Source organism: Ursus americanus, chromosome 33, assembly GCF_024610735.1.
Source record: "Ursus americanus isolate L20-20 chromosome 33, mUrsAme1.1.p, whole genome shotgun sequence".
Lineage (NCBI taxonomy): Eukaryota > Metazoa > Chordata > Mammalia > Carnivora > Ursidae > Ursus > Ursus americanus.
In genome coordinates this window covers 10,944,610-11,012,124 of record NC_142159.1, presented here as the reverse complement: position 1 = coordinate 11,012,124, position 67,515 = coordinate 10,944,610, and the positions used below count along the sequence as shown (strand labels likewise).

The 67,515-nt window shown below is 51.0% G+C and overlaps 5 protein-coding genes across 11 annotated transcripts in view; 1 reads left to right on the top strand and 4 right to left on the bottom strand.

Moving 5' to 3' along the window:
- Positions 1-3,347, bottom strand: part of GPN2 (GPN-loop GTPase 2) — a 7,312-nt gene extending 3,965 nt beyond the window's left edge. For both annotated transcript variants that reach the window (XM_087858648.1, XM_045782407.2), the window contains exons 1-2: positions 2,726-3,347; positions 1,996-2,152 (exon numbers count right to left, since the gene is read on the bottom strand). In XM_087858648.1, coding sequence (XP_087714774.1) covers positions 1,996-2,152; positions 2,726-3,136 — 568 coding nt within the window. In that variant the 5' untranslated portion in view covers positions 3,137-3,347. The remainder of the gene's footprint in view (positions 1-1,995; positions 2,153-2,725) is intronic.
- A 188-nt stretch (positions 3,348-3,535) lies between these two features.
- GPATCH3 (G-patch domain containing 3) lies at positions 3,536-10,476 on the bottom strand. Its single transcript, XM_045782406.2, has 7 exons — positions 10,005-10,476; positions 8,260-8,681; positions 6,533-6,707; positions 6,153-6,212; positions 4,987-5,108; positions 4,743-4,870; positions 3,536-4,293 (listed from the first exon to the last, which is right to left on the bottom strand). Exons 1-7 carry the CDS (start codon positions 10,438-10,440, stop codon positions 4,077-4,079), a joined length of 1,560 nt encoding a protein of 519 aa, XP_045638362.1. The 5' UTR covers positions 10,441-10,476; the 3' UTR covers positions 3,536-4,076.
- A 2,563-nt stretch (positions 10,477-13,039) lies between these two features.
- On the bottom strand, positions 13,040-19,405 carry NR0B2 (nuclear receptor subfamily 0 group B member 2). 4 transcript variants are annotated; one of them, XM_087858651.1, is made up of 4 exons: positions 18,830-19,405; positions 17,799-18,068; positions 17,069-17,105; positions 16,891-16,974 (listed from the first exon to the last, which is right to left on the bottom strand). In XM_087858651.1, exons 1-4 carry the CDS (start codon positions 19,368-19,370, stop codon positions 16,971-16,973), a joined length of 852 nt encoding a protein of 283 aa, XP_087714777.1. In that variant the 5' UTR covers positions 19,371-19,405; the 3' UTR covers positions 16,891-16,970. The 4 variants fall into 4 exon arrangements, with proteins under 4 accessions (XP_087714775.1, XP_087714777.1, XP_087714776.1 ...); XM_087858649.1 differs by lacking the exon at positions 17,069-17,105 and having other exon boundaries at positions 13,040-16,974; XM_087858650.1 differs by lacking the exon at positions 16,891-16,974 and having other exon boundaries at positions 16,983-17,105.
- A 10,987-nt stretch (positions 19,406-30,392) lies between these two features.
- On the top strand, positions 30,393-43,666 carry NUDC (nuclear distribution C, dynein complex regulator). The gene is made up of 9 exons (XM_045782314.1): positions 30,393-30,596; positions 32,720-32,797; positions 40,121-40,324; positions 40,420-40,485; positions 41,296-41,415; positions 41,492-41,686; positions 42,550-42,633; positions 42,729-42,847; positions 43,214-43,666. The coding sequence occupies exons 1-9, from the start codon at positions 30,516-30,518 to the stop codon at positions 43,263-43,265; spliced, it is 999 nt and encodes a 332-aa protein (XP_045638270.1). The 5' UTR covers positions 30,393-30,515; the 3' UTR covers positions 43,266-43,666.
- KDF1 (keratinocyte differentiation factor 1) lies at positions 43,413-52,880 on the bottom strand. Of its 3 annotated transcripts, none has more exons than XM_087858676.1 (4): positions 52,788-52,880; positions 46,469-47,536; positions 45,942-46,016; positions 43,413-45,388 (listed from the first exon to the last, which is right to left on the bottom strand). In XM_087858676.1, exons 2-4 carry the CDS (start codon positions 47,502-47,504, stop codon positions 45,306-45,308), a joined length of 1,194 nt encoding a protein of 397 aa, XP_087714802.1. In that variant the 5' UTR covers positions 47,505-47,536; positions 52,788-52,880; the 3' UTR covers positions 43,413-45,305. The 3 variants fall into 3 exon arrangements, with proteins under 3 accessions (XP_087714802.1, XP_087714801.1, XP_087714803.1); XM_087858675.1 differs by lacking the exon at positions 52,788-52,880 and adding an exon at positions 52,726-52,787; XM_087858677.1 differs by lacking the exon at positions 52,788-52,880 and adding an exon at positions 51,578-52,076.
- Between the last annotated feature and the right edge of the window lie 14,635 nt (positions 52,881-67,515).

The following is a 67,515-nucleotide window of genomic DNA, read 5'->3' as shown; positions in this document are numbered from 1 at the left end:
ACTCAAAAAAAAGACTTCGTTTTACCCACTGGCTCTGCCATTTACTAGCTGGATGGGACTGCTGTGAGGCTTAAATGCTCTAAGTCCCAGTGTCTGGTACACACCGGCACTTGTTCCATGGTGATACATAACAAGAGCAAATGTGCTTGGTCCCTGCCGCATGAAGCTCACGGTCACGTAATCGCACCCCAGGACCCGGCACATGCACTGTAAGAACTCTAGCAGGGCGCTTCTCGTATAAATCACTTTCCCTTTCCGGGCCGGCTCCTTCTGAATGTAAATAAGGATACCAGACTAGATGACTCCAATTCTAGGAATGCAAACTTCCTCTAAGAGAAGGAAAGCAGGCCTCCCTGCACTGTCCATTTCTGCCGGAAAACTCGAGCACTCGGGTTGCTCAACTGGTCCATCCCAAAGCAAGCCGAGGCAATCAGTCTGTTGCACTGACTCACTCCCTACACCCAATGTAGGGCTCAAACTCACAACCCCAAGATCAAGAGTCACATGCTCCTCCAACTGAGCCAGCCAGGGCCCCCCCCCTCGCCGTCTTCTCATCAGAAACTGTCATGGCTCTCCCTGAGAGGAATAATGTCCCAGGCATTCCTACAAATGTCTTGGACTGCCTGACAGGGACATTCTTCCCCAGGACTTAAGCAACTGGAGCCAGTTGCACCTGGGTGTGGATTTCATCTCAGCTAACAACTAGCTGTGCGACTGACCTTGGGCTATTCATGTAATGTCTCTGCGCCTCCATGGCCTCATCTGGTTTACACATCAGTCTCTTGTAAGGACGACTGGCAAGAGTCAGAGCTAGAAAGGTCAAGGACCACCGTGTAGCCATCTAGGCTGGAGGCCACGAAGGTGGGAGAGGGGCTTGGGAAGACTGAAAATCTGGCCACAGATAAAATGGGGTTTCTGGGCTTACCAAGAGATGGACCAGAACTCTGGGCTGAGGCAGCCCCTCCAAGGGGCTGACATCCCTCCATGTCCTGACAGCCAGCAGGCCTCCTCGGACAACGCCCTGACCCATCGTGAGCCTCACAGCCTTTCTTCCTGTTCACTGTTGGTCATTTCAGCTTTTCTTCTCCAGGTTCCTTTGTGGCTGGAGATGCTGTTTTAGGGAACTGATGCCCCCAGCTCAGCGCACTAATTTTGCAGGAAAGAAGTGCTGGCCATGAGACCCCTAGGCAACTCCCCTGCCTCCTGCTTCTCCCTCAATCTTTCCCACCCTGACAAAGGCACCTCCACCTGTCCACTGGCTCAGACAGAAACCTGAGAGTCATCCTTAACTCCTTGGTCTCCATGTCCAACCCACCAGCAAACCCTATTTCTTGAGCAAGTTTTGGATCGATCTGCTTCTCTCCATTCCCACTACCACTGTGTGGACCGCTGCAAAAACCTCCTCAAGGATCTCTGCATTCTTGCCCGTTTCAATTCATTCTCCACAGAACAGCCGCAATGACATTCTTAATTCATGCTATTTCCTTGCTTAATATTCGTCAATGGTTTTCCCTGGTGTTTCAACAGTACAGGTTCTAGAGGCCCCTGCCCACCTCTCTGAACTCCTTTCCTACCATGCTTCCCCTGACTACTACCTCAGCTACCCTGGGCTTCAACCCACCCCTGGCCCCCACTTTTTCCTTTCACACAAACAGCTCTTTCCCTAAGGGCCTTCCCTCCTACTGGTCCCCCACCTGAAACAGTCCCGCCTTGGCTGGCTCCTTCTCACCACTCAGGTCGCAGCTCAGGTAGCCCTGCTCACTCCCAACCACTCGTTTTAATTCCTTTGCAGGACGTGTCACCAACTATATAGCTCCTTTGTCCCCAAAGCCCAGAACAGTATCTGGCCCAGAGAGGCACAAAATAAACAGGCAGGAATCAGGACCTGCCTGTGGCTCTGATCACCAAGCCATGCATGGTCCCTGGAGGCAGCTCCCTCCAGCTGAGATCTGTTTCACTCCTGACTCCTTGCCTGCCGAGAACAGGAGCTCTCACCCAGCTTCCCATAGTGCTCAATGAGGTCCATCTTGGAGAGGAGGTTGACATGGGGCAGCTCCACATGCAGCATGGTGGCCAGAGAGGTACACAGTACGGAAATGAACTTGGCCGGGTCTGTGCAGTAATGAGAATCTACCAGGTGGACAGCAGTCAGCTGGAAGGGGAGGAAGAGACAGGGTGAGTGGCCTGGGGAGGCAGGAAACATCAGGGCCTATGTCTTTCCCTAAAGACTGGGGACTCCTGAGGACAGAGTGCAAGCCTTCCCCATTACTGTTCTCCTGCTTCTGCTTCATTCTAATAGCGACACTCATTTCCTTCAGCCAGGAGATATGGAGCATCTTTCTTTACAAGATGCCCTGCACTGTGCCTCCCAGTAGGCAACTGGCTCAATTCTGATTGCATCTGACTCTGTTTCATTTACTTTTGCCCAGCAAGTCACAACAACGATCACCATACCACTTTCTACAGAACCCCTTCCATACTTCCAATAATCCCAAACTGGGTACTAACACATCCATTCTGCAGATGAGAAAACTGAGGTTCAGAGAAACTGACTTACCCAGGCCCACACAGCGAGTCAGTGGCAGAGCCTGAACTCGAACTCGCACCAGTTTTACTTCAAAGCAACTCGGCCCCTACCTCGCTGTGTAACATGGGGGCGTGGCATCTGTCCTCCCTGTCTCAGTTCCTCCATCTGCAAAAGGAGCCTGCTCGACCCAAGACGCACCCTGAGGTCCCACTGCGCCATCTGGGAGAAGATGCTGCGCAGGGCGCCATGGTGGGTGCAGAGCTCCACCTGGCCCGGGCAGTCGAAGAGGAAGTAGTGGCCGCGGAGGGGCTCTAGCTTGGCACGCAGCCAGTCCAGGTTGGCCTCCAGGTACTCCATGCAGTAGAGCAGGCCGCCGTTGGGCCCCAGCCTCAGCGCGTCCATCACGTCACCCAGCCCCACCAGCTCGCTCACGTCCACGGCGCACTCGTACGGCAGCCCCTCGTTGGCCGGGTCCAGGTTCACCACTGCCACGCGCCGGCCCAGCGCGCGCAGGAACTCACTCATGCCCAGGCAGTACGTGGTCTTCCCCGAGCCGGGCGGGCCGATCACCGCCTGCCCAAAGGCCGTGGTCGGGGCGGCCCCCGCCATGGGCTGCACGCGGGCCCGTGCGGGGCAGATAAACTCGGCAGAGACACGAGCCGAGGGCGACGGGATCCCTGTCGTGCACTTCGTTGGGGGCCGGCGGCGATGCCCGGGCGTCCCCGTTGGAAGGGCAGGTACCCGGCCGGTGCAAGGGGACCAAACGGCCCCGTACTAACCGGACCAGCACCCTACTTCCGGACGACGTCGGAAACGACGGGGGCCCTGGGAGGAAGTCCCGCCCCCAAGATGAGGGCGTGGCCTGGCGTCGGGGGGCGTGTCGACGCGGAGCGTTTCTACCCAGGCCGGGGGTTGGAATCTGCGTGCGGTACGCGGGGTTGGGTGGGAGACTTTAACCCAGATTTTCCCGACCGTCCTCCGGGCCAAATTAGAAGATAAAAAGAAAAATCCGGTAGTAAACTTCTTTATTCTCCCGTTAGGTCTCAGGCCGACCCACCTCCCGCGGCGTTGCCGCTGCCGGTCCCAGCCAGTTAAGGGAGGAGGCGGTGGGGCGCCCGGCCCAAGATCGTCTCTTCTAAGCACCACGAGAGTCCTCTCCTCTTCCAGGTCCATTCCCCTCTTTCTGACCTTTATAGTGATCCTCCCGCCCCCCGCCAACGGAGGTTGTGCTGAGAACTTCAGTCAGTACAGTTGTTCAAGGTACGGCGGGGGGGGGGGGGGAGGCAACATGGGCAAGCCCAAACAGGGACTGGGGTTAGGAAACCAATGAGAGGTCACTAAGCCCTAATATTAAAAGAGGAGAATAGGGGGCTTTTGGGGAAAATGCCCTTGAGGTAGAGAGCCAGAAGGCAAATTCAGAACAGAGCACCCTGGACAAGCTGCACAGATGCTGCTCCCAGAGTTCGTTAGGTTGTGGTAGGAGGTAAGGCCAAGGCAGAGGGCTGCCACTGTGCAGTTATGAGTGATACTACAGAAGGCCCCGAAACTGTCACTCAGGCTCTGAGGGGCTGTCCAAGGCACTGCTGGAACTCCTCACAAAGGCCATGTCTGGTCGAAACTTCATGCTGGTGGGTGGCTGGCGTCGGAGCAGCGACTCCCCCTGGTCTTGAGGTAGGGGTTCATCATAGATGGTGGAGATGAGCCCTAAGCCAGTTCCCCGGGGCCTCTTCAGTTGCCCAAATGGCTGTAGCTTCTCACCATGGTACCTGCATTAAAAAGGGCTCACAGTGAGAGGACTGCTCTCAAACTCTTAATAGGTTGGGAAAGGACAGAGAAGCAGCTCTTCCATGTCTGGTTTGTCCCAAAGACAGAACCTTTAAATCTGGATCTTTGCTCTTCATTCTCTATTTATTCACTGACAGTGCCAAGCAACCTGGGGTCTCACATACTGCTTTCATTTTAAATAGTACCGTTCTGTGACTTATAAGCACTCCCTAATGGCAATCATAAAGTCCAAACTCCTCAGATCAGGGGGTATGACTCCCCCAGGAGATTACTGATCCTGTCAAGCCTTAAGACTTGGTCTAAAAAAAAAAAAAAGTTTTCCTTCTAATTCTGCTTTGAAGTTCATCCCTTGGGAGTCTCCAGCACCCATCCCAAAACCAGAGGGAAGGGGGAAACTAGGGTCCCAGGGAAGTCCCTTGGTCATACTCACCCCAATCCACGCTTGCATCTAGGGTGCTGGCCATCACTATCCAGGGCCTCAGGCACCCCTGAACACTGGCTGCCCAGACCCTGGCCCTCAGCCCAGCCCTGCCGCTCCATCACCTTCCGTCCAATGCCCTGTGCGGGGAAGAGAGAAGACTCGAGTATGGGGCTCCTTGTGGGGGTGGGGGGGAAGAAGAAATGGGGATAAAGATGGAAAAGAGAGGGGTCAATGGGCTAGGCACAGTGCTTACCTTGGTGTGGCGCTCAAAGGTGCCCACTTGGCATTTGATCACAGAACCGTCCTCCTGGCCATCACGGAGTCTCCGTTCCAGACGCATTTGGACAGAGTCTCGGGCATCCTTGTCTCCACCATCTGAGGAAGCAGAGCTCAGTTTGTAGAAGGGTCTCTCTCAGCAGAAGGGAAAAAAATCAGGTTTCTAGGACCTCCTCACAACATTTACATATTCATCTTTAGGGTGTTTTATTACTTAAAAATTTTTTTATTTAAGAGAGAGAGCATGAGCAGGGAGGAGGGGTAGAGGAAGAGGGACAAAAAGACTCCCCACTGAGCAGGAGCCCCCCCCTCCCCCGCAATCCCAGGACCCCAGCCAGGATCACGACCTGAGCTGAAGGCAGATGCTCAAATGACTGAGCCACCCAGGAGCCCCTGGTGTTTTATTACTTTATTATTATTTCTCTCATTAGACTGGGAGCTCACTAAGAGCAGGAACCCTGGCTTTCCCATCTTACAGATGAGGAAACTGGTACAGAAAAGTCATAAAACCAAAAGATGAGAAGTGGAATTAGAACCCAGGTCTTCCCCTCCCACCCCCACAACACCCCCCATCGGGTCATTTTTTACTTCAGAATCTAAACTCTTTTTTTTTTTTTGTACTTTTTTTTTTTTTTTAAAGATTTTATTTATTTATTCAACAGAGATAGAGACAGCCAGTGAGAGAGGGAACACAAGCAGGGGGAGTGGGAGAGGAAGAAGCAGGCTCATAGCGGAAGAGCCTGATGTGGGGCTCGATCCCATAACGCCGGGATCACGCCCTGAGCCGAAGGCAGACGCTTAACTGCTGTGCCACCCAGGCGCCCCCAGAATCTAAACTCTTAACCAGAGCCTGAGCTCCTGACCCTCCCATTCTACCAGGGCCTGCCCATCAGAACCAGAGCCCCCTGAGGCTGGCCACACACACACACACACACACACACACACACACAAAGGAAAAAGGCTCTGCCCATAACCAAGACTTAATGCACACAACTGGAAATGTTTGAAGAGAGGAACCCTCTCAGTGGGCTACCCAAGGGAACTGGTCCCATCTCAGCCTCAGCTAAGCAGGCCTAGTAAAGTGTCACTGCAAGGCCAAGGCACCAGTCCCCCCTCCCCGTACTGCAACCCCTGGCCCAGTACCTGCGTCGTAGTACACACTCATGTCCACGTCCCAGTCATCGGCTGTCTGTTCATCAAAGTCTGCAGATAAAAAGAATCAAACACAGTACGAGAAGGACTCACAGTTCTGTTGAGAGTTAAATCTAAACGTACACCTATGTTCTAGAACTTGGGGCTTTTCGTTGTATTTTTAAATCTTTCCTCTGGGGGGGGGTCATTTTTTCTCCACTCCGCTGACCCCCACCCCTAAAAAGGATGACTGGTCTCTCACACCATCAAGGTAAGCCTCTTCCCTAGCCCTTTATTTGGCTTCACTGCCACAGAACCCACCATGTGGAATGGAGAACCCTGCCCGAATGCACCAGGGATCACTCCTGCCCTGGCCTGGGTGCCAGCATTACCTCCTTCTTCCTCCTGCCAGAACTGGGCGTCCGTGTAGAACACCAGGCCGGAGCCGCCCTTCTCCCACTGGAGCTCGATCTCCTCCTCAAAGAGCCGCTCGGTGGTACGCTCCTGCCCGGTCACATCCTCATGCAGCGCTTCATGACGCTCCCACTCCTCACCCCGGTCGTCATCCTTAGAGAAGATGGGGAGAGGTGACCTGCCTGTCTAGCCTCCTGACCTCATGCCTGCCAGGAGGGCAGCTCAGGGCCCAGGAAGCCGGTGAGACAGGCCCTCAGCTCCATTATTCCAAATTTCTCTTAGAAACAGCCCATATTTGGCCCTTGAGGCCTTGCCCAACACATCTCTCCATCCCTCGTGTCTCAACATACCTGGCGCCTTCCCCGAAGCCCCACTCCTCTTAACCTCTAAGCTTTTGGCCATGTTGTTCCCCCTGCTGGAAATATCTGCCCTCCTCTCCCACCACTTTTCTTCCCCTGGTAAATCCTCGTCCTTCGAGTTCTACCGTCCTACACGAAGCCCCCGCACGGAGGCCCACAGCACTCTCGCTGGTCTCCAAACTCCTCAGTTTGGAGGTAACACTGTTTAGGCCTCTATACATTACATCATAAAGAAAGAGGGGATAACAACTAATAAACCTATTGTCTGCTATGTGTCAGCCCCTTCTCATAACTTAGCTCCTTTGATCACCCCCACAACGCTGTGAGGTGAGTATCATCATTCCCGTTCTACAAATGAGGAGACCTGAGTTCAGAGGAGTAAAGTGATTTGCCCACGACAGTACATCAAGAGAGTGGCCGAGCCAGCGTTCAAACCCAGGCTGCCAGACTATACGGCCTTGCCAGATGCTGCTTCTCTCTCTTCAGGGAGATTTAAGGCTCTTTCCAGGCAAGAAATGGATCTTGGAATGTCTCTGGATTCCTTCACTAGCCCGTGTGTACAACTGCTTGTCTAGACTTGCAGAATGATAGGATGACTCCTGGCTCGAAATCTTGGGGGTCCCTTCCTAGTTAAACTCCCAAGAGGCCTCAGGAATCACTGCTGCAGAACAGGTGCTGGGGAACAGTCCAGACAGTACTGTACTAAGGCTCTGGTACAGATGTTAGCAGCTCTGGGCTGGCAACTTGGAAGATGCAGATGCATTATTTTTTACCCAGAGTAGGCACACACAGACAAATTTCCCCAAAAATCACATCTTTCCTGATTTTATGGACAAACAACCGAATTTGGAGAAAGAGCTAGAAGAAATGTCTATTGCATTGATAAAATTAGAGTGGAGGCTATTGTCTTAGCCACAAACTCAAGGTCAGAGAAATAGAGGTGACTTCTCAGCCACATAATGAAAGTACACGCAGGTTAGACGAGCAGCAGAGGGGACCCAGTTCCCATCCCGGCTCTACCTCTGCTTCCTGACATGATTTTTATCTGTTGGACGGTACATTTTCATCTATGAAAAGGACCCTCCTCACATTCCTTCTAAGAGAATGCAAAGAAGACCCCTCTGAGAATCTTCTGATAAAAACTCTGGCCCCTCTCCTCAAAGAAGTGCATATTTGCACATGCAAATGCAGTTTTATATGCAATGTTAGGGAGTTCTAACTCTTCGGAACCGGCCTGAGAAGCCCACACGTTTAGAACTACTGTAATAGACAACTGAAGAGTGACAGTATTAATGCTTTAGCCTCTCTAAGCTGCCAGCTAAGGCAGGGTAGCTCACCGTACTCACATCATCTGAGTGTGACTCTTCCTCCTCCTTTTCCCCTGCCTCCTCCGGCTCTGCACGGGAACCGGCTGGTGTGTCTGCTGGGCAGGCTCCTTGGGGTATTTCTTCACCTTCAGCCGTATACACAAGCTCTTCCTGCTCCACAGTCTCTGAGTCCTCGTACTTGAACGGCACATTGCCATAGCGCCGGGAAGAACCTGTCTTGGGGAACTGGAGCTGCAGCTGGGTGATGATCCGAGGGGGTAGGCGGCAGGCCCGGATCAACTCCAAAAAGACCCGCAGAGGAGTCCCTACGTTCCCATTGGGCATCAGCACTGGTGGGTTCAGCTCTGGCAATTGCCTCAGGTCGGCCAGAGTGAAAGCTTCACTCTCAGCTTTCCGACTCTGCAGCTCCTTCCGGGTTTTGAAAGGAAAAGAGCCCAAACCTTGGAAAGCAGAGGAAAGAATGGCTCTTGAAACCTAGAAGCCTCCAGCAACACTTGAGCCAGAAATCGGTTCAAATCTTTTAGCCTAATGCTGTTTCTCCGTTTCAAACTTCTCCAGAGTAACTTCCTCCATTCCCTGACCAGAACCACCTAATAATTTCATGCCATTTCTCATCACCTCGGCTGAGCACATGAGTTTCTTTCAGATCTGGTTCCTGCTGACTTTTTGATTCTCAACTGCCACCAACGCCCACTCCCTGCACATCCTCATACCATGTGCTTCAACCACACCAAACAATTTAACATGCCCTGAAAGTTCCATGGGCTTTCACATCTGTCTGTGTCTGCAAATGCCATTTACTTTGAACACCGTTCCTTCCTACAAACTCCTGTTTCTCTTTCAGATCCAGATGAAAAGCCACATTTCCTGATCCCTCTGGGAAATCTGTGTCTCCCTCCCCTGTCATCTCACAACACTTGGTAATAAAGAGCATAGGCTCTGGGGCAATATGCCTGGGTTTGTACTGTGACCCTGCCACTTCTTAGCTCTGTAATCTTAGGCAGGTGACATAACTTCTGTATCCCTCAGTATCCTCACCTATAAAATGGGTAACAATAGCTCCTACCTTAAAGGACTGTTGCAAGGAGTCAGTAAGAAAATGAAAGGCTTAGAACAGTGCCTAGTAAGTACACAGGAAGTGCTCAGTAGATGTTAGCAATTAGAAGGGCATCTCTGTGACAATTACCTTTTTACAAATCTGTCTTCCTCTCTGAATCCTGAGCTCAGACTGTGTCTAACTTTTCTCTGAGCAGCTGCTAGAGTCACACAAAGTGTAGCATATAAGCTCGATTTGTTGAATGAATTAGAGGACTCTGCAGTGTTTCCTGTTCCCCCATTAAAGTGATTTCCCATGAAAATGGGAGCTGTCCAGAGAAAAGAGGTTGTCTTTTGATTTGCATCTTGCCAAGACAGGGCTGGATAAGAAGCAACGAAGAATGCAATACAGACAATAAGAGGATGAGAAACCTCATTTCCTTCTTTTCTTTCCGTGTCAGTGGAATATCAACCTCTCTGAGAAAAGGGTCTCAGAAGGAATCTAATAAATTGAAAAATGAAGGATCATCCCATTAGGCCTCTTTCCGTTCTTTCTCCTCTAAGTTAGACTAACATGCAGTTGAGCCTAAAGCTCTGTCCAGAATTGAACTAAACTCTTTATTAAAGAGTCTGATAAGCAGAGACTTGACTTATCCCCGTCATCTTTCAGGAAAGGTGTCTCTCTTCCAAGACCGGTAGGCTCAGTCTATTATCTTTCCCAACCGTACCTGATGCCTCAGTAGGTAGCCGTAGTCTGCGGATGAAACAACGACCGGGCAACCAAGTCCCCTGAGAATCCAGCCACCGGCGGCCCGAGTACATGCGAAGAAGCTGCTGAGCTTGAGCTGCCCCCCGTACCGAGATGACGCAGCAGCAGGTGCGGGTCTGGGCGGGAGCAGAGTCTGGAGTGGAGAGAGTGTGGGCATCGGTGACAGAAGTCTGGGCGAGGACCTGGCCCACAGGAGTTAGGGCAGAGTCGGGAGCAGCCTGGGAAGGAGCCCGCTCAGGCCGATGCCGGTAGTGGAAACACAGGAAGCCGTAGCCGCTCTGTTCCCGGAACTGGCTAAAGTAGCTCCGGAGCTGGGCCGAGCGCAAACCCGCGGGGATACCGCTCACTATTAAGTAGACTGTCGCCTCCTCCTCCACCTCGCTGGGCACCGCCATCTTGGATTGTCACATGATCGGCGAGAACCAACTCTCGCGAGAATATAGCAAACGGCGCCGAGATCTCTGCTCTGCACTGTGGAGTAACCGGCGTTTTGCTGACCGGGTTGTGGTTGAGTAGCTGAGAAGGTCCGGGGTGAGTTGCTCGCGTCTCTCTCACTCAGAGAGAAGCAGACGACGACGAGAACACTCACCTGTGAAATGGGTTTACAGATGTCTTTCATAGGACTTTAGTGATGATAAAATTAGAAGCCTGCGGGCGGGGCAGTTTTAAAGATTTTTGGTTGTTGGGGATTTCCCACGCCTAATCTCAGCTTTCTCCGTTCAGAGCCTTTTCAGTTGTGCATCCACTTACTCTTCCAAAGCATATTCATGCCCTCCCACAAATGTCTAAGGAAAAAGATAATCCAGTTGAAAAGTGGACTGAAGACACTTCACGGAAAAGAAACATCGAATTAACAATGAAAGAGCCTCAATCTCATTGATAATCAAGGAAATGCGGTGAGAACCACTTAACATCTATGAGACTGGCGAACATTTTTAAATCCTCAAGTGTCAGTGCCAGTGTAGAACAACTGGATCTCCCACTCACTGTTGTGGAGTGTGAACTAGTACAACCACTCTGGAAAACAATTTCGTATTATCCAGAAGAAGCAAAGCTACCCATATCCTTTGACCCAGCAATTCCACGGCTATATATACTTAAAAGAAATTCTTCCATATGTCCCTGTAATGACAGTGTTAAACTTCACCCAGCCCTGTGATCCTGGAAAAGAGTGAAGGTTAAGAAACCCCATCCCACCCTCTTGTGTTCTGGAACACAGCTTACTGCAAAGAAACATGCTTCCTTATATGACTTAGATAAAACTCATGGGTGCCCCCTTGTTTACCTATGTCAAGGCTAGTAACAGGCTCCAAATTCCAGTCTTTGCCTTGTAAGCGCTTAGATGAACTGCTTGTCCTCACTGATCAATCAGAGCAAAATGCTTGTTAACCAAACTTTGGTTAAGCTTCTCTCCTTCCCCCAGGTCCCTGAACTTTGCCTCCCCCCACCCACCCCCCAAGTTTGAGCCAGCACACAACCCCTCCTGAGAATAGGCTGGCTTCAGGGTAAAACATTTTCTGATCTACTGTCCCATCATGCCACTCCTGGTCATTCCACTCAGTTCTTTCTAGCCTTGTTTACTCTTCCCTGTGAATGATGGACTCCTTTTGCCTAACCCTTGAAGGTTCGGGTAGATCTCATGGTCCCATTGCAATAGCTTCTTTCTCCCTTGGAATAGTTCCTTTCCTCTCTTGCAGTAATCATTTAAAATGAAGTCTCCCTTTACTGAGGCCAGATTTGTTTTTTATTTGACAATATATATGAATATTCAAGGCTGCAGTGTTTGCAAGGGCAAAAAATTGGCATCGTGTACTATTAAGCAGGTATGTGATGTTGAGCGGAAATAAGTCAGAAAACAATTATTTATATAAAAAGTTCAAAAATACAAACAAAAATATTTCTTAGGGGTACATAAGTAAGTATGCATTGAAATCATAAAGAAAAGTAAGGAAATGTTTAACCCCAAATTCAGGGTTTGAGGGGAGGTGATAGACTGAGAAAGGGATTTCTAAGATGATGGGATGTGGTGAGGGTTCATTGTACTGTTCTTTACACTTAATATATTTTATGAATGCTATTTTGTCTTACTCAATTTTAATGAAACATCTTAAAAAGGAAAATAACTCATTTCAAAAAGCAATGAAGCAAGTGTTTTCTTGGTGTTGATCACTTATAGACACCTATTTGAGAAAGAAAAAAATAAAAACAGTTCTGATGAAAGTCTGGGTATTTGCAGATAGGATCGTTATACATACCTGGATTTTAAAATCTGCTGATGGAAGTGAAAATTGGTACAACCACTTTGGAAAATTTGGCAAGATCTACTTAAGTCGAGCATACCTTCTATGGCTTGGTAATTCCAGTTCTTTTTTTTTTTTTTTTAAGATTTTTTTTTAAAATTTACTTATTCAACAGAGATAGAGACAGCCAGCGAGAGAGGGAACACAAGCAGGGGGAGTGGGAGAGGAAGAAGCAGGCTCGTAGCGGAGGAGCCTGATGTGGGGCTCGAACCCATAACGCCGGGATCACGCCCTGAGCTGAAGGCAGACGCTTAACTGCTGTGCCACCCAGGCGCCCCTATAATTCCAGTTCTTGTTATATAACAACATATCTGCAAACATCTGTGCACCAAAAGATGTTCAGGAATAATCCTAGCAATGGGGCGCCTGGGTAGCGCAGTCGTTAAGCGTCTGCCTTCGGCTCAGGGCGTGATCCTGGCGTTCCGGGATCGAGTCCCACATTGGGCTCCTCCGCTGGGAGCCTGCTTCTTCCTCTCCCACTCCCCTGCTCTGTTCCCTCTCTCACTGTCTGTCACATAAATAAATAAAATCTTAAAAAAAAAAAACCCTAGCAATGTTATTTGATGAACCAAATGGTCATCAGCAGTGTCTTGGATAAATGAATTGTAGTGTAACGGGATACTTTACAACAATGAAAATGAATGGGTCAGAATGAATCTGACATAACGTTAAGTGAAAGACAAACACAAAAGAGTACATGCTGTATGATTCCATTTATATAAAGTTTAAGACAAATAGTCTCACTTATGTTGGAAATCAGGGATAGTGAAGCCATTTAAGGAGGAAAGAGTGAGGCGATGGGGAGGGTTTCTGGGGTATTGTTAAAGCTCTCTTGCTTGAGCTGGGTGGTGGTTACAGTGAGGTGTTCATTTTGTGATAACTCATCAAACTGTGCATGAATGATCTGTGTACTTTTCTGTACATTACACAGAAAAGGTTGAATTAAAACTCTATTTTGAAAAATCTGAGAATAGGAAAATAAGTGCTTTACAGCACACAAGATGTGTGCTCTGGAAAAGCTGTTAGCTGACCCAAGAAGTTATGCACTTAGGGTTCCACACAATTGCCATTTGTGGGCCTAAATTTCCAGAACCCTGCGTGATGCTTGATATCTGGTAGATAGACTCAGTAAACCGCCACTGATTGAATGACTATTCCTGGCACTAATGTGGGGATGTGCCATTGGGTGTGGTTGGGGACTGTCTTCAGGGAAAGTAGGGCCACTTCCCGGGAACACACAGGCCAGATTTCTCATCAAAAACTTAAACCCAAAAGTAACCAAGACTACATTTTCCCTCTCGTTCCACCTTGTAGTGTGGAGGGGAAGGGAAGGGGTCCAGATACTGTTGCGTATTCTCCAGCTGACCGTCCCCGGCCTTTACAGACACAAGACAGCATAGTGCTTAAGAGCCTAGGCCCTAAATTTAGACCACCTGAGTTCAAACACTGATTCTACTACTTATTGACTAGTCGTGTGACTTTGAGGGAGTCACTTAACCTCTCTGTGCCTCGGTTTCCTCATTTATAAAATGGAGGTAAGGATGGTAATTCCAGTACAGTTATTGTGAGAATTAAATAACGGAAGTAACGTAACGTGCTTAGAGCACAGCTCTCGATAAATGTTAGCTGGCTATTGTGTAGTAGCCCCCCGGAATGACCCACCAGGACTGAGTGATTCCCCTTGTTAACCCTGATTTCCCTGAGACCTTAGCCTTGTTGCCTCCAGTGGTTTCACTGGGATTGCCTTTCTCTGCTGCCTTGTTCTGGGACATGGCCCCTGCCCACCTTCCCAGGCCATCTTTTGCTGCCCTGGGCCCAAGTTGCCCCAGACCATTTGCAATAGGCTGAACACCCTTGCTCTCTCACTTCGGTGTTTTTGCACCTCTCATTCCCTCTATCTGCAATGCCCATCCCTTGGTTGCCTGGCAAACCCCTATTCATTCCCTTTAGCTCAGAGCAGTCACCACGGGGCTGAAGCATTCTTCCCACCTCCAGACAGATTTAATCACTCCCTCTTCTGAGCTCCTGCCGCTCTCTGAACATCCCTCTATCACAGTTCAGATCGCTCTGGGTTGCAGTTACTTCTGTGTCTCTCTCTGCCACAGACAGGATGTTCAGTGAAGGCAAGAGCTATATTTTATGAATTTCGTGCCCCTTAGCATCTAGCACAGGGTCTGGTACAAGTGGTCATCAAGAGAGATGTTGAATGATGGCTCGAATGGGTGGATGGATGGTGGGTGTTGGCTTTTTGCTGGCATCATAGGTTCTAGGATACCCAAAGGCAGGGTGTGTCGGCCAAGGCACAGCGCCTGACTGCTTATTAAGCAGTCAATGATTAGGCTAATGAAGGTTGAGATAATGGTGATAATAAAATGATACCCAAGGCTGAGCCCTCTCCTGATTCCTAGTGAGTCATCCCTCGCTGGGCCTGAGGACAGGGATCGTGGCTGAGAGGGTAGATGGTCAGTAAACAGTGGCTGAGCTGGCTCCAGACAGCCTGATCCTGGCCATGACTCATGCCAGCCTGTGCTGGGGAGCCTGGCCTCCACAGTCACACAGGCCTGAGTTCAAATCTCAGCACAGATAGTGATCAGTCCAGACATTGAGTAAGTTACATACCCTGTCTGAGCCTGTTTCCTCCTCGACCCTCTCTGGTTGATGAGGCACAGTTCCCACTTCTAAGCTGCTGATAATGGAGACACAGTCCCCCACCTTTGTCTCATGGAGAAAGCATTAGTTGCTCTTACTGTATTATAATTCTCTCTTTGGTTTTGCTAGACTGGTCTTGATCTTCCTTGCAGAAGGTTTGGATAGGGCACAGGGAATGACAGGAGATACAGATGAGAAACAGAAGTGGAGCTCCCCAACCATGTGGAGGGGACAGGGAAGAAGTTTGCAAAGGAGCAAGGTAGTGCTAATCAGGGAAGCTATTTGGATGATGGATAAGTTGACGGGAAAGGCTGGGTGGGTAGTGGAGAGGAGGACTTTCTAGTGGCTGTTCAAGGTTGGAGGAGGGAAGGGGTGAGGGGCAGGAGGATTCAGCCTGCAGGTCCAGAGAGGTGCAACAATAAACTAATGGGGGCACTTAGTGACGGAACATAAAAGATAGAATGACCTGAGATCCCCGAATCCTCTGGATTTGGCTCCTCTGGAGAGACAAGGCATCTGCTTTTGGAAGACTTCCCTCCTGCATCTGCATGGTGAGATGGGGGATGTGTGTCCACGTGCTGGGAAGGGCAGGCAGGGAGAGGTGCCTGGGGGCCTGAGCTCTGAGTCTGGGAGTTCTGCTGGAGGATTGCAAGGCCTGCTCTGTGCTCTAAAGGATGTTTCTATTTGGGAATTTGATTAGGTCCTGGCTTGGGGGAGCTGTTGAGTAGCTTGGGGGCCTGTGTGAGAGAAGGGTAGACGTTGGGGTCACCATGGGGAATGGGGGTGATGGGTTAGCTGAGGCCCCAAATGCCAAACAGAACAGTTAGCCTGGATTAGCAGTCTCCGGGTAGACCGACAGATGTGCAGACATAGGTCTGCACTTTGGGGCCACTTTTCCCTCTCTTGCGACATACAGAGAAAGGAGAACATGCCCCAGTGTGAGGGTGTCTCCGTATTGTGTGCCCCGCCCTTAGGGATGGACGTGTGAACATCTGGCTCTGGTGCATGTGTCTACTGTCATGTGTTTGGGTCTGCTCTGTGTCACCGAGTGAGTGTATCTTGACTGTGCGTTTCCATGCTGGGTGTGGGTAGATGGTGGGTCTGTTTTATGGGTCTGTGTAGGTGTGTCTGACTTGTATGTCTTAGCACGTAGGCGTGTGTGTGTGTGTGTGTGTGTGTGTGTGTGTGTGTGTGTAAGAGAGAAAGAGTTGTAGGTCTGAGTTGTGTCTCTGTTGTGGGGTGTGAGCTGTGTGTTTCTGTCACTCTGGGTGTCTGAATAGTGAGTGGGTGATTGGGTAAGGGACAGGGGTGCCCTTGCTGCTGGCACTGGGTGCCCATAATGGGTATATGGCTAGTTCAACTCTGGTCCTATCCTGGGGGCCTTCAGGAGAGGCCTGAATGAAAATTCTTTGACTGTTGTCCCTGAGTGAATGACCTCTCATTGAGCAATAATTAACTTGGCCCCATGAAGAGAATCCAAACTGGTGGAAAGGGGGGTGGGACTGGTAAGGGCAGGGCCTTATTGCTAAAGAAAGGGGGAGGCCTGCAAGGGGGTCCTATAGGCATGTGTACTGTTATCATTCCCTCCTGCCTGCAGGTCAGTCACCCTAACTTGGGTGGTATTCAAAATCTTTAACCAACAGTGAGGCACAGACATTGACCAATCAGAACAGACACAAGCCACGCACTGAATGGAGCAGTCCTAGAGGCTGCGGCTATGCCAGGCTCAGCCTCTCTGGTTGCTGGCCAAGGAGAATGGATTCCAAGAGAAGGGCTGGGACGGAAGGGCCATGGAAGGGAATTCAGGAGGGGCTCAGGGCTGTAGCTGTGAATCAACTTCCACGGAAGAATCTCGGACTTCAACGGCTGGGGTGGCAGCTAAATCTCAGCTGGCCTTGGCCTCCATGCAGCTGCGCCAGGCCAGCCCTAGGTGCCCTCGCTCCTCCCTTTGGGACGCAGTGGACTGTCCTCTTCTGTCACCTGCAGAAATGGGGAAGTGAATGATCCCAAACTGCAGAAATTCCAGTGACCTTGCCTGTTTCAGTTTGGGAATGGGCAGCTTCATATTCCTTACTGGCTGTGATCTGACTCTCGTTGAGGTGAGAAAGAGCCTGTAGGGGTCAGAAGCCAAGGGAGGGGTCAGTGGGGGACTTGGGGATAGGGAAGAGACACCCCCAACCCCAAAGATAAAGGCAAGGAAGTCAGGAGACCTGAACGGAGCCTATCCCCTGTATTCACACCTGTGCAAAATAAATCTCCTCCCCCAAAATGAAATAATCATCCCACCCTGAAAAACTAATATCCCAGTTCCCTGAGGCCTGGCTCCAGCACTCCTTATGGTTCCTTCCTCTCGAACTCCTTCTGATAGGGGTAGGGTGGGCCCTGGAGGTGGGACCGTCCTTTCCACGTGTACAAATTTACAGGGTCAGGCTCCAAGGGTGTCATGCCTTTTATTACAAAAACCAATAACTTAAATCAGTTCTGTACAAAGTCAGTAGGACTCTTGTCCCAATGAGCAATCTAAGCTTCCATCCCCATCTCAGGAGGGTTTGGGAGTCTTGGCCCAGAGGCTGTGAGGACCACTAAAGGATGGCCAGACAGCTGGAGCACCATGTCAAACCAAGAAAGGCCGGGGGGGGGGGCTGCGGTGAATGAGTAGCCCCGTAGCCCATCTTGTTGGGCCATGACCAGCTTGCTGCAGGGGAGCTGAGTCCTGCCTGTACAGACCTCCCCCTCTGGGAGCACTGGGTCACCCCTGGGAACCGCTGGGCCAAATCAGTGCTGCCAGCCTCTGCCCAACCTACACTTGATCTCTGCCTGGGCTGGAACAGGTTGGCTCAGCAAAAGCATGTCCTCAAGGAGGCCAGCGATGTCAATGTCTCCAATAATAGGGCGGAAGAAGAGGTCCCCAAGCAGGCTGGGCGGGATGGACTTGAGGGTGGAAGTTGTGAGGAGGACACGGGCCACGCGGCCTTGGCCTGCGGGGCGCCCGGGCTCCAGGACCTCATACAGCGCATGGCGAGCCTCTTGCTGCAGGTGTCCAATACGGGAGGAGGCGTGGAGGCCTGGCACGTCTGTGGGCAGAGAGGGTGAAGAGGGCAGGTGAGTACCCACTCCCAGGCACCGATACTGGCCCAAGACCTGAGGTCACTGGGACTCAAAGGCCTCATTACTACCTCCTCCGTTTGTTTATTTATCACTCTATTTATTCATCCATTTATGGGGCAGCCCAGAGTTATGGTTAAGAGCCAGGCTGCCTGGGTTTGAATCCCACGCTGTCACTTATTAGCTGCATGACCTCAGATAAGTTACTATCCATGCCTCAGTTTCCTCATCTGTAAAATAGGGATAGTAATACCTATCTCCTAGGCATGTTATGAAGTTTAAATCAGCAAATATATGCAAAACCCTTATAATTGGGCCTAACGTATGGTAAATGTAATATGAACGTTTTTTACTATCGCTAGAATTAATTACTATAATGTATATAGTCCATGAGGGCTTTTTGGTGAGGAATTCTCATCTCACATTTTCATTCTTTTCTTTGGGGTCTTTCTGAACCCACAGAGTTTTACCTGTGACTGAGGCACAGCGTCTGCCCACCTTCCCCCAGGGTCAGGGCAAGTTTCTTAGGCAGAGTGGCAAGGACCAGTCTCTGGAGTGAATAAACCTAAGTTCCCATCCCTGCTTTGCCCCTACCAGGCTGTGTGACCTTCAGCAAATCACTTAACATCTCTGAGCCTCTTTTGTGAGGTGACTTTCCGTAATAACGAGGACCCAAAGAGATAACGGGTGTCAAGCCCTTAGAAGGTGCCAGGAGTGTCTGGAAGCTCACCAGGATTGAAGATGATGGTCTCTTTCAGGTAGGCATATTCCTTGGGGCCCAGCTTCAGGCTCCAGAAGGACTCCAGGCAGCACTGAAGCCACTGTACTGCAGCCAGTGAGGGCTGGGGCCGATCGGGCAGCTGGCCGCTACCTGCACTGCTCCTGGGCTCCTCCAGCAAGATCTTCTTGAGTATGCTGGGAACCGGTGCCTCGGCCACCTCGAAAGTCACAGCATCTTGGGCCAACCCCAGCAGGAAGAGGGGGCCCCAGCAGCCCCGCAGCAGCTGCTGCTGATCCTGAGGGGGCAGCTGGCAGAAGGACGGCAGGTTCCTGAGGAAGCCTACTGTCCTGGCCAGAACATCCAAGGCTTCCCGGCAGGTGCGATGCGGGGCACACAGCCGGACAGGCCGGTGCTGTCTGCACAGGCAGCGACTCCGAACGGGGGGCACAGAGGGCCTGGCCCTGAGGCTAGGGCTCAGAAGTGCATACAGAATGGCTGGGCGGCCTGCAGCACCCTGACACGGGCAGGTCCCTGGCTGGCTGGAGCTCATGGTTGGGGATCTGCTTCTCCTTTCTCCCAGCCCTCCCGCCCTCTGCTCTGCCCCCTGGGTGCTGTTTATATACCCAGTGGGAGGGACAGTGGGTGGGGGTGGGGGGATGGCCTGACAACCTTGACTTCAGAAGTCATGTTCATTGAAAAAAAAAAGAAACACGCACTGACCTGCAGGATTGGTGGGGAAGTGGCGGGGGGTGGGGGGAGGGGGCTTTGGGAGTTCCACGTGGCCCCGATATCACCTCAGTCAATGAAGCAGCCTGTGCAGGGCACAGGGCTGCCTGCCTGCCGGCCCGGCTGCCCCTTATCGGATGACTCAAGTGGATAAACAGGGTCATTAACCCAGGCTGTACCAGGGCACCAAGGCCTCAGGTGCACAATCAGCAGGTGGCCATTGCAGGTGTCCCTATCGGTGCCTGCAGGACTCTCACTAAGCTGGAAGCCAGCCCCAGAGCTGGACAAGCCTTGAACGCAAGGCCCAACCTGGAAGTGCCTTATCACTGACTTGTTTGGCTAACCTTGGGGCTTTGCTCCTGTTGTTGGTAAGGAACAGGCTGCGGGGAAGGGAGCCAGGACCCTGGGGGCTGGGAGGACTTTGCCCACTGTGCAGGCTAGGAGGCCTCCCTCCGCTGACTCCGATTTTGAGGGCCCTGTAAAAATAAGGTCCTTAAGAACTCTCTCTTCTCAGCTTGGATTCCTAAAGTTCCTGAAAGGCTGTATCAGCTGAGAAGCCCCCGCAGGACGATCATGAAGTATAGCTGCTATTTATTGAGCACCTACTATGTGCCAGGCACTTTCCATTCTCATATCCAGAGCTTCCCCATGAGGCAAGATTCTTACTTTTTGAAACTCAAAGATGTGAAGGGACTTGCCCAAGGTCACATCACTAAGAAGAGCCAGATCTGTCTGACTCTAAAGTCCTTGCTTATTCCCCTGGACCCACTGGCCCAATGGTGCAGCCCAAGCTCTGTGACCTAAGTTTTCAAGAGCCGGTGGCCACCTGGGGCCCCACCTTGTAGCTACCTGGTCTACAGACGTTGCCTACTTATGATCTGGGCAGAATCGTTGTGCTGCCGCCAGCCACATGGCAATTCTGTCCTGGGTATCCGGCTCAGGATGGCGGGGCAGGGGGTGTGAGAGAGGGTGGGAAGGTCCTCGGCTGTGTCACGTCCATGGACCTTGGCAAGCCCAGCCGGGCAAGCCTTCCGCTAGCACACTGTTGGGCAGCCATCACCATCTCTGGCACTGGCTCCCGGCTCTATCATTTTCCAGGTGCGTGACCTTGGGCTGATCCCTGCGGGCCTCAGGAGCTTCATCTGGGACAATAACAAAGTGAGGTCCTGGATGTGAAGTTCCAAGCCATCCCTGGCCTACAGTAGGCGGACTTTGCTCTTCCTTTTCCTCTGCCGAAGGAACTAAGCCCCAGCAGACAAACGTGTGGGTGCATCTTTCATTTGATTGTGAATAATCTTAATCCTTCCATTTGTAAAGTTCCTCTCACATCCATTTATCTCACTGAGTCCTCAGCGTCCCCTCGAAGGAGACTCTGGCGTCAGACTGCCTGGGTTCAAATCCTGCTTCATCACTTAGTGACATTGGTTGGGCAAGTCACTTTATATTTCTGTGCCCTAGTTTCCTCATCGTTAAAGGGTAGAAGAAAGGCCAATAGTGGATAGTGGTTTTATGGGGCCTGACGCTTATACAATTTGGAGGTCCCTCTTTCGGAGTAGAAAATCAGGTATGAAAGCGAATATTTAAAATGAGAAAACAGGAGCGCCTGGCTGGCTCATTGGTAGAGCGTGTTGACTCTTGATCTAGGGGTTGTGAGTTTGAGCGCCACGTTGGGTGTAGAGATTACTTAAGAATAAAAACAACTTCAAAATAAATAAAATGAGAAAAATCATGACCAATCACAAACTAAAATAAGCTGAGTGAAAAACAAAATACTTTGATTATTTACTGACAATATTCGCCTCTGTGTTTTAGCTGCACATTCTTTGCCTCTTCACAGGAGACTTACTTTGAAACCATTACAAACACAGAAAGGTTGCAAGTGCAGTACAGGGAACTTTTTTTAACTTGAATCGTTCGAGAGTGAATTGCCAACCTGCTGCTCATAGCTCTCGAATTGAGTGGGTAACTCATGCGTTCAAGGACCTCCCTCTACATAAGCGCAATATACCCATCACAATCGGGAAATTAACATGGAACATTTACCATCTACTCTCAGACCCCATTTAAGTTTCACGGTGAAACTGTTGCAGCGACAGGGCTCAGGCCGAAATCTCACACTACATTTCTTTGTCATGTCTCTTTAGTCTTACTCGGGAAAAGTCCCTCAATCTTTCTTTGCCTTTCACGACCTTGACACTTTTGAAGAGTTGTTATTCTGTAGTGAGGCTCTCAGTTTAGATTTGCCTAAATTCCTTGTGATTAGATTCAGATTATGTATCTTCAACAGGAATATCATAGACAAGATGTTGTGTGGGTTTTTTTTTAAGATTGATTTATTTATTTGGGGGGGGGCGGGGGCAGGGGGTGAAAATCTTCAAGCAGACTTCCTGCTGAGTGTGGAACCCGCCACGGGGCTTGATCTTACGACCCATGAGATCATGACCCGAGTTGAAACCAAGAGTCAGAGGCTTAATCGACAGAGCCACCCAGGCATCCCATTTTTTTTTTTAAGATTTTATTTATTTGAGAGAGAGAGAGAGAGAGAGCAAGTGGGGCGGGGGGGAGAGCAGAGGGAGAGGGACAAGCCAACTCTGCACTGAGTGTGGAGCCCAACGTGGGGCTCAATCTCATGACCCTGAGATCATGACCTGAGCTGAAATCAAGAGTCAGACTCTCAACTGATGAGCCACCCAGGCGTCCCACTGTTGTGTTCTTCTTGATACTTTTTATTAGGTAGCACACATTTCCATCTGTCCCATGTTTCACTTGGGTCACTTGATTAAGATGTGTCTGCCAGGCTTCTCCACTTACTTACTCTTTTCCCTTTCTAAGGAATTGGTAGTTTGTGAGGAGGTATTTTGAAACTATATAGATATACCTCCTCATAGTTTGAATGTATGTATGTGTGTATTCATTTTTTATTTACTCATTATTTTTTAAAAGGTTTTATTTATTTGTTTGAGAAAGCGAGTGAGCAAGAGAGTACGAGCAGGAGGAGGAGCAGAGGAAGAGGGAGAAGCAGACTCCCCGCTGAGCAGGGAACCTGACATGGAGCTGGATGCTGGGACCCCAGGATCACGACCTGAGCCAAAGGCAGATGCTTAACCAACTGAGCCACCCAGGTGCCCCTGTATGTGTGTGTTTAGTTATGAACTCATGGTCTCCTGTTTTGTTTAGTAGTTTGTAATCTATTACTATCATTTTTTGTTAATGCTCAGATTGTCACAGATTAGCCCAATGGGATCTTCTTTAAGCTGGGGTCTGTCGTTTTGACATGTCCCATCATTCTTTGAACATCTTTTGTTTTCTGATAGAAGAAGATACCTCTTTTCGAGCCCCTGAAATCAGTCAGTACTCCAAGAATCTCTGACTCAATCTTTCAGTGGAGTGTAGTATTTAAAAACCATGATCTGGGTGCCCGGGTGATAATTAGAAACCAAGATCTACTCACTGTTATGAGGGTGTCACTGTTCCCAGGCCCTTCCAAGCTAAGGCGTGTACACACACACACACACACACACACACACACACACACACACACACATTTACAGTTACATTTCTTTCTTCTTCTTCTTTTTTTTTAAAGATTTTATTTATTTATTTATTTGACAGAGAGAGAGACGCCAGCAAGAGAGGGAACACAAGCAGGGGGAGTGGGGGAGGAAGAAGCAGGCTCCCAGCAGAGCAGGGAGCCCGATGTGGGGCTCAATCCCAGGACCCTGGGATCAGGCCCTGAGCCGAAGGCAGACACTTAACGACTGAGCTACCCAGGCGCCCCCATTTATTTCTTCTTAAAAAATATTTTATTTATTTATTTGTGTGTGTGAAAGAGAGAGAGCACCAGCAGGGGGAGTGGCAGACAGAGGGAGAAGCAAGATCCCTGCTGAACAAGGAGCCCGATGCAGGGCTCAATCCCAGGACCCTGGGATCGTGACCTGAGCCGAAGGTAGACGCTTAACCAGCTGAGCCACCCAGGCGCCCCAGTTACATTTATTTCTGTATCTATTTATACATACTTAAAAACATGGGTTCAGACCATCACCTGCAATTCTAATCCACTGTAACAGGGGTTCGTTCTAGTCCCCCCTTTCTATATTTGTACCTATATTTGTACCCTTCCTCAACACTGAGAAATCTGGCTTCCATTATTCTGAATTTATTTGCTTATTGGATCAAGCCCCTGTTTCTAACCAATCTCCCATCTTTGCCACCACCCCATCCCCTATGAAATGCCCTCCTCACTCCACTTGGGCTCTGATACCTCCTGTCAGGATGCCCCCTCCCACTCAGGGATACCTTCTTCACCTTACTGGACCCCATGCCATGTGGACGCCCTCCTCACCCTGGTGGGGCTCTGACTTTTGGTCTGGGCCACTGTGGCTCCCTCCCCCTCAGTCACATGCTTCCCTCCTGTTCTGCTCTACTCAGTAGTTTCAGGACTGAAATTTTCAAGAAGAGAAGGAAGGTGAAGAAGTAGAACTGTCCATGAATTTTAAAAGTAAATTTCTCCAATGACAAGGGAGAGATGATTCTGTCTTTCCTCTTGCGTGGTTGATCAAAAACATGTTTTAGGGGCGCTTGGATGACTCGGTTGGTTAAGTGGTCGACTCTTGGTTTCGGCTCAGGTCGTGACGTCAGGATCCTGCGATTGAGCCCTGTGGCAGGCGCCACGCTCAGCGGGGAGGCTCCTTGTGGATTCTCTCTCCCTCTCCCTCTGCCCTTCTCCCCGCGCGCACGTTCTCTCTCTCTTTCTCTCTCTCTCGCAAATAAATGAATAAATAAATAAATAAATCTTTTTTAAAAAAGCATATTTTATTCTTTTTTTCTTTTTTAGTAATAAAAACATGTTTTCTTCTTTGTAGCCAGGATATGTAAGCATGCCACTCCACATATAGATATCTCCGATAACTGTAATAGTGCTTGTAGGTGTGTGGTAGGAATTTTGATAAATTCTACTTTGTGTAATTACTATCAAAAAAGAAAGATACGCATGGAGTATTTATAATCGCACATGCTGCATATTACTTATAGGAGAGAACTTCCTTTTTGAGTTGGTGTCGCTATGAAATGACAGACAATCAGTGACGACTGAAAGAATTTTGCACAGGTTTGCTGCTTGCTCTTTACGTAGCCTCCCTTCTCCTCCCCCAGCTGCGTACTCCCAGGTGTCTTGGTAATCATTCATGTTGGGAAGTGGGATCGAGTGGGGAGAAAGAGTGGTCTAAAGCAATTGTAGTTTTAAAATTTTATTTTTGCAAATTAAAAAGAATATATATAACACTACATATAATATATAAGAATAAATCTATCTCTATCTCTGTCTGTCTATCTGTGTAAGAAGACATTGCTGGGGGGCGCCTGGGTGGCACAGCGGTTGAGCGTCTGCCTTCGGCTCAGGGCGTGATCCCAGCGTTATGGGATCGAGCCCCACATCAGGCTCCTCCGCTATGAGCCTGCTTCTTCCTCTCCCACTCCCCCTGCTTGTGTTCCCTCTCTCGCTGGCTGTCTCTATCTCTGTCGAATGAATAAATAAAATCTTAAAAAAAAAGAAGAAGACATTGCTGGGCTGCTCTCAAGGCCTCGCATGTGCAAGTGAAGAGCCTGGAGGTTCGAGTGTCATTACCTTCACAGAAACTCTGCCTCTAACAGCATCTTTCCTAGGTGTTTGTCAGGACACCGAGGGACAAAGAGCCTGGCACACAGCAAATGCTCTGTAAAGGAGGGGCAGTGGTCAGTATTGTTGTTGTTGCTGTCACCCCCATTTTCTAGAGGAGGCAGAGGAGGAGGAGGAGACCCAGAGAAGAGAGGAGATCTCTCGGTCGGGGGTGGGGGTGTCATGGTAAAGCTGGACCCCCAGGTTTCTTCTTGTGTTTTTTTTTTGTTTTTGGTTTTTTTGCACCGTGGAGAACTCTGTTTTCTGAGCCCTGTGTGTGGCCTGAAGGCCAAGGTGTCAGTCGTGGAGGTCCCGGAGGGCAAGGAACAGCCTCAGCAGGGATCTCTCAGCTTGGGGCATGACAGGCTATTCATTCAGGGAGGTGGGAGGCTTCTGCGGCGGGGGGGGGGGGGGGCTCCAGCTGCCCTCTTTCCAGGCCCGCTCTTCAGTCTGAAGGCAGAGACACCAGTCAACCTTCAGGAGTCCCCATTCGAGGGGAAGTCTTCAGCCTGTTGGGGAGACACAGGCCAGCCCTGAGGAATCCCCGTTCTGAGGAGGGAGAGACAGTCCTGCTTTCAGTAGTTCCAACAGGGGATGTGGGACCCCCACGTCAACGATGGACGGGGATGCTAAAATGGGGCAGCTGGGCTGAGCAGCTTGAATTTGGAAGGCTTTCTGGAGGAAAAGTCCCTGCCAATGCTCTCCTTGTACAGATCTCTGTAGTTTACAAAGTGCTTTCACTGCAGTGATCCCAGTTAATCCTCCAGCGATGAGGGATGAAGGTGTTCCTACCCCAGCAGGAACGACAATCATCATCGTCCCAAGAATCATAACAACTGACGCTCATTGAGCACCTGCTACGTGTCAGGCACCGGGCTGTGTGTCATCTGTGAAGTTTGCGCGTACCCCGTAGGAGGAGCATGTGAAAACACTTTGCAAGCCTGTGGCCGGGGTGCGCCTGTTTGCTCCTGTCGTGTACAGAGCCCTCAGACTATTGAGGCGCCAGCCACCAGATCCTGGGACAGAGAGGGCCTGGGTTAGGGACTACAGCTGGGAGTCAGAGAGGCATCACTAGGCGCCTTTTCATTCCCAGGACATGTCACCTATCTTTGTGCCTGGAGCTTTTGCCCATGCTATTCCCCCGCCTGGAATACCTTTCCCTTACCCTGTCTGAGTAGTCAGCTCCCGTCTCCGTTCATGGTCTTAGAACAAGTGTTATTTCTCTAGCATAGGCTTCACGTCTTTCCCTCTCCACCTCTTCAGAAGACTAAATTGCGGGGCGCCTGGGTGGCTCAGTCGTTAAGCGTCTGCCTTCGGCTCAGGGCCTGATCCCAGGGTCCTGGGATCAAGCCCCACATCGGGCTCCCTGCTCTGCTGGGAGCCTGCTTCTTCCTCTCCCACTCCCCCTGCTTGTGTTCCCTCTCTCGCTGACTGTCTGTCAAATAAATAAAATCTTAAAAAAAAAAAAAGACTAAATTGCTCCCTTTCTGATTTCCCAGGTCACCCAGCCCACACCCCTCATAGAGTGCTTAGCACATGGCGGTATGGTCACCCACCTACGTGCTGTTAGTGGTGGTGCTGACCGGTCACCAAGAGGCCTTCCCAGGCAACGTTTATTCTCTCAATGAATTCACCAGGGTCCAAGATCAGGTTTTGGTTTCTCAGGGAGGAGTCATAGCAAACAAGCATCTGGGAATGATTCATAAAACCGGAGTGCTAATTCAGGGAGGCAGATCTCTGAGGTGAAGCGGGAGATGTGTGTAGACTCTGGAGTCTGGCTTCAGGGGTTTGAACCCTGGCTCTACTCTTTCAGCTGTGTGACCTTGAGCACATGACTTTACTTCTCTGTCTCTGTTTTCTCATCCCCCAAATGGGGACAATAACATAGGGCGTTAAGTCAAATAATGTTTATCAAGTGTTCAGTACAGCCCTGGGCACTTAAGTCAATAATTTTTACCAGTTTTTAAAAAAGATTTTTATTTATTTGATAGAGACGATGAGAGAGGGGGAGTGGGAGAGGGAGAAGCAGGCTCCCCACTGAGCTCGATCCCAGCATGACCTGAGCTGAAGACTAAGCCACCCAGGCACCCCGATTTTTACCAGTATTTATTGTAAGTTTTATAATGAAATTCAATGGTAGCAGGCAAAGACCACTTATTCAGTCCCTGAATATTTACGGAGGCTCTACAATGTTTGAAGTCCTGAGCTGAATACTCAGATGAATCAAGCAGGTGCTATGTTTCATGAAGTTTATATTTCAGTGAGAGGAGATGAACCAAAATTTCTTAATTGTATGTTTCAATGTGGTCAGTAATTACAGACGATGAGCACAAGGTACTTTGAAAGCAGGAATCATGGAGGTAGAGACTTAATCTGTATATCAGGGTTAGTAAAGGCCTCACAGAAAAAGTGGCATTTCGGTTGAGACCTGATGGATAGAAAGAGTTGACTGGCAAAGGCCTCAGAACTAGGACAGAGCATTTGAGGATGTGAAAGAAGCCAATGAAGGAGACTCATGAGTGAAGGGGAACCTGGGACAAAAGACGTCTGGAGAGGTGGGCAGGGCCTTGATGGTGTCACTCCTCAGAGGCCATGGTTGGGAGTTTGGAATTTATGCTGAGTGCAGTGACAATCCATAAGAGCTAATTTTAAGCAAAACAGTAACAAGGTCTGGCTTGTCGTTTAGAAGAATTGCTCTGGCTGCTGGATGGAGGATGGACCAGAAAGGGACAAGAAAGGAGGTAAGGAGACAAGCTAGGATGTGAGAGATGATGCTGGTTTGGACCAGAGTAACAACAGCACCTTGCTTCACACAGCAAGGTGAGAAGGGGACAGAGGATATAGTTTGGAGGAAGAGCTGACAAGACTACCAGTGGATTAGATGAGACTAGATTCTGGCCTGTGCAAATAAGTGGATGAGTGGAGCTTTGGACTTTGGCGAATTGGTGCTAGAAGAGGCCATTTGACTCAGTGGGGAAGACTTTGGGAGGAATTAACTTGTGTGTGTGGGGGGGAATATCGATGTTGGCCGTGTTTTTTTCCCAAAACTAATTCTTCAATATAATCAAATATCTAGTCAGAGTTCAAATTTCAAATCGTCTCATAAAATTATACATTTTTTATTGTAGTAAAATATACATGACATTAAATTTACCATTTTAACTATGTTTAAATATACAGTTCAGTGGCATTGAATACATTCACGTTGTTGTGCGACCATCACCCCCATCCATCTCCAGAACTTTTTCATCTTCCCAAAGCCATGTGGATTTTGAGATATCTATCAGTCATCAAGTGGAGTTGTCCAGCAGGTAGATGGAAGAACCAGGAGCTCAGGCGAGGTCTGGGCCAGAGATATCACGAGATCACCTAAGGAGAAAGTGTAGAGAGGGAAGAGGGGAGAGCAAAGCACAGGGCCACAAACATTTAGTAGTCTAGGCAGAAGAGGACACTGAGAAAGCGCAGTGGGAAGAAAACCAGGTCAGTGTGGTGACACAGAAGCTTCATTAGTTTGCTAGGGCTGCCATCGCAAAATACCACAGACCGTGTGACTTAAACAACAGAAATGTTATTTTCTCCGTTCAGGAGGCTGGAAGTCCAAGATCAAGGTGTTTGCTTTGTTCCGCTGCCTCTCTTTGGCTCGCAGAAGGGGGCCACCCATGGCCTTTCCTCTGTGTACCCATGATTTCCCGGGAATCTCTTCCTCTTCTTGTAAGGACACTCTTTCAGATAGGATTAGGGCCTCACCCTTATGAATTCATTCAACTTTAATTACCTCTTTAAATGGCCCTTTCTCCATAAAGTCACACTGGGGGCTTCAACATATGAATTTCTGGGAACACAATTCCATCCGTATCAGAAGCCTAAAGGAAAAAAAAAGTATTTCTTTTTTTCCAAGATTTTGTTTATTAGAGAGAGAGAGAGAGAGAGAGAGAGAGCTCACAAGCAGGGGCAGCAGTGGGCAGAGGGAGAGGGAGGGGGAGAACCAGGCAGAGGGGGAGGAAGAAGCAAGCTTCCCGATGAGCAGAGAGCCTGACACAGGGCTCAATCCCAGGACCCTGGGATCATGACCTGAGCCCAAGCCAAGATGCTTAACCAACTGAGCCACCCAGGTGCCCCAATAAAAGTGTTTCTAGAAGAAGGGGCAAACTCTGTCAAATACAGTTGAGAAGTTGAGGAAGATAAGAGTGGTCCATGGGCTTTGGCAACACAAGGTCATTGTACCCTTGGCTAGAGTCTTTTAAGAAAAGACTAATTAGAATAAATTGAGGAAAGATGGAAGATAACAAAGGGAAGAGACAAGTATAGCAATCTTTTCAACTTTTGTTGAAAATGAGAACTGAAAATTGGGGTGGTAGGAGAAAAGGGGGTCACAGAATAGTAAAAAATAAGTGACATTAGAGCATGTTTGTAAGTTGAAGGGAATGATCCAGAAGAAATTTGTGATGCAGGAGATAAAAAAAAAAAAAAGTGTAATAACAAGGGTAGAATCCCCAAAAAGACTAAGATGATGAAATTCACTGCAAAAGTGGAGAGGCTGGCCTTAGATGGCTGGGACATGTTTCCCACATTAACAGGAGTGAAGGTCGAATACAGCAACCATTACATAATTTGCAGAGCCCAGCGGAAAACGTGTCATCTCTTGTTCAAAAATTAAGATTTTCAGGACTACATCAAAAGAACATTAAAACTAAGCACGGTGCACTTCCCAGACCGAGGCCCGCGCGACTGCAGTTTGTAATTCCAAGAAGCTGGTCCTGGCGAGTATGTGATGATGACGGAAGCAGGCTGTCCTTTGGGCAAGCCCCTTCTTCTTTCTGGGCCTCCATTGCCTCATGGACGCATTGGAGCAGATAACTAAGGACATCTTCAGCTCCACCGTTCTACAAACTGAAAGTCACTCTCGAGGCGGAGGCGCCGTTTGTCCCTTTTTAATTACCAACCCCGCCAGACCGTAGCTCAACGTTTTCTGGAAGGCTCCAAAGCATCTGGTGACCATAGCAACTCACGCCAAACTCCGGGACCCTCGGCTCCACCCACCGCCTCCTGGACGCGCTCGTCGATTGGCTCAGCGAGTTGACCAATGGTCGGTGAAGCGGGCTGTTTGTCGCGCGGTCAATGGTCGCGGACCGGGAGGGAGGCGGGAAGAGAGGGCGAGAAGGCGGGCCTGGGCGGTGCGGCGCGTGCGTGTTTCCGGCTCCGCTGCGGAAGGCGGACGACTGGAGCCGTTGGGCCGGGCGCGACCCGAAGGAGCAGGGAGAGCGCGGGACGGGAGTGAGGAGCTGGGATCTCGGAGCGTGGCTAGGGGCAGGCGCGATGGGCGGAGAGCAGGAGGAGGAGCGGTTCGACGGCATGCTGCTGGCCATGGCGCAGCAGCACGAGGGCGGCGTGCAGGAGGTAACGGCCCGCGAGGCGTCGGCCTGGCCTGGTTCTGCGGCGCTCGCCCACCCGCGCGGCCCTAGCCACGCTCACTCCACTTACTTGGCTTCGGGGGCCGAGATCCACCCCTGGGCCTCGCGGGTTCTTGGGATGCCCCTCCATTCTCATCGTGCCCCAGCTTCCGGTCTGGCCTCCCCTCCGCACTTCAGGCCGCCCGTTCGTTTCTGTCCCGGGCCCCCGGCGCCGCTCAGTAGTTCTCTTTTAGCAACTCGTGCGTCTCCGAACGCGGCCCTGGAAAACCCGCAGCGCCCCCCCGCCCCCGCCCGTGGCGAGTCCCCAAGTCTCACACATGCTTCCGGCCTCGTTTCCCCTGTGATGGCCGCCCCCGAAGGGCAGTTCTTTGGATGAACCATCCCAGACTTTGGGATTTGCATCTACCAAGACCTGGACCCAGCTGACGAATGTGTGTGGAGGGGTGGAGGTGGAGCGGGGTGATGTTAGCACGTGGTCCTTTCAGGTCTTGAATGGGGACTAGGAAGCCTGGGTTTACAATTTGTTTCCACCACCTACCAACAAGGGACATTTCCACGTCAGGAAGCCTCAGTTCCTTTGTCTTTGAGGCAGAGCTACGAGTCCCTTATTTTCTGAGCAGTGAGGAGAGTAGTGTCTTGAAGTGAAGGATAGTAAGAAATTCTCAATAATCAGGTTTGTTCTTTCAACAGCTATTTGTTGAGTGATGTGTGCCAGACACTCACCGGACTGGGTCCTGAGTATATAGATGTGAGCAGAAGTCTGTCCTTGCCCTGATGGAGCTTAAAAAGAGCTTTTCAAAAGCATGATTCATGCATACTGACCACACAATAACACATAGACCAACTGGTATAGATTCTGGAGTTGGTTTTTTGGACCAAAAGTGTGGAAAGTCAGAAGTAGAAAGCCTATCAAGATCAGTTCCAGAATGCTGATTCTGAAAAAAACCCAAAGGAACTTGCCCAAAATCACCCAGCAGGTTCCTGGCTTAGACAGGACCAGATTCCTTAGGCCTGTGTGCTTTCCACAGTCCATTACTGATTCTGTGTCTCACTGGGAACAAGTTTCTTTGAGCTTTCCATTCCATTCTTTTACCCAGGTGCCAGTGGACTCCCAGGCCCTTGGAGGTGGGAAGAGAGTTATTAATTTGCATGTGTGTAAAGGTTCCCTCCCCATCCTCCTAAATTGTTGACCCCAAATTGTATTTGGGAGTGAGTGAGTGAATCAAAAAAGTATCTAGAAGTAGAAACTCAAACCATGAAGATAAGTTCTAGCATCAGCCTTAGAACCACTCATTTGGGCAAATAAAAGGGCTTGTATATGCTAACTCTAGGTCAGCACTAGATCTTTTCATTCACAGACGTTTACTGAGGATGTACGCTGAGCTGGATCTCGTGCCAAGCATGAATTGGCATGAATAAGCCACAGTTCATGGTACCTGCGTGTGAGGAGTTAACTCTGGCAGGAGGTCTCTTGGTCTGGGCCAGACACAGCTAAGGGCCCTCACCTCCATTATCTCATTTGATCCTCACTAGGTCCCTAGAAATAGGTCCTGCTGCTATTTCTGTGTTAGAGTTAAGAAACTTCCCCAGGATGACAGCTAATATATATCAGTCTGATAACTCAAACCCATGTGCTTAACCACTTGGAGACTTTGGTATGCCAGCTAGAGTTAGTTGGTTTTAACCTTTGAAGTGGCTTCATTTGCTCCCCTGTTTTTGACTCTGCCCTGGTAACTCAGCCAGTGCCAGTCTGGATGGACTTTTTACTATCTGGAAGGAAAGCTGGGCCTAGGTGTTTCAAGCCCTGGATGCAGAGGAGTGTTCCTATATCCTTAGGCTGTTTATAGAGCCACAAGGAATGTGAAACACATGTACACATACACAGGAGAAATGAGAAATCTGCCTCTTAGGCATCTAAATGAGGTTAGGTTAGGCTTCCTGGGGGAGTGACTAAGGTAGGGCCTGTTGGGGAGGCGTCTCCTCGGGTGAGAGGCTCGGGGTGAAACCGTCACGTCTCAAGCTCCCTCCTGGACTAGAAAATGATTTCTGTGCAGTTGAGGGGCTCCCAGTGCGACATCTCCACAGCTTCAGTCTCGTTCTGTCTTTCAGCTTGTGAACACTTTCTTCAGCTTCCTTCGACGCAAAACAGACTTTTTTGTTGGAGGAGAAGAGGGGATGGCAGAGAAGGTGAGTGTTGCGGCCTGCTGTCCCTTTGGAACCTGCGTTTCTTCAGGAGAAAAGTTCGTCTGATCTTCCTTTGGCATAATAATAACCTTCAGCAGAAGTAAAATGCCAAGGGCGAAGAGTTGGGGGACAGGAAGCAAGCATTCATGTACTGAAGCCCCTCTCCTTGCCAGGTGCTTTATCTGCCCGTTTCCCGTGATCCTTCAGCAGCTTGAGCAGGGCAGGTGTTACTATTCCCATTTTGCAAATGAGGAAGTTGGCTCAGAGTGTTTGGCACTTTGTCCAAAGTCTTTTTTTTTTTTTTTTTAAGATGGATGATTAATTAGAGCGTGCACACATGCACACGCATGTGCCAGGGAGGAGGGGCAGAGGCAAAGCGAGAGTCTTAAGCAGACTCCAAGCTGAGCTCGGAGCCTGACGCTGGGCTCGATCTCACAATCCTGAGGTAGAAACCAAGAGTGGATGCCTAACCGACTACGCCACCCAGGCAGTGGGACTTTGTCCGAAGTCCTGAGCTAAGTTGTAGAAGAGCCAGGGTTGGAACCAGAGTCCGTTGTAAAACTGCGTTCCGCCCCTGACACCACGCGTCTTGGTTCCTTTTCCATCGAGGAGGTTTTATCTAATTACCTAGCTGGAGATGAGAGTGGGTAAATGTTAGAAATTGAGCTTAGAAAACAAATACAGGAAAACTTAAAGCCAGCCAGTCCCAGCCTTCTCAGACACTGTGACCCAAAGTTCACTGGTTTGGGAATTGGATTTTGTGTTACAGGCTTTGAGACCTTGAACTTCCTTTTGATTCCTTAGGTTGTAATTATATTTTTGAAGATTGGTAAGTCATGAAAACGTTACCTCACTGAACAGTGATTTTTAGGACCTTGATATTTGTTTTCACTTAAAGAGACGTAGTAACAAGAAGGAGACATTTTGCAAACTGCTTTCTGTGGCTTCAGGGCTCTGCCAAGCTGGAATGCTCTATGCGTGCATGCCACCATGACCTGAGGCTACTCCGTCATAGACGCACTGGCCTCTGAGTGGAGCGTCCCGGGATCTTGGCCCAGCTGTGCGGCTTGGTTGATTTCCCACTAGTTCTCTGGTTCTTTCAATCTACGTGTCTGCGAAATGGAAGAAGGTGGACGTACTGACTGACCCTCTGGCTCGAATATTCTGCGTTAGCACCAGCACCTCCTGTTTTTCTGGGGGCCAGACTGCCTTGTAATAGTCCTTCATTCGTTCAGTGAGTGTTGAGCGAACACTTAATGCTTTGTTTGTGGTAGGTATTATGCCAGACCCTTTGGGATTACAGAGGTGAATACAGACGTGGTCTTCATTTTCATGGTTCTCACAGTGTAGCACCCTGACCCTGCCCCCTAAAAAATGAAGTCATGGGTGTTAGGGAGAAGCTCTGGGAGCATTAAATGGGGACTAACCTAGGCTGGGGGCTCAAGGGACACTTCGTGAGGCAGTGGTGCTGGAGGTATGAAGGATGAGTAAGAGATAGCTGGATGAAGGGAGGGGGTGAGCGATACAAAGAAGTGGTATTGGGGCGCCCGGGTGGCTCAGTCAGTTAAGTGTCCAACTCTTGCATTTGGCTTGGGTCGTGCTCTCAGGGTTGTGAGGTTGAGTCCATATCAGGCCCCGTGCTCAGCTCGGAGTCTGCTTGACGTACTCTGTCTCCCTATCCCTCTGCCCCCCCCCCATAAATAAATAAAATCTTTAAAAAAAAGGTATCATACAAGTATGGGGGTGATGGTAGCTGCCACATATTGGATGTCTGCTGATCCCCTCTTAAACCTTGTCATGTTCCTTGGTTCTTTGTTCCTTAGAAACAAAGCTCTTCCCCAGGAGGTTGGTCAGACCCATGGGCAGGCAGAAACCTGTCCAGCCTTCCCATCTGGTCTCCATTTGAACACAGTAACTTTTTTTTTTTTTTTTTTAAGATTTTATTTATTTATTGGACAGAGAGACAGCGAGAGGGGGGAGCCCGAAACAGGGCTCGATCCCAGGACCCCGGGATCACGCCCTGAGTCGAAGGCAAACGCTTAATGACTGAGCCAGCCAGGCACCCCCACAGTAACTTTTATATTGAGTGCCTACTGTGCACAGGCTCCAGAGACATCATTTTCAAGTGCACTGGTTAGGAGCGTGGGCTCTGGAGTCAGGCCTATGTGAGTTGGAATCCCAGTCCCCGGTCCTTCCCATCCCCCCCACCCCCCGCAACTGTGCGGCATTGGGTGAATCATTTTTTCTCTGAGCCTCATTTCATCTTACCTGTAAAGTGGTCTTAACCGTTATCTCACAGGGCTGTTGTAGGATAAAAAGAGGTCATGTAGGTGAAGTGGCTGGCATTTGAGAATACAAGTTTGTGGTGATTTTTTTGGTTTTGTTTTTTAAGATTATTTATTTGAGAGAAAGCACACGAGGGGAGGGACAGAGGGAGGGGAAGAGGTAGAGAAGCAGACTCCCTGCTGAGTGGGGAACCTGATGCAGTGCGCTTGATCCCATGACCCCAAGATCGTGACCTGAGCTGTAATCAAGCGTCTACATCCAACCAGCTAAGCCACCCAAGTGCCTGAAGTTCATGGCCCTTTTTTTTTTTTTTTTAAAGATTTTATTTATTTGACAGAGAAGGGGAGAGAGAGCACAAGCAGCAGGAGTGGCAGGGAGAGGGAGAAGCAGGCTCCCTGAGCCCGATTTGGGGTTCGATCCTGGGATCCTGGGATCATGACCTGAGCTGAAGACAGGTGCTTAACCAACTGAGCCACCCAGGCGCCCCCATGGTCCTTTTTTTGAACTTCTTAGGGCCTGATGTGTTTTGAGATTTGGATTCTTTGGATTTCAGGAGATGATACAGTGCGTGTACTCTACATAAATTTGCTACAGTGTGCGTATGTAACAAGTATGTACTGTACACACCGTAATGCGTGTAATGTATGCTCTGCGAGTCGGCAGTGTCCTGCAATGAAGCGTTAGTGTTTCTGGAGAGAATGTATATCAATATTCATACCGAGTGGGAGATACGAAGACTATAAATACCTTCATGCCACAAACTTGTAAGTCCAAAAAACGCTTTTACAGTTTTATAGCTTCGGGGGCTAGGCATTATGGATAAGGGACTGTGGATTTGAGGAAAGCCATAATGATCAAATCAGTGTGTTATGGACATAGGAAGAGACGAACGGAACAGTGAAGCAGAATAGAGAACCCAGACAAAGTCTAGCACACGAGAATTCAGTATGTGTCTGATGTAGTAATTTAGTTCTGTAGACAATGGTTGATTGAGTAAGTCGTTGCTGCTACAGCTGGCTGTTATCTGTAAAGAACCACAAGTATACCATCTCTTTTACTCATATGTAAAAATAAATTGCAGACCAAGACGAGTGTGGTAAGGAAAGCTGGGAAACCATATGATCTTGCGTGGAAGAGGCCTTGCAAGATTAGAAACCTGGAAGCTATAAAAGAAAAGGTAGCTCTTTGCCTCTTCAAACATTGAAAACTGTGTGTGTCTGGCAAAAGAAACATACAAAGTTAACTGAAAGACCGTAGGTTTAGAAAAAAATGTTCAGTGCTGCAGAGGACAGAAAATTTAATGACTAATTTAATATGCAGGAGCTTGTAAATTGACAAGAAAAGAATAAACAGAAAAACAGGCAGCTCCAAGAAGAGCCTATCCAAAGAGCATATTAAGAGATGTCCAACTTCAGCAGTCATCTAGGAAATCCAGGAGAATAAACAGTGAGATGCCCTTTTTTTCCTACAAACTGATGAAAGTGTAAAAAGAAAACACCCACAAAAATCCCATCGCTTACAGGGATGTGGAAAAAGGGTAATCTTCAGTTATTTCTGATAAAAGTAAATGATTGTGGCCCTTTATTTATTTATTTATTTTTTAAGATTTTATTTATTTATTTGACAGAGATAGAGACAGCCAGTGAGAGAGGGAACACAAGCAGGGGGAGCGGGAGAGGAAGAAGCAGGCTCATAGCTGAAGAGCCCGATGTGGGGCTCGATCCCATAACGCCAGGATCACGCCCTGAGCCGAAGGCAGGCGCTTAACCGCTGTGCCACCCAGGCGCCCCGATTGTGGCCCTTTAAACACTTTTTATTATAAAAGATGTTCGACGTCACTAATCAGAGAAATACAAATCCAACCACGTTGAAGTCCCACCTCACACCCATTAGGACGGCTTCCGTAAAACACCAGAAATCTCCCAAGTGTTGGCGAGTGTGCGGAGAAATCGGCACATTTGTGCCTTGTTGATGGGAATATAAAATGGTGCGGCTGCTGTGGGAAACAGCATGGCACTTCCTCAAAAATTAAAAATAGAACTGTATGGTCCAGCAATCCCACTTCTGGGTACACACGCAAAAGAATTGAAAGCAGGTTCTTGAGAGATTCGTACACCGTGTTCACAGCAGCGCTGTGCACGAGAGCCAAAAGCTGGAAGCTGTCCGAGCATCCACTGATGGAGGGGGAAATAGTGTCATATATACGTATAACGGAGCTAATGGAGTACTGGTCAGCCTTTTAAAGGAAGACGCACACATAAGAGTATTTATTGAATGATTTCACTTACGTGAAATTCTAGAACAGGAGTGTGTGGTCTCTCTGAGATGGGTTGGGCTATACCCCTCTGCCCGCCCCCCCAGCCCCTGCCATGTTCAGGTTAAGTATCTCTCAGTGTCTCTCCTGGCCAGGCTGGTGGGAACCACTCTTTGCCCAGTCACCCAGCCTAGGTCAGGGAAAGCCTGTGTTCGGGTATGCCCACTGACGAGTCTGGGACCTGTCTTCTAGACCTAGAGCAACTGTTCTCATCCCTTTCCCACTCTGCTGGGCTGTGGTTCCCGACGATGTGTCCAGTGACAGATGCTTGGGTCTGTGACAGCCTGCTGGTTGGCACCACAGAGTAGGCTACCCCCTACTCCCAGGGGTCTCTGCCTGGGGCTGGGTAAAGTTGGAAGGAGGAGATTGGGAGGAGGGGTCAGAGGCTGCTGTGATTGGCCTTGACTGTGTCTGGTGGTTCAGCTCTGCCCTCACCTAACCTCCAGGAGCTAGGAAGGAACAGGACAAATGGGATGTAACATGACTCACTGGAGCTGGGAGGGAGGAGGGCCCTGCTCCCGCCTCCCCCTGGCCACTGGTTGGCAAATGACTTGAGTTCAAGGTCTTCCCGATTAGGGATTTGGGACCAAGGCCTGATGGTGGAACAGCCTCTGCTGGCGTAATTGTCTCATGACTGATTCTATTGACAGCAGAATGGCCTTCGGGTGACTCACTTCCCTTTCACACACAACCCATTTTGTTAACCCATTTAGTTTAGGGGATGCTTTTGGTGCCCTTCAGCCCTGTAGAGTATGGAACTGCCGCGCTGTGTCGTGAGGTTGGGATTTCCGAGCTAGCAGGAGGAATTGGCATCAAATGAATGAGCAGCCATGGGACATTTGCCAGAACCTAGGTCTAGGAGCCCATGGGTGACTTTGGTGACCCTGAGCCCCATGTAGACCTCTCAGTTCTTGCAGACCCTTCCGTCCCTCCAGCTCTGGCTCAGAGATGTTTGGAAGATGGTAAATTGACCACTGCTCATGTGGTGAGTGCCCCGCAAGGCCTCTTCCAGGTGTGTGGGCGGACACGGTTGGGTTTCCTGAGTTGGGTGTGTTTCGGGGCCTGCTGAAGGTAAAGAGGTGAAGCTCCAGAGACACTGGAGCTGGTCCTGGAGGATAAGCAGGAGATTGCCAGGTGACCTGGGGTAGGGACAAGGACGTTCTAGGCAAAGAACAGCTTATGCAAGACTGTTTTTGAAAATAATGAAATAGAAGCACAGACTGATGACCTCAGGATCACACAGGTAGACAGAGTAGTCTGGGAACTCTAATCTAGGTGTGACTCTCCAGTCTGCTTGAGAATTGGGCAGGAGGGCTTGTTAAAAATACAGACTGCCGGGGTGCCTGGGTGGCTCAGTTAGGCAGTGAAGCGGCCTGGCCGACTCTTGATTCCGGCTCAGGTCAGGATCTCAGGGTCCTGGGATGGAGCCCTGCATTGGGTTCCGTGCTCAGCGGGGAGTCTGCTTCCGGATTCTCTCTCTCTGCCACCTCTCCCCCTGCTCACATGCATGTTCTCTCTCTCTCTCTCTCTCTCTCTCTCTCTCTCAAATTAATAAATAAATCCTAAAAAAAAAAAATACAGGATGCTAAGCCCCACCCCAGAATGTCTGATTCAGTAGGTCTGGAGTGGGGCTGAAGTTTAGCATTTCTCGCAAATTCTGGGTGATGCTGGTGCTGTAGCTCCTTGGGGAGCTTGGAGAACCACACTCGGAGTCCTTTTGGTTAAACAGGTGAGCCATCTCTCCCATTGTATTTTTATAGCAGAGAATGTACTTGTCCCCACCCCTCACCGGCTGCCACTGGGTTAGCCTCAGCCAGGCAAGGGGTGTTGGGAAGCTAACACTTCGTATGCAGCTGTGATGTGGCGAGGACTGTGCCAGCCTCTGTAAGTGTCTGTTGTGTTTGATCCTCATGACAGGTGAGAAAACAGGGCTTAAAAGGTGTCAGAGTCATTCACTTGTCCAAGGCCACACGGCTGGGTAGTGACAGGGACAGCAGTATTGTGGTGGCTCCGGGGCAGCAGGGAGGCCCGCGCCAGGACGTGGGTTGGAAGCGTCCTGGGGAGGCACCGTGGAAGAGGAGGGATTTGACGGTGAAAGCTTGCAGGCTGAGGAGAGGAGTCTAGCCTCTTCCCTCAAGAAAGCTCTGTCCGGCTCCCTGCTAACGTGGCGGTTCTGCGTGCGGTGCGGCGAGGCCGGCTCTGCTGTCCTGCAGGCGGGTACGTGTCAGGAAGAGATGAGTCGGGAGCAGGGCAGTGCAGGCCTGCGAGCTCAGGAGAGGCCGCTTGCGTGGAGGCTGGAGTTGGGCTTCTACTGGCTCTGCTCTGTAGGGAGGGCTCCGAGCACAGCCTCGCTGTGCACCGTAGGGACTCGTCCTCACAGATGAGGGCTCCGAAGCGCTTCCAGGCTGGTCCTTTGCCAAAAATACGGTAGCTAGTGTGTGGCAGCCTGGGTGAGAGCTCAGCTTGTCTGGCTTCGCTGTCCGTGTTTTTAGGCACTAGACTGCTTTTTAAATAGCCACCGTTTGTCCCGCCGGGTACTTTGCAGGTGTTCTCACGATAGGTCTGAGATCAGTGTGTGCGGCGTGATGCCCGTTTCGTAGATGAGGAGGTGAGGGTCTGAGTACAGTGCCGCGCGCAGGCGCCCAGCGCGTGGAGGTGGCTGGACTCCAGGCCTTGGGACACTGGCCACCGGCCCAGTGCCTCATGGCCGCCTCTCCCTTCCCCAGCTCATCACACAGACCTTCAACCACCATAACCAGCTGGCCCAGAAGGCCCGGCGGGAGAAGAGAGCTCGGCAGGAGACGGAGCGGCGGGAGAAAGCGGAGCGGGCAGCCAGGCTGGCCAAGGAGGCCAAGTCCGAGGCCTCTGGGCCCCAGATCAAGGAGCTGACTGATGAGGAGGCAGAGAGGCTGCAGCTGGAGATTGACCAGGTGAGAGCGGACCCCCCCCCCCCCGCCCCTGTCGCCATCCCGGTTGGTACCGGCAGCGAGGACGCACTTGCCAACTGCTGTGCCCTTCACCACAGAAAAAGGACGCAGAGAATCATGAGGCCCAGCTCAAGAATGGCAGCCTTGGCTCACCGGGGAAGCAGGTGAGATGGACTGGGGGTGCCTGAGACTAGTCAGGGCTTGGGAACTTCCAGGGACCTTCTAGCCTTTCTCTGTCTCTGGAATGCCTCCCCCATGCCCTCTCCCTCAACTTTGGGGGTCCTCCCCACACTTCAGGATCCCACTCACAGACATTGGACCACAGGACCGGGTTTAAAAAAAACAACCCACTGGCCTTAAAGCCTTGGTAGGAAAGTCCAAGAGCCAAAGAGGGCAGTGCCTGGACAGGCATCGTTCAGGTGGGCTGGGGTCTGTGGGCCCAGCCTGGCCCTGTGTGGTGGGCTACTCTGGTATATCTGGGGGATGTGCCCCTCAGGCTCCTCCCTCTGACTCAGGTCCAGCTTTCCAAACACTCATTTGGGGCACTCATTTGGCTTTCCAGAGTTTCTGGTCTGACGCTAGGGTCTCAGCCCTGCAGACACAGAAGAAACTTGATTGTGGGGCAGCCTGGTTTTATCTTAGAACAATCTTGCACATGGCTACCTTGTGACCTTCTGTTCTGTGCTGGACTGTCTTTCCAAGTCCCTTAGCTTGGATCCCCAGCTAGGTTCTATGGGTCCATCTCTGACTGTCACTGTTCCCCAGCTGTGTCCTTTGTCACATGGTAAGCTGCTCCTCTCAGGCAGCGATCAGGACCATTTTTTAACCTTTGGCTCCCAGTGGGCTATGGAGTGGGCAGGGACCGTGTCTGTTCCATCTCGTGGCTGTGTGCCCAGTGCCAGCCCCGGGCCTGGCTCAGTGGGGTGCAGTCTGTGCCTGTCAGGTAAGTAGCTGAGCACCCCAACTGTGAGCAGGACGCTGAGGAGGACGAGGAGGAGGAGGACGAGAAAGACAAAGGGAAACTGAAGCCCAACCTTGGCAATGGGGCCGACTTGCCCAATTACCGCTGGACCCAGACCTTGTCAGAGCTGGACGTAAGTGGCCAGGGCTGGGGTTAGGAGGTTAGGGAGCCAGCCTGGGGCTCCTTCTGACTTCTCCTGCCCCGTGCAGCTGGCACTGCCTTTCCACGTGAACTTCCGGCTGAAGGGGAAGGATGTGGTGGTGGACATCCATCGGCGGCACCTCCGGGTGGGGCTCAAGGGGCAGCCAGCAGTCATTGACGGGGAGCTCTACAACGAGGTGAAGGTGGAGGAGAGCTCGTGGCTCATCGAGGACGGCAAGGTGGTGACGGTGCATCTGGAGAAGGTGCGAGAAGCCTGGCCTCCTGGCCTGCGTCTTGATGGAGAAAGGAGGGAGGGTGTCTGCTCATTCACTCGGGGACCATCGCTGGGGGTCTAGCAGATGTGTTTAATCTGCGCAAGATTTTTACTGTAGGTCTGTCCCATTTTAGAGTCAGGAAAATGGCAACTCAGGGATTTGCCGGGCTCCTCCCTCTAGGTAGGGATGGAATCAAGATCGAAAGTCTTTGGTACCAACGCATCTTCCTTTGGTTTGTACATGCATTCAGTTCAGCAAACATGTACATACCTGCTTCGTGCCAGAGATTTTTCTAAGTGCTGGTGAGAGAGCAGTGGACAAAATGTAGAGTTGCCCTCAGAAAGTCTCCGCTCACTCCCTCAGAGAGATGGAGCAACACATGTAATGTAAATAAATGGCTCTGTAAGGTGCCCTGGGTCCAGGGAAGGCTTCCCCTGCAACCCATGCCCGTCCTCGCCTACCTGCCTCCCCCTCACCTCTCTGTGCCCTTGTACTTGCTCTCCCTCCCAGCCGGGATCCCTGCCGTGCTTTTTCATCAGGCGGACTGTGTGTCGCTCAGGGCCAGCCCCGGTGCCGCTCTGACTTCTCGCTCTCCACCCTGGATGAATAGCTCCCTCTGTACTTTATTTTTGCCCCGATGACACTGATTTGTAACTGTCCACCTCCGTTTCCCCCAGCTCCTGGGGAGGGCAGAAGCCTTGGCCATGTGCACCCTAGGTCCCTGCACGGGTCTTTGTGGGTACCCGGTGCAGGATGTGGGTGGGAGTGAGTTGCGTTCTGGAAAGGTTGGGGGGGGATCCTGGGGCACTGAGGGAGCTACCTCCCATCCCCCGCGTTTCCCCTCCTCACAGATCAACAAGATGGAGTGGTGGAGCCGCTTGGTGTCCAGTGACCCTGAGATCAATACCAAGAAGATCAACCCTGAGAACTCCAAGGTGAGCCCTGGCTGGTTGTGGGGGGCTTCAGCTGGGAGGTGAGGGTATCTGTGGCCCCAGAGCCTTACCCGTCCCTGTTAACCGCCTGCCCTCAGCTGTCAGACCTGGACAGTGAGACCCGCAGCATGGTGGAAAAGATGATGTACGACCAGAGGCAGAAGTCCATGGGGCTGCCCACCTCGGATGAGCAGAAAAAGCAGGAGATTCTGAAGAAGTGAGCAATGCGGAGATGGGGGTGTGGGGGAGGTGGATGTTGGGCCTGGACCTGGGTGATAGCAGTGAGTGGGTCAGTGGGTCACTGAGCAGGACACAGGAGTCGCCCTGCCCCTTCCAGGATGAGCCAGCCAAGTTTATGGATTTATGGCCTCAGCTTGCCTACCCTCATCACTTTCTGAGGTCATCTTGAGGGCAAAGGCACCTCAGGGTAGAAAGTCATTGCCACCTACAGGAAGACCCTGAGGCCCTACTGCTGCCTGACCTGGCTCCAAGTTGCTCAGGGTTCTCAAGAAACTAGACCTGACATCGGGGGTCTGGGAGAGGGAACAGCCTGTTTTACCTCCTTCCTGCTTTCCCTCCCCAGGTTCATGGATCAGCATCCAGAGATGGATTTTTCAAAGGCCAAATTCAACTAGCCCCCGTGTTTGCTTCCCTGAACTCTTGGGGCTGAGCCCCCAGCCATCCACCTTCTTTTCCTACCCTCCCCTGGGACTTGGGGGGCCTCAGGGCTGGGGCAGGCGTGGGACTGGCTCAGGCACACTGGTCCCAGGGCATCATGGGAGAAGGGCTGGGGCCTTGGGGGGGGGGTGTCTTATCTTCCCCAGTTGGCCTGCTGTTAACACATTAAACCTACTTACTCCACCTGTGTCTTCTCTTCCCTCTGGCCTTTCCCTGGGGGACAGGCCTCTCTTATTGCTGCTGCTGGGGGCTCGGCTTCTAGCCCAGATTCTACCATGTGATCCAGAGGAAGTCCTTACAGCTCTGTGGGGCAGTTTTTCATTACCTAAAGGAAGAATTAAACTAAGCTTTTAGTCTGTGTGTGACTGAGCAAAGGTGAATTTTTCTGGTTACAGGGACCAGAATATATTAAGGGGCCCATGACTCAGCAAAATTTAAGACCAGCTAGACTTGATTCCATTTTCATCTCTTAAGACAGTTTCTCACTGTGGATATTCTCAGTCTTGGAGCGGCCTTGACCTGAATGAGATAGCAGAGCTGAAGGAAAGGGGCCAGTTTTCTCACTGGTACTGGGGCCTTGTGGGCACAGCCCCCAAGGGGACCGTCCTGTGTGTCTGATGGGGAGCTGGATAAGTACAGTTTGTCTAGTAGTCACTTGCCAAAAGGGCCTGTGGGGACAATAAAAAGGTGAGACGGGGGCTCTAGGTGAGGAGGTGGGGATCCTGGACACCTAATTTGTTCAGTCAAGAACAGGCTGGTGGGCCTGCTCTGTCCTCGCGGCTGAGAGCACTAACAAGACACTCCTGTATATGAGGAGTAGCTAAGTGAGATCTTTCTGAACCCTTGTTGGGCTTGTGTCCAAACAGGAGGACCCTGCTTCTGCTCCAAGGTCAGCTTGCCAGCTTTGGGGCAGAACTGCCAAGAGGCCAGCTTCCAGGTCCAGAGCCAGTTACTAGCTATATGACAAGTTCCTTGACCCCTCTGAGCCCCAGCCTCCCTGTCCACGAAAGGATGATCCCACTCCAGGGTTGTTGGGAAGGTCAAGAAGGTCCCAGTAGACCAAGTGCTCTATCAAAACCAGGGAGAGGTGGAGGGAGCTTCAAGTCTGAGGCTGGGTGGGGGCTAACCCGTGCACAAGGATTTGGGGAAACTGCAGGGGTGGCCAAAAGCAGGCCAGCCTGCAGGTGGTGAACCAAGGCAGCAGGAGTCCAGGTAGGCCTGCCTAGAACCACCTCTCCACAACAGAAACCTCTTGTCAGACCTTTCTCAGGTACAGAAACTACAGAAACTGGCTTTTTGTCTGGAACTCACAGTGAACCTGAGAGGTGGACATTCTTGCTCTCATTTTAGCCTTCTGACTTTGACCCCACAACACGAAGGCAAGCCGGGTGCTCTATCCTGTCTCCTCTGCTTATCAGTCAAGCAGATGGGACAGAAAGGGCAGTGTCACAGCCGAGATGACCAGGCAGTCATCTACTCTCTTTGTACTTGAAACTATGGTCATGTTAGCATATACAACATCGGCTAAGAACCAACAGAATATGTGGAGCGTGGGCACTGCCCACAGAATTCCAGACAGAGGCCCTGCCTGCCCCCAACCCAGTCCATTTAAGATAAGCTGCTTTGAGCTGCCACCCTCTCCCCCCACCCTCATCCTGGGGAGGGGAGAGTTTGCATGACTGGTTATGGGGTGTATGTTACGGGGGTAGAGCTGGGATTCAATCCCAGAAGGTAACTCCTAAGTCTGCTCTCTCTGATCCAGGCTGCGTGAAGACCGCAGGTGGAAAGGAACAGACCCAGGCAGGGGTCAGGCCAGCAAGGGATCCAGGGTGATGTGGGCACCATGGCCCAGTGAAATGCACATGGTCCAGGAACCAGTCAGCTGAGGTGGGAGGAGCCAGGGTGGCCCAGCCTCCTCCAAAGGGGGTCCTGCTGCCCCTCTTCATGTGGGGTGTACTTCTCCCAGAAGGAGTCGCAGCCACTGGGCCGGGTCGAGGTTAGCAGTACACCTGGAGCAGCGGCGCTCCCGACGAGTCTGTGTCTGTGCCCTGGAAGGATGAGTCGTGGCTGGCTGGGTATCCTGAGGGGAAGGGAGGGGGAAGCAGAGGCTCAGAGAGGGGAAGGAGCTCATCCAGGTACCACGGACAGGGAGAAACCTGCTGAGAAGGAGCCGAGTGGGACTCAAGCCTGGGTTGGTCTGATCCTGGCTGGGTGACCCACTCAGCTGCTTGACCTCTCTGAGCCCCAGCCTTGCTGTCTGTTAAAGGGTAATGACCCCACTCCTGGGGGCTTAGGAAGACCAAGAAGGCAGCAGAAGAACGCACGCAGGGTGCCTTTTCAGTACCAGTGGATGGCCTCCGCCCTTCACTGTCCTCCCCAGTGACTGGGGGGGCTTAAATGCAACTTCTGGGTACCTGCCCCCTGCTGGTTCAGGGGCAGTCCCCTGAATGTCTCCCAAATGAACCTTTTAAGCCAGCTTGCAGGACTAGGGTGGGGGTCTGTGGCTGCTCAGGCTTCTGGTCCCCTTCTGAAACCATCCTCACCCACCCCGGAGGAAGCTGGGAGAGGGGCATGGCAGGGGGGAGGGGGGCCTGAGGGCAGTCCCCTCTCTACTCGTCAGGTCAGGACCAAACCTGGGGCTCCATAAGGCCTCAGCTTCCTGGCGATGGCATCTGCAGTGGTCTCCTGGGAGATCTGCACTGTGAGTTCTAGGGAGGGAACAGGAGGGGTCAGTGGTCATTATCACATCCTTTTAACCCTACCCCCCACTTCAGCTCCCAGCTCCTACCCCTGGGCTGGGCTTGAGAAGCAATGCTTAAAACAAAGACAACTTGCGTGTGCATGTGCGCGTGCGTGTGTGTGTGTGTGTCTGTGTCTGTGCAGTGGTGGGTGGGTGGGGGCTTCGGTGAGGCCAGGGCCGAGGTCCAAATTCATACAGGTTCCTGGGTCCTGTTAACCAGGCTAGGCAAGCTCTGGCAGGTGGTAGCGGGGGACAGAGGGGCCTTTTGGGGGACACAGGATTGAGAAAAGGGAGGAAAAGGACAAAGGAGAGCAGGGACTGGCTGAGGGGCGGACCCCCAGTGGCCACAGACCCAGTGCAGCCCTCCCTTGGCCAGAGCCGCCACCACGCTGCCCCTCAGCCACGTGGAGCCCCACCTACCATCCTGGCTGAGCCCTGAGCCCACCATGGTCTCGTGGCCACTGTCAGGGGCAGCAGCAGGGGCCGCTCCCCGCGTGGAGCGCCCCTCCGTGGTCTGCGGGCGGGCTCGGCTCTTGCGGGTACTGATGCGGATGATGCCGCGAACCAGGCGGCCCTCGGCGTCCTGCTCGTCCAGGTGGTAGTCCTGGGTGATGCTGCTGATGAGGTCCGAGATCTTACTGGTCTTCTCCAGGAACACGGTGTCTGATGTGCACTTGGCCAGCTCGTCAATCTGGTGTACGCTGAACAGCTCTGTCAGCTTCTTGAAGATGAGCACATCAATCTCTCGGCTGGACATGGAGCCGCTTCCTATCTCGGGCAGGTCCAGGTCCGACTCGTGGAAGGAGTAGTACTCTTCGGAGCCACGGGGGCTGCTGGCAAGGGTGCTGGGCAGGCTGTGCCGCATAGGCGGGGGTTCGGCCAGGGGCTCCTTGCAGCAGGAGTCCGCATCAGGGGCTGGGGAGGTGGCGCTGCGGTAGGGATATACAGGGATGCCTTTGAGCTTGACGTCAGGGTAGCTGAAACTGCTGCCCATGGTTGACTTGAGCCGTTGGCCATCCCGCCGGCTGGGAGGTGCTCGGTCGGGGCTGGGGGGCACTCCATTGTGTTCTTTGGCCCAGCTGGCTTCGGCAGCCCCCTCAGGGGAGTCCCCAGCAGACAAGCAGGGGCTGCAGCCCCGCATGCAGGCCCCGCAACGCTGGAGGCAACTCCGGCAGCGGCGGAAGCAGAAGGCGGCCCGGCACCAGTCCCACACCCAGGGTCGCCAGAGCGGGCAACAGGCCGGGGGCTCAGCAGCAGACTCAGCAGAGCCGGAGATGAAGGTAAGGCTCTCGGGCCCATGGTGGCCAGGGTCCTTGGGGTCTGGCCTGCGGGTGCGGCGGCTTGGTGGGGGTTGGGGCGGCTCATCAAAAGTCTCCAGGCATAGTTCTGTTGGCCGCTCCCAGGGTCCCAAGCGTGGGGGCCCAGATGATGGGCGGGGGTGTCCAGGGCGGGGCATGGCTCATTGCATGGTTTCTTGCAGCCAGGCACCTGTAGAGGAGAGGCCAGGAAGGAGTCATGTTCAAGGGTGCAGTTATACCCATGAACCCTCACCTAGGGTCCCTCCCTCCCCGAAGAAGAAATTCTCTCTCTGGTCTAACCTACATGTCAAAATTTCCCAGGAGAGGGTGCCTGGGCGGCTCAGTAGGTTAAGTGTCTGACTCTTGGTTTTGGCTCAGGTCATGATCTCAGGGTCCTGGGAGTAATTCCTGCGTTGGTCTCCATGCCCAGTGCAGAGTCAGCTTGGGATTCTCTCTCTCCCTCTGTCTGCCCCTCTCTCCCTCTCAAATAAATAAATAAATAAATAAATCTTAAAAAAAAAAAAAGTCCTGGGTATTATATAAGACTGATGAATCACTGACCTCTACCTCTGAAACTAATAATACATTATATGTTAATTAATTGAATTTAAATAAATATTTTAAAAAATGAAAAAAATGTCCTGGGACTTCACACCCAGGGATGTGGTGGGATGGCTACTATTGAAAAAGCAGAAAATGACAGGCATGGAGATATGGAGACGGAGGAGCCCCCGGAGAATGGTGTGGACGCTGTGACAGCATGGCAGCACCTCCAAAAATTACACAGGACTGCCATGTGACCCCGCAATCCCAATTCTGGGTAAATACCCCCAAAAGGACGGAAAGCAGGGACTGAAATAGACATTTGTATACCAGTGTCCACACAGCAGCATTATTTGCAATAGGCAAAAGGTGGAAAGACATGATGTATACATACAATGGATTTTTCATCCCTAAGAAGGAATGAGATTCTGATGCGTGCCGCAGCACATGAGCTTTGAGACATTACGCTAAGTGAAATAAACCTGACACAAAGGACACATATTGTATGGTCCCACTTATACGAAATATCTAGACTAGTCCAATTCTTAGGACAGAAAGTAAAATGGTGGTCACCAGGGGCTGGGAGCAGTGGGGAAACGGGAAGTTAGTGTTTAATGGGTACAGTTCCACTTTGGGAAGATGAAAAGGTTCTGGAGATGGGTGGTGGTGATGGTTACCCAACACGCGACAATGTGAATGTGTTTAATGCCACCGAACTGTATGGTTAAAATGGTAATAAAAAACTAAAATGGTAAATTTTATGAAGTGTATATTTTACCACATGAAAAGAAAAGTCTCCTGAGATCTCACTTTCTGGGGAATGGTCTCCCCCAGTTTATTCCCTCTGTTGGTAAGCCTACCCAACAGAATCTCTGAGGCCCTCAACAAATGCCTTTCCATGTGACTTGCTACAGAGTCTGACCATTACGACCTTCCCTTCCCCTCTTCCTTCAAATCAGTCATGGGGATGTGACAGCTCCCTATCAGTGTTTCAGTCCGGCTCAGATTTGCTGTCCTACCAATACTTAACACCAAGCACTCTTCCGCTTCCTTTGATTAGACAAGAAAGCCAAGCCACAAAATACACCTTCTTTCCCTTCTTGACTTGGTGGCTAGCAAGCTCAGAGCGAAGACTTCATTCATTCCATAATCACTGAGCCCGGCCCCATGTTAGGTGCTGTAAAACCAAAGATGAATAAACTACAGACCTTGTTCTTGTGATTCACTCATGGTTTTGTAGGAAAAGCAGATGCTTAAAAGCTCCTAAGATGGAACATGTAGGATATGTGAGGCATTATGGGAGTGAACGACTACGCCTGACGGAGTCAGGGAACATTATGCAGTGATATGTGGAAGGTCCTCGATCCCATGTGGGGGTTTGCTAGGCAATAACCTGGATTTTCTGCAACACTGACCCCTTACCCTTTTATCCCCGATTTAATGGCACTGGAGGTCCTAGAACTGGTGATGTGTGAGGACCCTGGGAGTGGGGGTTAGGGTATCCGTGTCCTAGTCCCAGTTCTGGCTCTAACAGACAATGTGCTTTGGACAAATAAATGCCACCTCTTTAAACAGGGCCATGGTCATCTCTCACCCAGGTACTGTCAAGGCTCCCATTCTGGCCACCTCCATTCCCTTCTACTTGCTGCAGCCAGGGAGAACTTAAAAAATCCGAGAAACCTGGCAGACTCCACTGTCATCAATGATCGAAGTTAACATCATCAACAACGGGATGAACTGCGTCATGTGCTTCCTGACACTCTGCACTAAGAAGGACACTACATCAGTAAGAAGTATTTCTGCCCCAACTGCAGAACCTGCATGTAATCATGAGGAGACACCAGACAAGTCCGACTTAAGGGAATGACAACTAAAGGCAATGTGTGATCCTGGATTGGATCCTGGATCAAGAGGAAAAACGGGAAACTGGATAATGTGGATAAGTGGTGAAATTTAAAAGTAGACTGTGTATTATCTAATAGTAATATGCCAATGTTAAATTTCCTGAATTTGATTACCATGGTTACGTAAGACTATGTTCTTATTCTCAGGAAGTATATATACACTGGGGCATGATGTCAGCAAGCTCATCTCAAGTTTCCCAAGAAAATCAGAAGGTGCATGTGTCTCGAGAGAGAAGGGGAGGGAGGGAAGGAATGTTAGCCACTGCTGCTGGTAAGATACAGGAGTTCTTTATTCCTGCAATTATTGAATCCACCCCCTCAGCCCCATTCAGCGCTCCTTCTCCAAGGCCCCTCCAGATCCCCAAGTCAGATGGGAGCCCCTCTCCCCACAGCTTTCTGCTGGGCTCTGTCAGCTGGGACGGCCTTGAACCCACTGTTTGAAGAGAAGTCTACATGACCTCAAGGGGCAGTGACTGCGTCTGACTCCTTTCTGCCTCAGTGTCGGAACAGGGTTGGGTACAGTAAGTGCTGCAGGGGGCTGACACATTCTGTGTGACCTCAGAGTAGAATCAGAACCACTGGGTAGGAAGAAGAAGGACTTAGGCTCTGGGCTGACCAGAGTGGGGACAGCAGCAGGCTCAGGGAAAGAGGATGAAATCCCCTCCTCAAAGGTGTGTACGTGGAGATTGTAACAGGTGACTTGGAAGTCCCTCATGATCCAGACAGGCAAGTGGTTAAAAACCTTTGCCTTGGTCCCTGCTCTTGGTCCCTTGGTCTTCTCCTCCCTCTGCCATTCCCCCTGCTTGTGATCTCTCTCTGTGTGTCAAATAAATAAATCTAAAAAACAAACAAACAAAAACAAAAAAATGTTGCCTTGGTTTGAGGAATGTGGGGTTGAGTATGGACTCATTCATTTACTCAATTAACAAATATTTAGCGAGGGCATACTGAATGCCAGACACTGTTCTAAATGTGGTGGCTACAGTGATAAGACAGACAAAATTCCCTAATCTCAGGAGTCTGCATTCTTGTGAATGAGTTATTGATGGCTTACATTGTTCTATGTGCTGTGACTGTATTAAACCGATTCTCACAACCTTATTTGTAGGTATTGTTGTTGTTGTTGTTATTATTACTATACACGAAGAGGCCCAGATAGGTTAAATAAGTTGTTCAAGCCACACATCTATTTGTACCCAAGCAGCCTGGCCCAGATTCTTACCCACTACCTCATCCCATCTATTACTTGGGAGGAAGGGGGCAAAGTGGCCAGCTGCCAGCTCCCTGGACAAGCCTGTACCCATGCAGGGACCACATAGGAAGCCCTGAGTCTTCCAGGCTCAGTCCTTGGATGAGGAGGTTGGGTGCCTCTATACTATTTGAACCACACAGAGCTCTGGGGTACCCGGGGCTTGTAAAAACATCAAAGGGTTACTGATGATGGTCTGGGTCACTCCTTCTCTACCTCCAAGGCTTAAGGATTTGCTACTATTCATTAAATTCACCCACCAAATATTTACTGAGCACCTACTATGTGCCCAGCACCGTGCTAAATGCTGGGGAAACAGCAGTGAATGGTCCAGAAACAGGCTCCAGCCCAAGAGGACTTTCACTTTACCTAACAGTCACAATGCTCTGTAAGCATTGTATCTCCGCTTTACAGATCAGGAAGCTTGAGCTCAGAAGTGACTTGCCCAGACACCCAGCTGGAACGGGAGGGAACGGGGTTTGTACTGTGGTCTACCAGACTCTGGAGCCCACGTACTTTGTTTTGTGCCACATACCTGGAATGCGGGTGAGATGGAGGGACGTGGGGAGCAAGACCTAGAGGAAGGACAATAGCTTGTCTCAGTTTCCCCCACACCTCTAGGTCCAGAACCCTCCTGAAGTCAAACTCAGCCCATTTTTTCCAGGCTCTATCTTCCCCTAGCTGCTGCTGCCCCCACCTCCTGAAACCTAAGAACCCTGTCACTTGGTTGAGTGAGGGGACGGCCCGGCTCCTATTGTGGCCTGGAGCAAGACTTTGGGCCTCAGTTTTCTCCTCTTTAACAAGGGGAGACAGCAGTGTCTTCCTGGGCCACCGTGAGGTTTAAATGAGATATTCCGTGCAGGTTGCTTAGCGTGGTGCCTGGCTCGTGGGAGGGGCTTGGACACTGGGCGCCCCAAGTCACTGCAGGGATCTTCCTCAGAGTCAGAAGGTCCTAAGCCCGCCCTCACCAAACTTCTCTTGATGCTCTTCCCCTTCCCCTAGTCCCTGAGAACACACACACCCAGGGGTCCGTCTCTGTACCATCCTCTTCCCCACAAGGTCCCCAGGACAGGCCCCGCCCCCGTACCCAGCCTAGTCTTGCACACCCAGCCGAGAGGGGCGCCCCAGCCCTGCTCGGGAAACAGCCTTCTGCTCTCCCACCCGGCATCCCCGCACCCTCTATTTCCTGCCCCAAAGGCTCAGCTCGCGCCTCCGGCATCCGGGAGCACCTACTCCCGAGGCAAGGGAGAACCAGACCCCGGCACTGCCCCTCGGATCAGCACAGCTCCTACCGCAGCAGTGCCCTCGGGGCGAGCACCAACCTCTCCAGCTGCAGGGGCCCCCGCCCGAGGGCAGACGCAGCCCCTCTCCCGCCCTGACACCTTTCCTCCGGGTGTGCACGGCCCCCCGCCCTCTCCCGACCCTGCCACCCCGGGCCAGCACGGCTCCCGCCCCCAGCCAGCGCAGCCCTGAGGGCGACGGCGTCCCCCGCCCCCCACTCTCCCGCTCAGCCCGGGCTCCCGCTCGGGCCGCTCCCCGGCCCGGCCCGCGCACCCCGGAAGTGGGAGGGTGGCGCCCGAGGAACCGGCCCCGGGACCCTCCCCCGCCCAGGCGTAGCCTCGGGGGTCTCTCCACACCAGTGCCGCCGTGCTTCGCGCCCCCATGGGCCCGCGCGGGGCTTACCTGTGCCGCCAGGTGAGCCGCCTCCGGCTCGGCCCCTCCCCCCGCCCCCCCTCGCCGCTCACCTGGAGCGCAGGTGAGCGTCTCGCGGGAGCGCTGCACGGGCCGCCGCTGAGGACACACTTCCTGCCTCCGCGAAGCTCCGCCGCGGCCGCCGCGCACCTGGGCCGAGGCCCCGCCCCGGGCGCGGGAGGGAGGGGGGTGGGCACCGCGGCTCGGCTGGGGCGCTCGGCCTACGGACTCGGAACCGCGCTCAGTCTGGTCTGGCTAAGTGAGGCGGGCAGGGTAGACCGACGCTGGTGGTTCAGTCTCCTCTTCTGTTCAATGGGCAGGTAGTCCCAGCAGTCTCTGTGCACCTGGGGAGCGCTAGCCAGTTCTTAAAGGCGCAGCTCCAAGGGCATTTATCTCCCGGGACGACTTCTCTAGCCCCTAGGCCTGTCTGGTTTCCTGTTATACGGAACAGCTCTCTGTACTTCGTTATCATAATACTCAGCACACAATTTTCTTGTCTTTGGACTCCTCCTTTTCTGACTTGAGGACAGGGTCTGGTCTTGTACCCAATGCTCCTGGTGCCCAGCGCAGGACCGGCACATACTAGGTGCTCAGCAGATAGACTTGATTGAATGAACCGCTGGGCTCCCCGATTTCTTCCTTTGCCCTGACATAGAAAAGGGGGTGTGTGTCCTCTGCTCGCTGGTCAGTTCAACTCTGAGGAAGTCTGCAGTGGAGATAACTACCTCTATTCTGAGGCCTGGAAGCAGGGTGAAGGAGGGGGCTGGGCTGTGCAGACCTGAAAGACACATTACAGAGCAGCAGAGGTGACAAAAATGGGCCATGACTACCACATCCCATGGAGTCTCCGCAAGAAGCAACATCACTGGGTGGCAGGAAGTCAGGGCTCCGACTACCTTGGGTTCCCGTTTCCTTAATAACAACTTAATAATAACAATAGCACCATTAAATAAGTGACTTTCTTTTTTTTAAACAAGTGACTTTCAAGGAGCATCTCCAGGACTCGTGCTTGCATAGAATTATTTAATCCTCCCACTAGTCTGTGAGGTGGGTCAGGTATTATTCCCATTTTACAGATGCGGAAACTGAGGATAAGGAAGGGAAAATTACTTGTTCAGGCAGCTGGAAAAAACTGTGTGACCGGGCAATGCACTTCCCTTCTCTAAGCCTTATCTGTGGAGATAAGAGTCCCTCTCTCCACCTGGGAGAATTAAAAAAAGATAATGGATGCAAAGTGAGATAAAGGATATGTGGAGAGACCTTTGGGGTGAGGATTGGTAGGTGGGAGGAATTCAGCACTGCCTAGGCCTCTCCCCCTTCAGATGTACCAGATACACAACCTCCCAACCCTAGACGGAGATACTCCCAACTAGAATAGAGCCTTTTGTCTGCCCCGTTTGGGTCCCAAGTCCTCCCCTTGTCCAGCCAGGGTGGAACACTCCTTGGAAGATGATTCCCATAGCAACGGGGGAGGGGAGGCTTCCTTCCCTGTCTCACCTCTGAGGGCACCATCATCTCATTCTATGGGTGTCTTACCATGTGCACACAGTAGGGTGTTCAATCCCACCAGAAACCCTCCGCAGCTCCCACCACGTCTTCTCCACATTCTCACCTGGAGGCAAGTGGTAAGGTGTATCCTCATCTGGAGCTCAGAAAGTGAGTCACAGGGACGCCTGGGTGGCTCAGTCATTAAGCGTCTGCCTTTGGCTCAGGTCATGATCCCAGGGTCCTGGGATTGGCTGCATCAGGCTCCCTGCTCAGCGGGAAGCCTGCTTCTCTCTCTCCCCTCCCCCTGCTTGTGTTCCCTCTCTCGCTGTCTCTCTCTTGGTCAAATAAATAAATAAATAAATAAATAAATAAATAAATAAATAATAACAGAAAGTGAGTCACATTGTGTACAGCTGACCATCTGTATATGCTAAGACCCAGCAACTCCACTCCTGGTACAGCCACAAGAATTGCGCACATATGGAGCGCCCGGGTGGCTCAGTCAGGTTAAGCATCTGACTCTTGATTTCAGCTCAGGTCATGATCTTAGGGTCCTGGAATGAAGCCCTGTGTGGGCTGTGCGGTCAGTGGGGAGTCTGCTTGGGATTCTGTCTCTCCCTCTCCCTCTGCCCCTCTCCTTCCTCGTGCGTGCTCTCTCTCTAAAATAAATAAATAAGTCTTAAAAAAAAAAAAGGCACACATGCGCCAGGAGCCATGTATAAGAATGGTAGTAGAAACATTGTTCATGGCATCCCCAAACCAAAAACACTCAAATGTCATTGAGAGGAAATAAAGAAATGTGGAATAATTATGCAACAGTAGAAAATGAATGAAAAACAGCAATGCGGCTGAATCATGGTGAAATAATATTGAGTGAAAAATGTAAGTCCCTTGGGGCTGACTCAGTTGGAGGAACATGTGACTCTTGATCTCAGCATTGAGTTCCAGCCCCATGTTGGGTGCAGAGGTTACTAAAAAAAAAAATTAATTAATTAAGAAAAAATGCAAGTCCCAGAATTGTATGGACGAAATGGTATCCGTTTTGTAAAATTCAAATAAAACCAGAACTACTATGTTTAGGCATAATATTGGGTTGAACTATATGAGGCTGCTGGGTTGTGACCTATAAAAAGAGCAAATTCATAAGGCCCAGGTTAATTCCTGTGTGGAAAGAAAAGCTACTATTAAAAAAAAAGCAAGGAATGAAGAACACAAAATGCAGAATAGTGATTACCTGGGTGGGGGGTGGGGGGAACCGGAAATAGATTTAGGTTTTAGTTTGGCTGTAGTTCTTGCGTCGGATGACAGGTTCAAGTGCTTTCATTTTATCATGAATGAATGAATGAAGAAATAGAAACGTATGCCCTAAACAATTAAGGCTGTTGTCACTTGCAAAGTTCTCAAGGTAGCAAAAATGTGAGAGTCTAGAGTCTTAGTTTTCCCCCATTCATTTATTCATTCTTTTTTACAGGTTAAGGTGTATTTTACCTTATAAGTCAACTTTTTAGTGTACAGTTCTGTGGGTCTTTAATTTTTTTTAAGATTTTATTTATTTATTTGTCAGAGAGAGAGCACAAGCAGGGGGAGCAGCAGGCAGAGGGAGAAGCAGGCTCCGTACTGAGCAAGGAGCCCCACGAAGGACTCAATCCCAGGACCGTGGGATCAGGACCGGAGCCGGAGGCAGACGCTCAACCAGCTGAGCCACCCAGGCTCACCCCTGTGAGTCTTTAAAAGTTCATGTAATTGCACGACTACTACGACAATCATGATATAGGTCGGTTCCATCCACCCCGCCCCAAGTTCCCTAAACCTCTCCGTGTGAGTCCCTCCATTCAATCCCAGCCCTTGGTAACTGGTCATCTTTTTTCTGTCTCCGTAGTTGTGCTTTTTCTAGAACATGTTTAGTTGTAAAAGAACTGCACTCCAAAATTCTAATTCTGTGCTACCGAAAATGCTGTAGATGCACCTGTAAGAACATGATAACTGAAGTGTCTCAGAACTACTTTCTCCACTTGGAAAGAAAAAATAAAAGGAAGGAAGGAAAATATGATACTTTCTCCAGAGCCCTCACCAGCTACGTGGCTTTGCGGAAGCCACTGACTTTCTCTTCATCTGTAAAACGGGGATGAAAATATTTCCCCCTCTAGAGTTTTGGGGAGTGTTTTGCAAAAGGCACAAGTTGGCTGTTGTTCAGATCATAGTCACACTGAAACCTCTTTTCTCTGGCGCTCGCTCCCCCACACTTTACCACACGGGGCCCTGTTCCCAAGGGCTCTTCCCCCTGCCGCAGAACATGTTAAAAAACTCCATCAAAAACTTGATCACACTTGGGGCGCCCAGGTGGCACAGCGGTTAAGCGTCTGCCTTCGGCTCAGGGTGTGATCCCGGCGTTATGGGGTCGAGCCCCACATCAGGCTCCTCTGCTATGAGCCTGCTTCTTCCTCTCCCACTCCCCCTGCTTGTGTTCCCTCTCTCGCTGGCTGTCTCTATCTCTGTCGAATAAATAAATAAAATCTTAAAAAAAAAAACAACTTGATCACACTTGAGGTATATGCCCAAAAGGATTGAAAACAAGGACTCAAATACTTCTATGGCAATGTTCATTCCAGCATTATTCACCACAGCCAAAAGGTGGAAACAACTCAAGTGTCCATCAGCTGATGAACAGATAAACAAAAGATGGTAAATACACACCATAGGATATTATTCATGGAATATTATTCAGCTATAAAGAATGAAGTTCTGGGGCGCCTGACTGGCTCAAGAGGTAGACCGTCCAACTCTTAATCTTGGGGTTGTAAATTCAAGCCCCACGTTGGGTGTAGAGATTACTTAAAAATAAAATCTTAGAAGACGAATGAAGTTTTGATACATGCTACAGCATAGATGAATATTTCTCTTAAGATTTTCTTTTTAAGTGATCTCTACACCCAACATGGGGCTCGAACCTACAACCCTGAGATCAAGAGTTGCACATTCCACTGACTGAGCCAGCCGGGCACTCCTGCATAGATGAATCTTGAAGACATTATGCTAAGTGAAATAAGCCATACACAAAAGGACAAATAGTGTGATTCCACTTATATTCAATATTTAGAACAGACTAATTTATAAAGACAGAGATTAGAGGTTAGCAGGGGCTGGAGGGAGGGGGGAAATGGGAAGTTATTGCTTAATGGGTACAGAGTTTCTATTTGGGATGATGAAAAATTTTGGAAATAGATCATGGCAATGGTTGCACAACAGTGTGAATGTAATTCCACATTGTACACTTAAAAGTGGTTAAAATGGCAAATTTTATGTTTTTATATATTTTCTTTTTTATCTTTTTTTAAGATTTTATTTATTCATTTGAGAGAGAGAGAGCATGAGCGGAGGGGAGAAGCAAACTCACAAACTCCCCGCTGAGCAGGGAGCCCGATGTGGGGCTCATCCCACAACCCTGAGCCAAAGGCAGACACTTAACCATCTGAGCCACCCAGACACCCCTATATATTTTCTTTTACTATAATTTTTTAAAAACCTCAAAATTGATGACCCTTTTTTTTTTTAAGATTTATTTATTTATTTGAGAGAGAGAGAGAGAATGCACGCACAAGCTGGGGAAGGGGCAGAGGGAAAGAGAATCTCAAGCAGACTCCCCATTGAGTGCGGAGCCCAATGTGAGGCTCTATTCCGGGACACTGAGATCATGACCTGGGCTGAAACCAAGTGTCGGATGCTTAACTAACTGAGCCACCTGGGCGTCCCAATGACCCTTTTTGAAAACAAAACAACATACCTTATGGGTCCAACATTCGGTATAACAAAGGAAAGAAGTCTACTGGAGTGAATTTTCCAGATAACAACCAACCTCTCCTGTGTGCTTCCCTTTACAGTTTACAAAGCAAACACTTAAATTTGATCCTACAAGAGCCCGAGGTAGGCATTGTCATATTCATTTTACAGATGGGGAAACTGAGGCTCATCAAGATTCCCAAGGCCATACTGTGACAGAGCAGTACCCAGCCCTCTGGCTCCCAGTGTCATGTTCCTCGCTGTGACCTCCTCCCAACCCTCAGAGCTGTGTTTGGGCTCCTTTCCAAGCAGAAAGGCCTGACGTTCTCACCAGAGCCTGAGCTCAGTTTTGCCTCTCGGCCATGACCAGGGGCCATCATCTGTTGCTTTTCTCTTGTTTGATGTCTTCTTTTCTGGTGTCCTTCCTCAGCCACCATTCAGGCTCCTTGGCTGGCGGCAGACTGGGGAGAAGAAGGAGATGTCAAGAGGGCTGGGGTTCTGGCTTGTGCCACTGGCTGGCTGGAGGTGACTGAGGGGGGCAAGTTTGGGGTGTTAAAGTATAGACTTGGAGTTAGATTTGTTGGGTTTGAGGATTTATGAAATAGTCAAAAAATATCACGATTGTATACGTAGATGGCTTTCAGAGTGCTGTTTAGAAACTCCAAGAAGGGCAGCTTTGGTCAGGGCCCGGAGCCGTGGGTCAGGGCCCAGAGCCGTGGGTCAGGGGAGTGTGGATCGGGCTGCATGGGTGTCTGCGGCTGGCCTCTGGTGTGCGTCTCCCATAGGGGGCACTAGGGGGCAGTATGCAGCAGTGGAAATTGCCAGAACTTCAGAGACGGGATCTGAGTTGGAATCCCGGATGTACACCGGTTTAGCGGCAGTGTGAATTTAAGCTTTGGAACCTCAGCATGTCTCGTCTGAGGCAGGATAAGTACGGTGGTTCAGGGTGTGAATTCTGCAGCCAGAGGGCCTGATTTTGTGCCCCTGTTCTGCCACTTGCTAGCTGTGTGACTTTGGCCAAGCCATCGAACTTCTATGCGCCTCAGACACCTTGTCTATAAAGTGAAAGTAGCAATCGTTTCACGTGGTGATTACAACAGAGGCTGGCGTGTAGTTAGAGCTAAGTAGCTGTGAGCTATATTATTTTAACCCCTTCTTCCCTCTCTGCCTCCCCAGCCGTGCTGGGGCCAGGACTCTCTGCGGCAAGGCCACGGCCTCTGAGAACAAGCAGGAGGGCGAATTACCGCCGCTGCCCGTGACCACCTGTGATGTGCTAGGTATATTCTGGGCCTTATTCCGTATAATTCTCACAATCACTCAATGACTAGGTCCCAAATCCCCATTTTATAGCTCAGAGAACAGAGGGTCAGAGATTTAAGCCACTTGCCCAAGGTCACACAACCAGTAAGTGGTAGAGCCCAGAGTTCGTTCTGCACAGAGAGCCTGAGCTGTTGCAGTGGCCTCTCTGGGTACCCCAGAAACTGGGCCCTGGGGGTTCCAGGCCCCAGCAGAGTGGGGGAATATCCCCTCAAGAATTCCCTTCTGTAATCAGCTCCAGTTCTGCTCACCACGTGCCTCTTTCCCAGGTAGAATTTCCCGAAATTCTGAGTGGAATAAATGGAATGGAACCAGCGGAAGGGAACCCCCCGGGGTGGAAGGGGACAGAATGGTGGAGGATGAGCGGGATTGCACTATGGGAGTTGAGGCCGTCTTGGCTCCTCTGATGAGCCAGATGTGTCTGTACAGGGCAAACAATGGGCCAGTGAGTTGCCTCTCCCCTTTCCTTCATTGGCCAAGGGGTGGTGTGTCCTGGAGGCTGAAGAGACCCCGGGAAGTCTGGAAGTTTCGCTGGGGAGTGAGGGCCAGTGAACTGGGGTCAGGCCTGGGAGGACGCCGTGCGTAGAGGTGCAGCTGGAGCCCTGGGGTTCTAAGGAGCTGGGCCGTGGTGGCTTCTGGAACTCTAGGTAGACTGCTGGGTGGGAAATCCCAGGTCCACCTGTGGGGGATCCCTGGGGCTCCCTGGCTTCTGCTAGTGCAGCACCCAGTTGCTGGGCCTGGAGGGAGCTGCAGGCTGAGAAGCCATCCTGTACCAGGTTGAGGCAATGGCTGTTTCTTTGGTCCTGAATTTGGTTCCAGTAGAAGTATTTTTGGCAGAGTCCTTGTGTTGAAAGTACCTTCATCCGATGCCCTCAATGTACTGATGAGGAAATGAGGCCAGAGAGGGGAATGACCTTAGCTGAGATCGTATGGTGACTAAGCAGCAGGCCCTGGAGGGGGTGCCTCTACTCTGTGCTCTGTTGGTGGCAAGAGAGGCCTGGGTTCCAGTCCTGCCTTTATTGTTGTGAGCTGAGGCAAGTGGCTCAGCCTCTCTGGACTTGAGTTTCCACATCAGTAAAATCCATTTATTCATTCAATCCTTTTCTTGTCTATCCTCCACCTCACCCCTTGTAGTGTTTCCTCACTCTCTTCACATACACACACGCACACACACAGCAGGGCATGAACACCCATGGCCAACACTGAGTCTTCTGGTCACTCACAGGGGACAGCAGTCAGCTCTGAACACTGAACACCAGCCCTACTTTCTGGCCCTCCCCCCAGCCAATCTCACATCCCCTGCTAAGCCTTCCTGGAGAGCTCCCAGCTTGAAGGCTGCCTTCCTGAGCTAACCCCAAAGGCTGCCTGAGCCCCTCTGTTGCCCTTGACCTCCTCTGCTGCTTTCCCTGTCCCCAGATGGGAGCTCCCAGAGGGCAAAGTCTGGTCTGATTCATCTCTGAGTCCCCAGCACCCAGCCCAGGGCAAGGTCCAAAGGCTACGGCTGGGAGTGTTTGCAGAAGGAGTACGTGAAGCAGGAGGCCCCTCTGACCCCTCTCCTTTCTCAGGTGCCCACGACCACCACCGTCATCCTCCCAAACCGCCGTCGCAGCAGAAAGAGCCCTACAAGGGCGTGATGGGGGGTGGGGGGGTCATACAGACCCAGGATTGAATATCAGTCCGGCCTCTTCCTGTGTGAACATGGGGAATGACCTCATTTCTCTAAGCCTCAGTTTCCTCTTCTATGAGTAGCTTTCCTGAGGGGACATGTAACCCGAACCTAGATGGAAAGACCTACAGGAGGCCTGCTGGGCAGACTGGGGCAAAGGCCCCGAGGTGGGGATATGCTTGTCATGTTCAGGAAACAGAAAGGAAGCCGGGGATGGAGACATGGCAGGCGCTGGACGACACAAGCCTTTGAAGGCCACGGAGGACTGCGTTTTAGTCTTAGTGACGGGGAACTGACCGGAGGGTCTTGAGCAGGGTGCGGCTTGATCTGACCAAAACTCCAAAAGCTTCACCTCGGTCACTGGAGGGTGACTGGAGGGGGGCAAGACTGGAGGCAGGGAGCCCAGTGAGGAGGCCGTGGCCATGCTCCAGGAGCGAGATGATGGCAGCCTGGACCAGGGTGGTGCCTGGAGATGTGGTGAGAAGTGGTCAGATATACGATGTCTTCTGGGGTGGATTCCACAGGACTGCATGTGGAGGAGAAGGGAAGAGAAAATGCAGGAAGGGGCCTTGCTTCAGTTATCTATTGCTGGGAAAGAAACCATCCCAAAACTTAGTGGCTTAAAACAACGATATATTATTTCTGAAAATTCTGTGGTTTGGCTGGGGTCAGCGGGCCAGTTCTGTGGTTTCTCCTGGGATTGCTCATGTGATTGCATTCAGCTGGGGCAGATGGGGCTGGATTACCGAATCACCCGGGACCTCTCTTCACCTGACCTCTCATCGTTCAGATGTCTAGCTGACCGTCTACAGGGTGGCAGCTGGCTTCCGAGAGGATGAGCCCCAGTGTGCAAGTGCCCGTTGAGTCTCTCCTTCACGCTTCTTGATGTTCCGTTGGCCAAAGCAAGTCATCAAGCCAGGCCCAGAGTCCCCATGGGACGGTGCACACACAGGGACATCCAAACCTGGAGGCCTGGCTCATGAAAGCCCCCAGTGTGACCGTTAAGCCCGCCCCTCTGGGTTTGCGGCCTGAGGAACTGGGTGAAATTCAAGAGTAAAGCAGAAAAGCCAGGGTTTGCCAGAGGTCCTGGGTGGTGCGGTGTTCTGCCCCAGGACCTCCCAAGTGAGACACTGAGGAGGACGGTGGGCCCGGGAGACCGGCAGTAGTGGAAACGCAAAATGCTGGGCAGGTATGGCGAGGCTGGTGGGGATAGGGAGGCTGTGGTAATCAAGGTAGAGAAAGTGAAAAATCTCCAGGCCATTCTCTCGCTCAACAGGCATCACTGGGCACCTACTCTGTGCCTTGCCCTGGCCTGAGCGCTGCGGACACAGAGAAGAATGAGACTTGCCATGTGACCTTGGGGAATGCACAGTGTGTGGGGGAGACAGACCATTCCCAGAAGGGCCAACAGTGTGAGGGGTGACAGCTAGTGCTGCCGCCAAAGTTTGTCCAGGGTCCCAGGGGAGGGCTCCGGAGTGGTTCCCAGTGCAGGATGCTAGAAGAATACGGAGTTGGTCGGACAGGATTTGGGAGCTGAAGCAGGTGGAGCCCAGCCTGGGCCACTGCCTTCCAGGCCTGGCAGTGAAGGGGTGAACGTGGACCCACAAGTGGGCTCTGGGAAGACCATCTGCGGATACTATTCTTCCCATTCTATGGATGAGCAAACTGAGATTCAGAGTACGGAAGTCATTCTACCCAGATCTGGCTCCTCACATCCTGTGTTTTTTTCAACTATGTTCAATTCTTGCCAAAATCATAGGGAAGGTGGGGGAAAGGACGGCTTTCTCCTGAGCTTGCAGGACCGCCCGTAGAGGCTGGTGTGGGAGCTGCAGTGGGGTACCCCTCCCCGCTGTGTCCCAGATTTGTCCCACCTCCCCTAAAGCAGAGCCCTGTGAGGAGACATAAAAGGAGGTGGTGACATGGACTGGAGATGGGCAAACCCAGAGTTGGAACCCCCAATCTGAGCAGAGAACCCCACTCTTGCCTTCAGGACCCTCCTGTGGAGTCCAGCCCTCCGGGCTCCCTGTCCGCGGAGGTGGGAGAACATAGTCTGAAGGATGAAGGATGGAGGGGAACTGTGTGGAAGGTAGGGGTCAGAGGTCAGGCCCAGGGGAGAGCATGGGGTCCCTCTGGCTAGCTGGTTCTCTATCAAGGGGGGAAGGGTCGGAGTTTGTCAGGTTTAGTCCTGGGGGCTCAGGTGCAGGGAGGGAGGGAGTCTGGGAGCTTAGAGGCTGGTCTGGCTCAGCCCCAGCCTGAGTGACCTGGAGTTTGTCCCACTGTTCTAGGCTGGTGCCCAGAGTCCCCAGAGCTCTGCCAAGTGGAACCCCCAGCACAGGAGTTCAATAACACGAGAGCCAGGTGGGCCCTAACAGCCCCCGCATCCGACGCTAGCTGGAGCCGTGCTGCTCTTTCCTCCCAGCTTTTCTGGAGGCACCAGTGCTGGTGGCTGCTAAGTCCAGGCCTCAGATACCCAAGGGGGGAGGAGGGAAGAAGATGGAGGGAGGGGGAGGAAAGGTCCCCGGCATCCGGCGCACTCACAGCCAAAGCCTCTTTTCCTTGGACCCAGAGTGCTCTGCAGTGGGGCTGCAAGCCAGCCCCAGGGAGAGACCGGGAGCAGGGTGCAGGGGCAGGGGTAGGGGGGTGGAAGGGAGAGAAGGAGGCTGGGGGGAGGTGGGGAGAAGGCAGAATCAGAGAAAGGCCTGGAGAAGGAGGTGGAGATAGTCTGAAAGAGAGAGAAGGGAGAAAAAAGGCAGAAGCAGGTGTAGGGGTATGAAGGTAGGCAAGAACATAGGCTGTTTTTATGCACATTATTTCTAAAAGATTCTATTTATTTATTTAAGATATATTGAGACAGCTAGCACATGAGTGAGCAGGGGAGGAGCAGAAGGGGAGGAGCAGAGGGGGAGGGAGAGGGACAAGCAGACTCCACGCTGAGCCCAGCTCAATCTCACCACCCGAGATCTTGACCTAAGCTGAAATCCAGAGTCAGACCCTCAGCCGACAGCCGATGGAGCCACCCTTGCACCCAGAAACAGACTATTTTTAAAAACTTACTCAGAGCCCTCATAGTCGGTTGGGTGTCCGACTCGATCTCGGCTCAGGTCTTGATTGCAGGGTTGTGAGTACAAGCCCCACGTTGGCCGTGGAGCCTACTTAAAAAGCAAAAATCCCAGAAAGGTCCTCACAGCCCTCGTTCCAGCTGGCCAGGGGGAAATCCAGTCTCCATGATTGTTGGGCTCTCTCAACCTATGCCAGCCCTTGGACAAGGTCCTTCTGTCTGGTCACCTGGCTGGCATGACCCCATTAGGTCAGGTACTGTGTGCCATTCACCACCAGCCATGCCCAGGGCATGAAACCTTGGTGATCTGGGGGCCACTCAGGTGCCTCCAGTCAGTGTGGGATCCAGTGTTCTGAATGCCACTGGTCCCCTTGTGCCCAGGGCCTAGATCCATCCATGCGCGGGGACTGGGGAGCCTGAACTGCCACTCCCACCCCCATAGAAAAGGTTGGGGAAGACTCTCCCACTCTGGTCCCTAGAAGCCCTAGGTAATTGTCTGTCCCTCTGGCCCCTGAGCGTGGGGATCTGCCCCTTAGCAGAGTCCCTGTTCCTCTGCACCCTACAGCTGAGCGGTCAGGGCCAGGCCAGCAAACCCTCTGGGGCCCGGAGTCTTTAGACCCAGCCGGAGCGCATGGGGGAGGATCCCCAGAACCTCCACCGGCCACCCCTGTTGTGATGGGGGGTGGCAGATAGCCAGAGCTGGAGCCTTATCCTGAACGATCAGGAGGGACCTGACCCAGGGCCAGACAGTCCTCACATTATTCAACACACATCTATGGGGTGCCTGCAGCAGGCCAGGCCCCACCCTGGTCCACGAGGCCCCACACGACCTGGTTCTTACAGATTGTATTGTAAAAATGTTATTGTGAATAATATGTAGAAGAGTGTGTGTGTGTGTGTGTGTGTGTGTGCACGCGTGTGCATGTGCATGTGTGTGTGCGTGTGCGTATGTGTGTGTGTGCATATGCGTGTGTGTGCGTGTGCATGTGTGTGTGTGCGTGTGTGTACATACATATAAAATAATACGGTTGGGGACACCTGGGTGGCTCAGTCGTTAAGCGTCTGCCTTCGGCTCAGGGCGTGATCCCAGAGTCCTGGGATTGAGCCCCATATCAGGCTCCTCCACTGGGAGCCTGCTTCTTCCTCTTCCACTCCCCCTGCTTGTGTTCCCTCTCTCGCTGGCTGTCTCTCTCTCTGTCAAATAAATAAATAAAATAAAATAAAATAAAAAATAAAATAATACGGTTGACCGCGAACATCACAGGTTTGAACTGTGCAGGTCCACTTACATGCAGAGCGTTTTCCATAAGTACAGCATGGCTCTGTAAATGTATTTCTCTTCCTCATGATTTTCTGAATATTTTCCTTTTTCTAGCTTACTTTATTGTGAGAATACAGTATACGAGACAAACAGCACACAAAACACGTGTTTGTTGACTGTTATGTTATCAGTAAGGCTTCCGGTGGACAGAAGGCTGTTCGTAGTTAAGCTTTTGGAGAGTCCAAAGTTATGCATGGATTTTTGACAGCACTCCGAGCCCCACACTGTTCAAGGGTCACTGTACATGTATTTATACATGTATCTACATAAAAGTATATGTACCATTTAAAGAGTAAAGATAAAAGGAACATCCAGGGGCACCTGGGTGGCACAGCAGTTAAGCGTCTGCCTTCGGCTCAGGGCGTGATCCCGGAGTTATGGGATCGAGCCCCACATCAGGCTCCTCCACTGGGAGCCTGCTTCTTCCTCTCCCACTCCCCCTGCTTGTGTTCCCTCTCTCGCTGGCTGTCTCTATCTCTGTTGAATAAATAAATAAAATCTTTAAAAAAAAAAAAAAAGAACATCCAGGGGATGCCTGGGCTCAGTCAGCGAAGCGTCTGCCTTCGGCTCAGGTCATGATTCCAGGTTCCTGGGATCGAGTCCTGCATTGGGCTCCTTGCTCAGCAGGGAGTCTGCTTCTCCCTCTGCCTGCCGCTTCCCCTGCTTGTGCGCTCTGACAAATAAATAATTAAAATCTTTAAAAAATCAAAAGGAACATCCAGGCACCCACCACTAGTTTAACGGGACACGTCAGTACCTTTGAAGTCCATGTAAGGCTTTTGTCTGTTGCCTCTCCATTCTCATCCTCCCAGAGAAAAATACCATCCTGAAAGTGGTGTCCATCATTCCCTTAATGGTGTTCATCGTTTGAGCTGATTTATTCATTGGCGACAGCACCTCAGACCCACAATACTTCTAGAAGCTGTAAAAATGTTTTCTTTTAAAATCAGAGACGACTGAATGAATGGGTTAATAGCGCTTCATACTTATGTTGCTAAGAATTTTTAACATAAATATTGTTGAATTATCAAATGCATTTTCTGTATGAATTGAAATGTTTACTTGCTTTTTCTCCACCAGCATGCTAATGGAGATTAATGTGATTAATTTCACCAGTGGATTTTCTGCTGTTGAGCCAACCTTCCTAGAATAAGCTCAGCTTGGTGATGATGTGTTTCTTATCTTTTGAATACATTGCTACATTTAGCTTGCTGATAGTTCGTTGAGGGCATTAACATCTATATTCTTAAGTAACATCGCTCTGCAATTTTTCTTTCTCATACTGCCCTTGACTGTTTTCTTTTTTAAAAGATTTGTTTATTTATTTTTAGAGAAAGAGAGAGAGAGCCCACACATAAGCCGAGCAGGTGGAGGGGCAGAGGGAGAGGGAGAGAGAGAATCTCAAATAGACTCCCCGCTGAGCGTGAAGCCTGATGTGGGGCTTGATCCCAGGACCCTGAAATCATGACCCGAGTGGAAATCAAGAGCCAGACACTCAACCGACTGAGCCAGCCAGGCACCCTGTCCTTGACTGTTTTTGATGTAAATTTTTATTTTTCCAGGCATTTGCTGATTTTATCTTTTTTGTTTAATTTTTATTTTTTTAAATTTTTTTTAAGTATACTTTTTTTTTTAAAGATTTTATTTATTTATTTGACAGAGATAGAGACAGCCAGCGAGAGAGGGAACACAAGCAGGGGGAGTGGGAGAGGAAGAAGCAGGCTCATAGCAGAAGAGCCTGATGTGGGGCTCGATCCCATAACGCCGGGATCACGCCCTGAGCCGAAGGCAGACGCTTAATGACTGTGCCACCCAGGCGCCCCTTTTGTTAATTTTAAAAAAAAGATTTTATTTACTTATTTGACAGAGAGAGAAAAAGAGCACAAGTAGGGGGAGCAGCAGAGGGAGAGGGAGAGGCAGAGGCAGGCTCCACACTGAGCAGGGACTACTACCCGCCCCCCCCCCCCGGGCCCCAACATGGGGCTCGATCTCAGGACCCTGCCCAACACGAAGGCGGACACTTTACAGACAGAGCCACCCAGGTGCCCATGATTTTACCTTTGTTTTGAGTTCATTGTCATCAAATTGTCTGGAATATTCTCCTGTTATCTTTTAAATTTCGGCTACTGCTGCAGTTCCCTAGTCTGTTTTTCA

What these genes read in the sequence shown, in the direction of transcription:
- GPATCH3 (XM_045782406.2), bottom strand. Translation starts at nt 10,440, where the DNA reads ATGGCGGTGCCCAGCGAGGTGGAGGAGGAGGCGACAGTCTACTTAATA. An exon ending in CCTTTGAGCGCCACACCAAG is followed by an intron (nt 4,871 to 4,986) that starts GTAAGCACTGTG and finishes TTCCCCGCACAG; the next exon opens with GGCATTGGACGGAAGGTGAT. An exon ending in AGATGCAAGCGTGGATTGGG is followed by an intron (nt 4,294 to 4,742) that starts GTGAGTATGACC and finishes TTTTTAATGCAG; the next exon opens with GTACCATGGTGAGAAGCTAC.
- NR0B2 (XM_087858649.1), bottom strand. Translation starts at nt 19,370, where the DNA reads ATGAGCTCCAGCCAGCCAGGGACCTGCCCGTGTCAGGGTGCTGCAGGC. An exon ending in GACCATCATCTTCAATCCTG is followed by an intron (nt 18,069 to 18,829) that starts GTGAGCTTCCAG and finishes CTCTGCCCACAG; the next exon opens with ACGTGCCAGGCCTCCACGCC. An exon ending in AGCCCAGGCAGAGATCAAGT is followed by an intron (nt 16,975 to 17,798) that starts GTAGGTTGGGCA and finishes CCATTTCTGCAG; the next exon opens with GTGACAGAAGAGGACAGTCC.
- NUDC (XM_045782314.1), top strand. Translation starts at nt 30,516, where the DNA reads ATGGGCGGAGAGCAGGAGGAGGAGCGGTTCGACGGCATGCTGCTGGCC. An exon ending in TTGGCTCACCGGGGAAGCAG is followed by an intron (nt 40,486 to 41,295) that starts GTGAGATGGACT and finishes AACTGTGAGCAG; the next exon opens with GACGCTGAGGAGGACGAGGA. An exon ending in TCAACCCTGAGAACTCCAAG is followed by an intron (nt 42,634 to 42,728) that starts GTGAGCCCTGGC and finishes GCCTGCCCTCAG; the next exon opens with CTGTCAGACCTGGACAGTGA.
- KDF1 (XM_087858676.1), bottom strand. Translation starts at nt 47,504, where the DNA reads ATGCCCCGCCCTGGACACCCCCGCCCATCATCTGGGCCCCCACGCTTG. An exon ending in CTCAGGGCTCAGCCAGGATG is followed by an intron (nt 46,017 to 46,468) that starts GTAGGTGGGGCT and finishes TTCCCTCCCTAG; the next exon opens with AACTCACAGTGCAGATCTCC. An exon ending in GAGGCCTTATGGAGCCCCAG is followed by an intron (nt 45,389 to 45,941) that starts GTTTGGTCCTGA and finishes CCTTCCCCTCAG; the next exon opens with GATACCCAGCCAGCCACGAC.